Genomic DNA, 71,537 nt, shown 5'->3' on the forward strand with positions numbered 1-71,537 from the left:
GGACACACACACACACACACACGCACACACGCAAGCGCACACACAAACACCATGTCTCATGCTTCTTGAAGCCTCACTGCAGCCAGCAGTCAAAAGTAACTATGTTGACACAGCATCCAGTCTTTTCCCCTGTGGGCTTCCTCTCAGAGTCCACTCTCCCTGCAACTAGCAAGATGTCTGTTTGTCTCCCTGCATGTCTGTCTGCCCATGTGTTCTACCCTCGCTCCAGCTACCTCCTGAGAGCACATGTATGAAAATGATTTATTTATTAGCATTTTTATTTTCTTCTGGGAACTAGTGGTGCAACGTTTTTCATTCTTTCTGGGAACAAGCAGTGGTAATTCGGTACTGATGCAAACAAAAGAAGTGTGGAATTCACGTGACCCTGAGAGAGTCTAGTAGTGTGGCTGATGAGATGAGTCTCTGTCCTCATTGTCTTCAGAGATAAGTCGGGTCTTGCGAGTGTCATTTTTGTGACCTTGTGTCGAGGAAATAGGAAGGCCCTCTTAAGGTCTATTTACATTTATCAGGGACATGGAGGTCTCTGTCATAGAACCCAAAGAGCCAGCAAACCTGAACCAACACGGTATAGTCCTCTGTTTAGATTGTATCAAAATGTAAACGTTCTGACCTGGAGACATAACAATAGTCTCCTGCTCTGGGCACCTCATCATAGTCTTTGTATTTTCCTGTGTGTGATCACATACAATGGTATTGTGAAACGTTGTTTCCTCACCTATTTCAAGCTGTTTAGTACAATGCCATAAGACAAGCATAACAAGTGAATTGTAGATTATATCAGAAGAGTATTTATCTGAACCAAACCCTCAGAAATAATTACGCTCCGTATAAAACCAGTTACATGTAACTAAATGCAATCGGAAATGTGACCTACGGTCATCCCCAGAAGTAACTATTTATCATGAGAGGGCCATAAACATTAGCTAGTAATGCTGCATACTCCAAGAAAGGTTAAGATCTCAACTTTCTGGAAAAAAATAGTTGTAAATTGCTGAAGTGTTGTCACTTTTGAAAACTCTCTCATCGAATACAGGACATTTCAAACAATTAGAAGTTGGGTCAACTTCAATTGTCTGGGGCCATCAGGAAACATTAAGAAAACATTCCATTTCAAAGCCTGCCCCTCCAGAAATGAGAGAAGTGTGTGGTACTTTAGTGTTTCTCCTAATGAGTGTTAAAAAGTGAGAGAATGGACATGATCCATCTGATTGCAGCTGTAAGCATAGATACAACAAGCAGAATGTTCATAATCCTTTGGACCCTAACCGAAAGGTTGCTGGATCGAATCCCGAGCTGACAGGGTATATTTCTGTTGTTCTGCAAGGCAGTTAACCCACTGTTCCCCGTGCGGCGATGACATAGATGTCGATTTAAGGCAGCCCCCCCCCCCCCCCCCCCCGCACCTCTCTGATTCAGAGGGATTGGGTTAAATGCGTAAGACACATTTCAGTTGAATGCATTCAGTTGTACAACAGACGAGGTATCCCCCTTTCCCTTTCCTTTCATCAGACTGGTTGGAGCAGTGAAGTAGAGGCCAAATGACCACAATCTGCAGGGATCACAACTAACTTACTTGAGGGAAAGAACACAGCTATTACATTACCCGGCTGTTGTTATTTCATAGATCTGACTTTGAAGTTTCGGAAACATATCTGCAGAACAACAAAATTGTGCATACTATTAGCATGGCAAAATGATGCGTCGGCATTGTGCATGTAGAAGCAGAGAGTGATAGAATATGTCTGAGGGGAATTAAAAACGCATGCATTTTTGTAAAAAAAATTTGGGGGCATCTTCAAAACAGTGTGCAAATACATAAAACAATGAAGGCATTTGTTCCTAGATACATTTTCTATGATTGACTTAGCTAACAATGCATTTGGTGGACAAATGGAAATTGACTGTGAAAATAACTAAAATTCTATGACAAGTATAAAGTCTACTCTGTAAAATGGTGCAACATTCTTCTCCAGTTCCTGAAATCAAAACCAATCTTGGCTGGAGAGTAAAAGCGACCTCTTTCCCCTCATGACGCTCTTCCTTCCTCTCCCACCCAGAGTAACTCCATTTCACGAACAACAGATTCAGAACACTCAAGATTGGAGAGGAGAATGTGAAACGGCCTGGAACAGAAACAGGGACAGAGTTATCGTCAAAAACAATTACTGGAATTTATGGAAATGCGCAAAGACGCGCGCGGTTCTTTGGCACACTGGGGACCAATCGATGGAATGTAGAAGTGTCTACTTTTAAGTCAATCATTGGATTAGACACAATTGATTTCGGAATTGTCGCTGTGAGGATTACAATTATGATATACGTCTTATTTTTGTTGTGCCTCGTCCATGTGTCAGGTAAAAGTCAAACTATCTTATTTGTATCCTAGAAATAAAAGGTCAATCAATTGTTATCTTCTAAAAATACAGTACATGGCTCAAGGTGCTTGTCCTTATTATATTAATCATGTCGACAGAGAGTGTAACCTACAGTAAACCCCAGAAAGTATAACTTTTGCGAGGCAAACCTAACTATGATTTCTGAACATCAAAATGAATTTGACACAACAAATGACTGGCTACAATAAAAGTCCAAGTGAAAAGCAGAAGGCAGCAGCCTCTTGAGAGAGCAGGATCTCATAGCAGTTTCCTGACATTGTTCTGTAGATCAGGGCTAGAATGCCACAGGGCTAGAATGCCACATTTGGATTTAATGGAGCAAAATGACCCACCATATGACTGGTTTTGTTATTTAGCTCACAATGATTTAAGTTGGGGGAACTGATCCTAGGTCAGAATGTAACTGGAATGTGTCAAAAGGTTGTTGTGTTATGCCTCGCCTAAGGCCTTCAAATTAAAATCTGGGCCTCAAGCCAGTTCCACTGCTTATTTTCATTATTTCCTTGAAATCAGGCACTGATTTAGACCTGCGACACCATGTGGGTGCAATTCATTATTAGGTAGAACAGAAAACCAGCAGTATTCTGGACCTGGTAGATTTAACTACCCTTGCCCTAAGGTCTAGTAATGTTCATTTGGATTAAAATATATAAACTGATCTCACATCAGATTGTAATAAGCAATAGGTCATTACAGTAGCTGCCCTTTGTTGTTTTACCTCATAACAGTTTAGATGACTGTATCAAATGAGTGGCGCCATCTTGTCCCTCCAGGTGCGGTGACAGACCTGACCGTCATCTCCAACGCTGAGGCCTCCACCCCTCAGCTCTTCTCCATCTCCTGCCTCACTGGGGAGCGGGATGCAGCAGAGCTAGACCTGGACATCAAGAAGGACAACAGCATCCTCATCCTCTCCTCACGACCACGTTACAGAGTCAAAAGGCCCAAGACCAAGGAAGTGGTGGCGAACGAGTTCGCGGGTGTGATGGACCTAACAGGCATCTTCTACTGCCATGCGTCCCAGGGAACTGATCCTCTTATAAACCTGGGTAAAGTGACTCTCATCAACAACTTTGCCAAAGGTAAGGAAGAGGCTCTAACTGAAAGAGTGTGTGTGTGTGCGTGTGTGTGTGTGTGTGTGTGTGTGTGTGTGTGTGTGTGTGTGTGTGTGTGTGTGTGTGTGTGTGTGTGTGTGTGTGTGTGTGTGTGTGTGTGTGTGTGTGTGTGTGTGTGTGTGTGTGTGTGTGTGTGTGAGAGAGAGACAGAGAGAGACAGAGAGTTAACTTGTCTTCTTCTGTATTGCTCCTATCAGCCCTGTTTGTCCCGGCCCACCTCACGGTGACAGCAAACAGAGGAGACACAGTTCACCTGGCCATGCAGGTCCTGAGCTCCCAGAGAAGAGACGTCACCTGGAAATACAACGGTGAGTCACACAGGGATGGAGGGAGGCATGGATGGGTGGATGGATGGATGAAGGGCAGGCATTTATGTGTGAGCAGGGAATAGATTCATCTAAATGAGACGATGGCAATATAGGCATTTTTGAATCATTCCCTTTGTATTTTAGAAACAAGTATCAAGTAGCCCCACCATGTGGATTATAATGTATTCACATTATTAAGAGCTTGTCCTATGTGCTGACTCGCTGTGTCGCAAAACCAGGTAACTATCACTACACGACCCACTGGGGTGATGTGTCCAACAGTACGGCTGTACTAACCCTGGAGGATGTGGCTAAAGCCAACGAGGGCATCTACAGTGCCAGCTTCGTGGGAGACAGTCCCATCAATGGAGCCTGGATGAGGCTGATTGTCAGAGGTGCAGTAGGGCTGTTCTCATTACACACACCTCCCACAAGACGTACACACTTGATATGTGTGGATGATGGTGTTGATACACTTTACTGATGGTACACTAGTCTGTGCTGTTGTTCATCTATTTTCCATCTGGATAGAAGCTTGACCAATACGTATTTTTTTTTTTCCTCTGAAACATTTCTGATTGGTTGTGTCTTTGAATGTACATTATTAGTACTCAGTTAATAGTGTTATTAATGTGTTTATTACTACTGACCTTTACAAGAGTATGTATGGTGATTCACATATGGATGATGTGCTTGTATCTGGGTGGGTTGGCCACTGACGCTCCTCCACTGTCCTGCACAGACTGTGGCAGTAAGAAGTGGGGTGCCGACTGTGACAAGGACTGTCCAGAGTGTCTCAACGGAGGGGTGTGTCACCACCGGGACGGGGACTGCATCTGCCCACCGGGGTTCATGGGGATGCGCTGCGAGACAGGTGGGTGTGTGTGTAAGGGGGGGGTGGCAATATGTTTAAAGCATAAGATTATAGTCGTTGAAGCCGACAAATTAGCAATAGTGTGTGTGTGTGTGTGTGTGTGTGTGTGTGTGTGTGTGTGTGTGTGTGTGTGTGTGTGTGTGTGTGTGTGTGTGTGTGTGTGTGTGTGTGTGTGTGTGAGAGTGCGTATAAGTGCATGTTTGTAAAGACAAGTATATTATATTGCCAAACTGTCTGAAGTAACTGTACCTGTACTGTATCTATGTGTACTGTATTCCCACACAGCCTGTAGAGAGGGAATGTTTGGGCTTAACTGCCAGGAGTCATGCAAGCCAGAGATGGACTGTAGAGGGCTGAGGTTCTGCCTGGCTGACCCTTACGGATGCTCCTGTGCCAGTGGCTGGTCTGGGAACCACTGCAACAGATGTGAGTTAATTTGTTATGCAGTGCATTCGGAAAGTATTCAGAGCCTTTGACTTTTTCCACGTTTTGTTACCTTACAGCCTTATTCTAGTTTTTTTCCCCTCATCAATCTACACACAATACTCCATAATGACAAAGCAAAACAGGTTTTTAGACATTTTGCGAATGAAGCTCTTTTGGCTGCGATTACAGCTTCCTGTCTTGTTGGGTATGACGCTACAAGCTTGGCACACCTGTATTTGGGGAGTTTCTCCCATTCTTCTCTGCAGATCCTCTCCAGCTCTGTTAGGTTAGATGGGTCGCTGCACAGCTATTTTTAGGTCTCTCCAGAGATGTTAGATCGGGTTCAAGTCTGTGCTCTGGCTGGTCCACTCAATGACATTCAGAGACTTGTCCCAAAGCCATTTCTGCGTCGTCTTCGCTGTGTGCTTAGGGTCGTTGTCCTGTTGGAAGGTGAACCTTTGCACTGAACCTTTGCCCTGAACCTTTGCCCTGAGCGCTCTGGAGCAGGTTTTCATCAATGATTTTTCTGTACTTTGCTCCGTTCATCTTTCCCTCTATCCTGACTAGTCTCCCAGTCCTTGCCACTGAAAAACATCCCCACAGCATGATGCTGCCACCACCGTGCTTCACTGTAGGGATAGTGCCAGGTTTCCTCCAGACGTGAGCTTGGCATTCAGGCCAAAGAGTTCAATCTTCGTTTCATCGGAACAATTTGTCTTGTTTCTCATGGTCTGAGAGTTCTTTAGGTGCCTTTTGGCAAACTCCAAGTGGGCTGTCATGTGCCTTTTACTAAGGAGTGGCTTTCGTCTGGCCACTCCACCATAAAGGTCTGATTTGTGGAGTGCTGCAGAGATGGTTGTCCTTCTGGAAGGTTCTCCCATCTCCACAGAGGAACTCTGGAGCTCATTCAGAGTGACCATCGGGTTTGAGTTTGAGTTTAATTTTAATTTTTACAGGGACAGTGCACATTAATCAACATTTCAGTAAAAGTGCCGGTTTTAGCCAACCGGCTAATTTTCAACCGCAGTCCCTGGGCAGGTTATTAAAAACAATTACAATATAGACAATAGCAACATAGAACAAGCAAGACATAGCAACATAGGACAAGCAAGACGTAGCATACAGACAGAGCAACATAGGACAAGCAAGGCGTAGCATACAGACAGAGCAGCATAAAACAAAAAGCAGCAAGACAAAATTCATAAAAGCAACAAAGTGTTTCCACACCTCACAAGCTACAGACAACAGACAACATGGAGAGTGGCAACACACAGCTAGGGACCATGTTCACAAATCTGATTGACCTTTAGCCATGTCTTCAAGCATTTTGTGAAAGTGTGATATGTGGTGCAGTTATGTGTGTCTGATGGCAGTGTATTCCAGACATGGGAAGCTCTCACAGAGAATGCAGATTTGCTTTTCCTTAGGGGAACTATACAGTCACCTCTCATGGCAGACCTTGTGGATCTGCTGCCATATGTCTGGGTTTTCTGTTTAACAAAAATATTGAGTGGAGGGGGAGCCAGGCCATTGAGGATCTTGAATACAAGACATGCGTCGGTATATTGCACAAGATTTTCCCAACTCAAGAGCTCATGCTTTCTAAGGATGTGACAATGATGATGGCTATTGGGCTTCCTATCAAGCACTTTGAGAGCCTGTTTGTAGACAGACTGAATAGGTTTTAATGTTGTACAGCAAGCTTGGGCCCAACTAGTCAAGCAGTATGTTAAGTGGGGGAGTATCATAGATTTGAAGTACAGTTTTGCTACCTCTGTAGTCAAACAATTTCGTATAAATCGGAAATTAGCTAGGTTGAATTTGGTTATTTGAATTACCTTTTTCACATGCTTTTTAAAAGAGAGGTTGGGTTCTTGGTCACCTTCCTAACCAAGGCCTTTCTCGCTAGATTGCTCAGTTTGGCCGGGCGGCCAGCTCTAGGAAGAGTCTTGGTGGTTCCAAAATTGTTCCATTTAAGAATGATGGTGGCCACTGTGTTCTTTGGAACCTTCAATGCTGCAGATATTTTTGTTACCCTTCCCCAGATCTGTGCCTCGACACACTCCTGTTTCGGAGCTCTACGGACAATTCCTTTGAACTCATGGCTTGAATTTTGCTCTGACATGCACTGTCATCTGTGGGACCTTATATAGACGGGTGTGTGCCTTTCCAAATCATGTCCAATCAATTGAATTTACCACAGATGGACTTTTACCACAGATGGACCAATCAAGTTGTAGAAACACCTCAAGGATGATCAATGGAAACAGGATGCACCTGAGCTCAATTTCGAATCTCATAGCAAAGGGTCTGAATACTTATGTAAATCAGTATTTTGTTTTTGATTTTTAATACATTTGAAAAAACTTCTAAAAACATATTTTTGCTTTGTCATTATGGGGATGTAGATTGATGAGGAACTGTCACGTTTGTCGTAATAATTATCGGACCAATCTACAGCGTGATCTGGGTCCCACATCTCTATTTAAAATAAGTGAACCACACAACAAAACAATAAAGACTAAATGAAACGTGACGACAATGGAGTGCTAACATGCAACTACAGATAAACAATATCCCACAAACACAGGTGGAAAGAAATCACCAACATAGAAACAAAACTAGAACCCCACATAGAAATTACAAACTAGACTAACCCCCAGTCACGCCCTGACCTACTCTACCGTAGAAAATAAGGTCTCTCTATGGTCAGGACGTGACAGGATTTTTTTGTTATTTAATACATTTTAGAAAAAGGCTGGAACGTAACAGAATGTAGAAAAAGTAAAGGGGTCTGAATACTTTCCGAATTAACTGTATGTAGGGCTATGGCATATCTTAGATGGCCCAATTAATATTGATTGTAATTGTACAACCGACCTATCAACATGACTGCATGTGTTGAAATAGATACACAGAGTACATAACATGCATAGCCATATCAGGTAGCAATTCCATCACGACAGATCCCAACATAATGTCACCTCTCCCCCTCTTCCCCAGTCTGCCACAGGGACATGTACGGGGCAGACTGCAGGCTGCGTTGTAAGTGTAAGAACGGTGGAGTGTGTAACCGTTTCAGTGGATGTCAGTGTCCCACTGGCTGGAGAGGACGGCACTGTGAGAAATCAGGTAGGTAAGCATTATTTCCTCCTCCTCTTCCTCCTCCTTTTCCTTGCCCTCCTCCTCTTTTTCATCGCCACTGACACTACCAACATCAATACTAATAACGCCATCACAAGTAGCAGTAGCATCTTCGTCATCAACATCATAATCATCACCTCATTTATCTTCCTCTTCATCATCTGTTTCTTTCCCATCAGACCGCGCCCCCCAGATCTTGGACATGGCCAGTGGTCTAGAGTGGAACCTTCACTCCAGCCCCAAGATCCTGTGTTCCGCCACAGGCAACCCCCTGCCCAGCCACACCAGCATTGAGCTGCGCAAACTGGACAGCACTGTGCTCAAGGTAGAGGCAATGGAAGGATGGGCGGCCATTTTACATTTGATTATTCAATTACTGGGAAACAAACTGTGATGGTGTAGTCAGTGAGATTTGTGAAATTCAATGTTTTTGTAATAGTGAAAATATGTAAATATTTTTTATGATAATGTCAGTTGGCTCAGCATTACATCAGACTGTAAACAGCCTTATCAAAATATTTTTGGACCTCTAATTCAGGCATCTCGTACTACCATGGACTCCAATAAGAGCACAGCCCAGTTTGATATTCCCCGTCTGTCCACTGAGCATGCTGGGTTATGGGAGTGTAGGGTTTCCACCAATGGGGGACAAGACTCAAGGAAGTTCAACCTCAGTGTCAAAGGTGAGAAGAGAAAAGTATTTTACTGGTCTATATCAGTCAATGTGAGGTGCTTAACATTGAGGGCAGGTTTCCCAGACAAAGATGAAGCCTAGTCCTGGACTTGAACATGCTTTTTAGTCCAGGACTAGGCTTGATTTGTGTCTGGGAAACCAGCCCTAAATATACACTGAGAAATGGTCTGGCGATAAAGATTTAATGTTCTGGTTGAGACTCATCAGATCACCCATTACTCAAATTCTCACCCACTTTTACTCCCCTCTCTCGCCAGAGCCACCGTGCCCCAGCACCCCTCCCAAGCTGCTGGAGAAGAGGAGTAAGCAGCTGGTGGTGATGCCTGTGGAGTCCTACAGAGGAGACGGACCCATCGACTCCACCAAGCTCCTCTACAAGCCCATGGAGACAGGAGACTCCTGGTCCTCCATCATAGGTGCATACAGATGGTGTTTGATCTCATGTAAAGTCACGGGAGTTACAACTACTATCCTGGCAACATAACATGTCATCCATTTCACAGGAAAAATTGCCAATTTGTCATTATCAATATTTTATTTATTTATTTAACCTTTATTTAACTAGGCAAGTCAGTTAAGAACAAATTCTTATTTTCAATGACGGCCTAGGAACAGTGGGTTAACTGCCTGTTCAGGGGCAGAACGACAGATTTTGTACCTTGTCAGCTCAGGGGTTTGAACTTGCAACCTTCCGGTTACTAGTCCAACGCTCTAACCACTAGGCTACACTGCCGCCCCTACTCTATATGGCTAATCGTGTCTGATTCTCTATATTTCTGTGTTCCTGTCTTTTAGTGTACAGTAGAGAGCCTATAACTCTGATGAATCTGAAGCCATCTACACGCTACCACGTCCGTGTCCAGCTGACCCGTCCTGGGGAGGGAGGGGAGGGGACTCTGGGGCCTGAGGCCATCATGGAGACTGACTGTCCAGGTGAGCAGCAACAGTATGCCGGGATTCGTTTTTGCGGTGTCGAAATGCAATAGTCAGAGCAGAGGTTTGTAGGTAATTGGTGATGTTGCAGGTGGGGAGTGTGTGTGTGTGTGTGTGCGCGCGCGCGTGTGTGTGTGCGTGTGTGCGTGCGTGCGTGTGTTTCTAAGTTGTTTCTAAGTTGTAGTAGAGCCGAGTGCAGGCTCTAAATCTGAAAGAATGGTTCTTTAATTCTGTCTAGTGACCTAATCAGAATGTTCTTGGCCCATCTGTAAACGAGAGGCTGTGTCTAAGTAAATAGGAGAAGGAGAAAGTATCCCAGGCTGGAGGGCCTTTCCATGACTGCGTGTTCTGTGTTGCTGCTGTAGAGCCCACTCTTCGACCAGAGATTGACTTCAGCTCGCTGGAGGGCCGCAACGCCACTGTGCGCTGGCTGTTGCATGGCAACGCGGACAGGGCCAGCGGGTTCTTAGTGCAGCTCTTCGGGCCATCCCCCTCAGGAGAGAAGCTGAGAGAGGAGACCACCCTGCTCAATGTGCTCTCCACCAAGTTCTACAACCTGCAGTACCACCAAGACTACACAGTGGTCGTCAGGCTGCTCAACTGTGGCAGTCTGGGGCCCGCCTCTAAGCCGTACAACGTCCGCATAAACAGCCAGGGTAACTAACAAGAGCTCCTCCTATTGGCTTAGCAGTGAGTGTTGATGACTGTCATTGGTGGAAGGATGGCGGATGGTTGGTGGCTCCCCCCTGCCCTCATATTGTGTCATATTTAAAGATGGGTGCATAAAGGAAAGGACATTTAGGAATGGATGACTTACTAAGGAAATACAGAAAGAAATTCAAGCACTTTAATGGTACAATTTGGCAATCGCCATATAGCCTAAGCTAACACCTTCTGACCAATACTAACCCTGCTGATGTTTCCTCTCTGTCCCTCTCCTCCCCTCTTTCCCCCAGGTCCCTCATCCCCTCGGAACGTCCAGGCTCTGCCCCTGTCTGTGTCTGCGGTGCAGGTGAAGTGGCAGCCCCCTGAGGACCCTAACGGGGGCATAGTAAAGTACATCATAGAGTACCAGTCGGTGGGACAGGGCAGCCTGCACCCCTGGGTCGACACAGACGATGGCAACAAGACAGCTAAAGATGTGACAGCGCTCAACGGGAGTACTCTCTACCAGTTCAGAGTGAGGGCCTTCTCTAAAGTACCCGGGGAGTGGAGCAAGTCTGTCCATGCCAGGACCCAGGGAGATGGTGAGAGACAGTTTAAAACAAAAACATGTATGGAGTAAAAGGTGTTAAACAGGTTCAAAACGGCTTCAAAGTACATGGATTTAAAGTTTTCCACTTGAAAATCTAAGTTTTATTTTTTTGACCTTTTCAGTACTCAAAAGAGGTCAAACGTCAAGGTTTGTTTGAATCTCACACGATCTGTTGTTTAGATCCAGCAATGCTGTAATCCCAAATGACTAACAAAGAAGGGTACCTCCATCTCATTTAATCACTTCAGATTGCCAATCTTTCCCACTCGTTTGGGATTGAAGTGTAATGCAACAGATCGTATGGGACATGGACTCATTTTGACATTTGAACACATTTGAGGTCTGAAAATGTCCCAAAAAACGTTGAGTGAAATTTTAGAGTGAACATAGAGTTTTGTTGTTGTTGTGAACTATCACTTTAAAACGTGAGGATACTTACATAATAAATAGGATATTGTCAATGTTCATCTGCATAAAAGTGTGCATCTCCTCATATCACCTCTCCCTCTAGGTCCCCAGGACTTCACTCCTACCACCCAGGGTGTGGGGGGGCTTCCAGGCAGTGAGGGCTACCATTTGTTGGTAGCTGTGGTGGGGTCTGTGACGGTCACCTGTGTCACCATCCTGCTGGCCCTGCTTGCTCTCTTCTGCATCCGCAAAACTCTGCTCAACCGCAGACGCACCTTCACTTACCAGTCTGGATCGGTGAGAGATAGAGAGAGAGGACTCACAAACACACAAATATGCCATAAAAAAAGCACCTAAACTGCAGTACCAGTCAAAAGTTTGGACACATCTACTCATTCCAGGTTTTTTCTATATTTTTACTATTTTCTACATTGTAGAACAATAGCGAAGACATCAAAACTATTAATACCACATATGGAATTATATATTAACCAAAAAAGTATTAAACAAATCAAAATATATTTTATATTTGAGATTCTTCAAAGTAGCCACCCTTTGCCTTGATGACAGCTTTGCACACTATTGGCATTCTCTCAACCAGCTTCATGAGGTAGTCATCTGAAATGTTTTTCAATTAACAGGTGTGCCTTGTTAAAAGTACATTTGTGGAATTTCTTTCCTTCTTAATGCGTTTGAGCCAGTTAGTTGTGTAGTGGCAAGGTAGGGGTGGTATACAGAAGATAGCCCTATTTGGTACAAGACCAATTCCATATTATGGTAAGAACAGCTCAAATAAGCAAAGAGAAACAACAGTCCATCATTACTTTATGACATGAAGGTTAGTCAATCCAGAAAATGTCAAGAACTTTCTTCAAGTGCAGTCGCAAAAACTATCAAGTGCTATGATGAAACTGGCTCTCATGAGGACCGCCACAGGAAAGGAAGACTTACCTCTGCTGCAGAGGATAAATTCATTTGAGTTACCAGCCTCAGAAATGGCTATATAAATGAATGCTTCACAGAGTTCAAGTCACAGTCACATCTTAATATCAACTGTTCAGAGGAGACTGCGTAAATCAGGTCTTCATGGTCAAATTGCTGCAAAGAAACCACCACTAAAGGACACCAATAAGAAGAAGAGACTTGCTTCTGCCAAGAAACAAGAGCAATGGACATTAGACTGGTGGAAACCTGTCCTTTGGTCTGATGAGTCCAAATTTGAGATTTTTGGATCCACCCGTCTTGTCTTTGTGAGGCGCAGAGTAGCTGAACGGATGATCTCCACATGTGTAGTTTCCACCGTGAAGCATGGAGGAGGAGGTGTGATGTTGAAGCATGGTGGAGGAGGTGTGACGGTGTGGGGCTGCTTTGCTGGTGACACTGTCTGTGATTTATTTAGATTTCAAGGCACACTTCACCAGCATGGCTACCACAGCATTCTGCAGGGATATGCCATCCCATCTGGTTTGCGCTTGGTGGCACTATCATTTGTTTTTAGACAGGACAATAACCCAACACACCTTCAGGCTGTGTGAGGGCAATTTGACCAAGAAGGACAGTGATGGAGTGCTGCATTAGTTGTCTTGACCTCCCCAATCACCCGACCTCAACCCAATTGAGATGGTTTGGGATGAATTGGACCGCAGACTGAAGGAAAAGCAGCCAAACTGTCCAAACTTTTGATTGGTACTGTATATTCCTTCACTAACAAGTTGGATAACCTGATTAGATAAATAAACATTCCACACTATCTCAAACTTCACATATAGACATGTTATGAGAAACACACCTCAAATCTGATCATTTCTATGCTTTGATTAAAAACAAATCCAACAAAATTATCATTGCAACCCGTAGGGAGAGGAGACCATCCTCCAGTTTAACTCTGGGACCCTGACCCTGACAAGGAGGCCGAAGCCTACCTCTGAGCCCCTCACCTACCCCATCCTGGAGTGGGATGACATCAAGTTTGAAGATGTGATCGGAGAGGGCAACTTCGGACAGGTCATCAAGGCCATGATCAAGAAGGACGGGGCCAAGATGAGCGCTGCTATCAAGATGCTAAAAGGTAGTAGATACCACACACACATGTACCAACGCACGCATGCACGCAGGCAAGCACTCACTCACACACCAGTGGTGGTCGGTGATGTTTAAGATGGATGATATATTTTTTATGAGCATGGACTTATTTCTATTACAGCATATTGGATGACTGTCATTCATATTCCATTCACCCAGCTCAATGTAACATCGATAGGTTTAGCCTACTACATGATACTTGAATTTTCCCAATACCCATCATGATGTTGCTACAACTTAGTCTATGATTGACAGTTTACAACGTAGGTGCACAGGTTGAGAGAACATTTTGAGTAATCAAGGTGACAGACAGTGACACATTCAATACCGGTTTGCACACTATTGCTTGCATCTAGCTGATCTAGGGTGTAATCATTAGTCCAACAGTTGCAAACAATAGTTTCTAATGGACAAATTCAGGTATGTTTATCCCAATTTTGTTCCGTTTGCTTCCGTTTAAGAAACGTTTTTCAACAGAATCGGCGGAATGAATACACCCCTGATCACACGCAAACACAGTTCACTTTCATAGCAGCCACATACAAACAGTATGAACATTTTGCTTGTTGTATAATTCCTTCTCGCATCTACACTCTCTCCTCTCAACTTTTCCCTTCACTTGTGGACTTCAGTGCACAACACATCAGCTGTCTGTGACCAGGGGAAAAAACCTTTCCAAGCCAAACCTCATAACTGCTAACCACTAAACACAGCCTACATCGTTGTCACCATATTAGCTAAAGACATTAGCAATGTCACAGTCAACATAGCTAATAGAACTAACGTGTTAGTAAACCCGCTACAATCATGCAGTACAGTATACAGTCAGCATCAGTTTAGCAGTTACACCGGCGGGCCCCGGTAGCAAAACCAAAAGCTTACCATGACTTGGAAGAGTTCCAGTGTTGGATAGCCATAGCCAGCTAGCTAACATAGCATCCCTCTCTGTTTGAGCTAGGTGTTTGAGTAGGTTAGCTAAGTGAAAGTGAAAAAATCTCTCTCTCGCGTCACATTCATTTTTAAAGAAATGAATTTGTTCAAAACTGTTCAACTATTGTTTTTCGCTCTCTTTGCGTCAACTACTGACCACATTTTATGTACTGCGGTGCTATCTGTAGCTTATGCTTTCAGTACTAGATACATTTTCTGATCCTTTGATTGGGTGGACATCATGTCAGTTCATGCTGCAAGAGCCCAGATAGGTTAGAGGATGTCATCTGTAAGTTGTCATAATTACTGTGTAAGTCCATGGAAGGGGGTGAGAACCATGAGCCTCCTAGGTTTTGTAGTGAAGTCAATGTACACAGAGGAGGACGGAAGCTAGTTGTCCTCCGGCTACGCTATCGCTCTACCCTACAGAGTGCTGTTGAGGCTACTGTAGACCTTCATTGCAAAATAGTGTGTTTTAATTAATTATTTGGATTATTATATGAATATACAGTATCGTTCAAAAGTTTGGGGTCACTAGAAATGTCCTTGTTTTTGAAAGAAAAGCAACTTTTTTGTCCATTAAAATAACATCAAATTGATCAGAAATACAGTGTAGACATTGTTAATGTTGTAAATGACTATTGCAGCTCGAAACGGCAGATTTTTTAAATGGAATATCTACATAGGCGTTCAGAAGCCCATTATCAACAGCCATCACTCCTGTGTTCCAATGGCACATTGTGTTAGCTTATCATTTTATCATTCAAGTTTATCATTTTAAAAGGCTAATTGATCATTAGAAAACCCTTTTGCAATTATGTTAGCACAACTGAAAACTGTTGTTCTGATTAAAGAAGCAATAAAACTGGCCTTTAGACTTGAGTATCTGGAGCATCAGCATTTGTGGGTTTGATTACAGGCTCAAAATGGCCAGAAACAAAGACTTCTTCTGAAACTCATCAGCCTATTCTTGTTCTGAGAAATGAAGGCTATTCCATTCGATAAATTGCCAAGAAACTGAAGATCTCGTACAATGCTGTGTACTACTCCTTCACAGAACAGCGCAAACAGGCTCTATCCAGAATAGAAAGAGGAGTGGGAGGCCCTGGTGCACAACTGAGCAAGAGGACAAGTATATTAGAGTGTCTAGTTTGAGAAACAAATGCCTCACAAGTCCTCAACTGGCAGCTTCATTAAATAGTACCCGCAAAACACCAGTCTCAACGTCAATAGTGAAGAGTCGACTCCGGGACACTGGCCTTCTAGGCAGAGTTGCAAAGAAAAAGCCATATCTCAGACTGGCCAATAAAAATAAAAGATTAAGATGGGCAAAAGAACACAGACACTGGACAAAGGAATTTCATTTCCCAGAACATCAATAGAATGACGAGTTTCTGGCTATTTTGAGCCTGTAATCGAACCCAAAAAAGCTGATGCTCCAGATACTCAACCAGTCAAAAGAAGGACAGTTTTATTGCTTCTTTAATCAGAACAACAATTTTCAGCTGTGCCAACATAATTGCAAAAGGGTTTTCTAATGATCAATTAGCCTTTTAAAATGATAAACTTGGATTAGTTAACACAACATGCCTTTGGAACACAGGAGTGATGGTTGCTGATAATGGGCCTCTGTATGCCTATGTAGATATTCCATAAAAAATCTGCCGTTTCCAGCTACAATAGTCATTTACAACATTACCAATGTCAACACTGTATTTCTGATCAATGTGATGTTATTTTAATGGACAAAATATTTGCTTTTCTTCCAAAAACAAGGACTTTTCTAAGTGACCCCAAACTTTTGAACGGAAAGTGTATGTGATGTATATTTAGTATAGTTTTATCTAAAAAGGATATATATATTTTTTTAAATGTTTCACTATTTTTATTTTTATGAAATTCACTGAGGAGGATGGTTCTCCCCTTCCTCCTCTGAGGAGCCTCCTTTGACACACACTTACACTACCACACAAGCATGTACACACACACACACACACACAAACACAAACACACACACACACATCAATAACTCATAATCACACACATAACAGTCAAAGAAACAAAACACACATTCTAACACAGTGATATATCAAATCAAATCAAATGTATTTGTCACATACACATGGTTAGCAGATGTTAATGCGAGTGTAGCGAAATATAATGTCACAAAGGGCTTCTTTCTCTGTACGTGTTTGTAACTTGCTGTGTGTGCTGTTTTGTTTGAAGCAGAGTTTGCCTCGGAGAATGACCACCGGGACTTTGCAGGAGAGCTGGAAGTGTTGTGTAAACTGGGCCAACATCCCAACATCATCAACCTCATAGGAGCCTGTGAAAACAGGGGTGAGCACACCACCTACTGGCCATGCTGGGCAATGCTCTTAATTGATACTATACTAAAGTATGGACGTTGTAATCTCAAGGGAAGACTTTTAAAGTACTGTATCTCTTTAGGAAACATTTAAATAAATAAGTCTGTATTCTTATATTATAGCTATAGTATTCTGATAGTGATTTTAATGTTTACATTTGAAACTCTGTTACACTACATTGTGTTAACGTATAGCCTTACTTTATATACGTTTGGACCAAGCTCTGAGCATGAAATTTCTATTTCCTTTTCTATTTCCACTTCTGACAGTTTTGGGAAATAATTGAATTGCCTGTTTCACTTTGTATAAAGATCTACGATTGAAAACATATGGTGGGGAGGAAGTTTAGAGTGGAATGTACATTACCGGAGATAAAAAAAAAATATATATATATATATACATCCTACTAAACCACCGTGGTTCTCAAGTAGCCTTGACTTAGCACTGGTGGTTCTCTCTCTCTCTCCCTCTCTCTCTCTATACAATTATGATGATTACAGCGCAGAACTCAAATTCTATGTCTATGGATTACAGTATGATACTCAGTTAATGCCTTCCTGCCTTGAACATGATATTCTTATGGAGGCACAAATGGAACTGTTAGCGGGCGTAGGTGTGTCTGTGATGGCCAATACAGCACGGCTTGGAACACTGCTCGTCCAATCAGCATCCAGCATCCAAACAACCAGTTTTATAATGACGATCACAGCACAGGACGAGAATTCTATTTCTATGGAATACAGTATGACACTCCATTAATGCCTTCCTACCTCTCCATGGCAAACTTGAATGCAAACAGTGTCTCGCTAAACAACCTTCTCCATACAGTGTACCAGTAAATCATAAACGTTCTTTACTTTCCTCCAACTGCTTCTCTCTACCCGTGTAGGGTACCTGTACATTGCCATTGAGTACGCCCCATATGGAAACCTGCTTGACTTCTTGCGTAAGAGCCGGGTCCTCGAGACAGACCCTGCCTTCGCCAAGGAGCACGGCACAGCCTCCACCCTCACCTCACAACAACTGCTGCAGTTCGCTGTCGACGTGGCCACTGGCATGCACTACCTTAGCGACAAACAGGTAGAGTATACACACGGGCATAGCCGTGAGCAGTGCTGATGGTGCTGTAGCAACCCCTGAAAAATCAGAATTAAAAAAAATGTATTGAACAACAAAAAAAACACACACAAAAGTAGTGGACTTGGACTTTACTAGTCCTGTTTTAGTGGACCAGTAAAAAAGGTATATTACCAAACTTGGATATAAACAACATAGAATTGGAAACTACTTCCCGTGGCTATGCACACAGGTACAGTTGAAGTCGGAAGTTTACATACACTTAGGTTGGAGTCACTTAAGCTTGTTTTTCAATCACTCCACAAATGTATTGTTAACAAACTGTAGTTTTGGCAAGTCGGTTAGGACATCTACTTTGTGCATGGCACAAGTCATTTTTGCAACAATTGTTTACAGACAGATTATTTCACTTATAATTCACTGTATCACAATTCCAGTGGCTCAAAAGTTTACATACACTAGTTGACTGTGCCTTTAAACAACTTGTAAACTTCTAGAAAATTATGTCATGGCTTTAGAAGCTTCTGATAGGCTAATTGACATCATTTGAGTCAATTGGAGGTGTACCTGTGGATGTATTTCAAGATCCTACATTCAAACTCAGTGCCTCTTTGCTGGACATCCTGGGACAATCAAAAGAAATCAGTCAAGACCTCAGACCTCCACAAGTCTGGTTCATCCTTGGGAGCAATTTCCAAATGCCTGAAGGTACCACATTCATCTGTACAAAAAAATTGTACGCAACTATAAACACCATGGGACCACGCAGCCGTCATACTGCTCAGGAAGGAGATGCATTCTGTCTGCTAGAGATGAACGTACTTTGGTGCGAAAAGTGCAAATCAATCACAGAACAACAGCAAAGGACCTTGTGAAGATGATGGAGGAAACGGGTACAAAAGTATCTATAGCCACAGTAAAATGAGTCCTATATCGACATAACCTGAAAGGCTGCTCAGCAAGGAAGAAGCCACTGCTCCAAAACCGCTATAAAAAAAGCCAGACTACTGCACGTGGGGACAAAGATCGTACTTTTTAGAGAAATGTCCTTTGGTCTGATGAAACAAAAATAGAACTGTTTGGCCATAATGACCATCGTTATGTTTGGAGGAAAAACGGGGAGGCTTGCAAGCTGAAGAACACCATCCCAACCATTAAGCGCGGGGGTGGCAGCATCATGTTGTGGGGGTGCTTTGCTGCAGGAAGGACTGGTGCACTTCACAAAATAGATGGCTTCATGAGGTAGGAAAATCATGTGGATATATTGAAGCAACATATGAAGACATCAGTCAAGAAGTTAAAGCTTGGTCGCAAATGGGTCTTCCAAATGGACAATGACCCCAAGCATACTTCCAAAGTTGTGGCAAAATGGCTTAAGGACATCAAAGTCAATGTATTGGAGTGGCCATCTGTGGGAAGAACTGAAAAACCGTGTGCGAGCAAAGAGGCCTACAAACTCATATGATATTCCCAGATGTGAGCTTCATATTTTCACCCTCTCCTCTCTCTCTCTCTAGTTCATCCACAGAGACCTGGCAGCGAGGAACGTTTTAGTGGGAGACAACCTAGTGGCCAAGATAGCAGACTTCGGTCTGTCCCGAGGGGAGGAGGTCTACGTCAAAAAGACCATGGTGGGAGCTCAGTCACATACAGCACAGCGCATTAAGGAACAATAGCTAGGATTCTAGTGTGTATCATCATTGGTCAGCCAACATCAAGTAGCACATTCTGAAGAGAATGTGAAAATGTTGCACGGTGTCTCACACAAGAGCACTACTTACACTCTGTATGCATTTGGACACAGAAGCTACATTTTTATATTCGTCTCTTTACTCCAGCATTTTGGATTTGAGATTAAATGTTTAATATGAGCCGACGATACAGAACATCACTTTTATTTGAGGGTATTTTCATGCATATCTGTTGTACCATTTAGAAATTAAATCACTTTATGTATCTAGTCTTTTGAAGAAGTCCAAAGTATTTGGACAAATTCACTTAGTGTATTCAAGTAGTCAAAAGTGTAGTATTTGGTCCTATATTCCTAGCACACAATGGCTACATCAAGCTTGTGACTCTACAAACTAGTTGGATGCATTTCCATTTGTTTTGGTTGGGTTTTGGGTTATGTTTTGCCTAAAAAATAACTGAATGGTAAATGGAGTGGACTGGAGTAAGTGAGTGGATAGAGATAGATAGAACACTTCTAAATTAAGCCTGATAATGCCATGAAGAAACAGAATTACTGAATCATGAATAATGATGAGTGAGAAGATTACAGAGGCTACAACAAAAACATTGATTAGTGATATATTGGGGGGGGGGGGGTGATCCTTGTGTCTCTTTCTGACTTGTCATTACTCACAATTCATCCATGATTATCCATAACCACATTAATGTAGAAATGTTCAGAAACATCTTCTATTCTTACTTACATTAGAATGGACTCCAAAATGACACATTATTCACCATTTTGTTGCTATTTGATCAAATATAATCCGAAAGACGAACCAAAACAAACATGTATCCAATGTGTTTGTGGAGTCACGAGCGTTGATGTAGTCATTGAGTGCAAAGAATATGGGACCAAATACTAAACCTTTTGAAAAAAATTGCTGGAGTATAGAGCCAAATGCTAAAATGTTGCTTTTACTGTCCAAATACTGTACATGTGGAGGGGAGAGTATGTCAGAAATGGGAAATAAGTCTGCTGTAAAAGTCTGAACTGAAGAGGGCAGTAGTGTGTGTGACATGGCAACAAGCTACCTTACAAGTCCAATGTTCCCTTACAGCTAGTAATGAGAAGAGAGAAGCACAGGACTTGGACCATTATAATTCTGTACCAGACATACTTCATACTGTCAGTTAAAACCAAATTTGATAACTGAATTATACCACGTTTTCCAATGGGATGTCTTGGCTTTTTCTCTTTGTGTTGCAGGGGAGGTTGCCAGTGCGTTGGATGGCGATAGAGTCCCTAAACTACAGTGTGTACACCATCAAGAGTGACGTGTGAGTATCTGACTGGGAAACGTATATTCAACTATACTGAACAAAAATATAAACGCAACATGTAAAGTGTTGGTCCCGTGTTTCATGAGCTGAAATAACAGATCCCAGAAATGTTCCATATGCACAAAAAACGTATTTCTCTCAAATGCTGTGCACAACATTTTATTACATCCCTGTTAGTCAGCATTTCTCCTTTGTCAAGATAATCCATCCACCTGACAAGTGTGGCATATAAAGAAGCTTATTCAACAACATGATCAATACACAGGTGCATCTTGTGTTGTGAACCTTAAAAGGCCACTCTAAAATGTGCAGTTTTGTCACACAACACAATGCCACAGATGGGCCAAGTTTTTAGGGAGCGTGCAATTGGTATGCTGACAGCAGTAATGTCCACCAGAGGTATTGCCAGAGAATTTAATGTTTGTTTCTCTACCATAAGCCGCCTACAACGTTTTAGAAAATGTAGCAGTACACTCAACCAACCTCACAACCACAAACCTTGTGTAACCACACCAGCCCAGGACCTCCACATCCAGCTTCTTCACCTGCGGGATTATCTGAGACCAGCCACACGGACAAACTGTCAGAAACCGTCTCAGGGAAGCTCATCTGCGTGCTCCTCGTTCTCACCAGGGTCTTGACCTGACTGCAGTTCGGCTTCGTAACTGACTTCAGTGGGCAAAGGCTCACATTAGATAGCCACTGGCACGCTGGAGAAGTATGCTCTTCACGGATGAATCCAGGTTTCAATTGTACAGTTTTAGATGGCAGACAGCGTGTGTGGCGTCATGTGTGCGAGCGGTTTGCTCATATCAACGTTGTGAACAGAGTGCCCCATGTTGGCAGTGGGGTTAGGGTTTGGGCAGGCATAAGCTACAGACAATGATCACAATTGCATACATTTCACCCATTAGGCATGTTTGGGATGCTCTGGATCGACGTGTATGACGGCGTGTTCCAATTCCAGCCAATATCCAGAAACTTTGCATAGCCATTGAAGAGGAGTGGGACAACATTCCACAGGCCACAATCAACTGATCAACTCTATGTGAGGTGGTCACCAGATACTGCCTGTTTTTCTGATCCATGCCCTTTTTTTTTTTTTTAAAGGTATCTGTGACCAACCGATGCATATCTGTTTTCCCAGTCATGTGAAATCCATAGATTAATTTATTTCAATTGACTGATTTCCTTATATGAACTGTATCTCAGTAAAATCTTTGAAATTGTTGCATGTTGCGTTTATATTTTTGTCAGTATAGAACAAATCTTTAATTTATCTTTAGACACGTCTTACACAGCTTCCGGTAAGGGCTCGAAGAAAATACAATGCCAGCAGTCACATCATTTTGCTCTCTCTCTCTACCCGGCTGTCCAAAACAACAAATCATGTTCCCCTCCTTCCTCCTCCCCCCAGTCGATGGTGAACTGCTAATTTAGTGCAGAGGAACTGATAACAGAACCCAGGGAGCCTAGAGGCATGGCCCGGCCCACTCATTAGGCAGGATTAGGATTAGGCTTTTTAGGTGAGCGCTGATGCCACCCTGTGATAAGCAGTGGCCCACTTTGTCAACGGCAGGGGTGCAAAGTATTTTGCTTTGTCCATTCCCAGCTCTCCTCTCCAGGGTGCTGTTGGAGAGACACAATACTGCTGCGCTCCACCACACAACGTTCTGTCAAAGAAGAAACTCTAACAGAAATCACCTAGCAGATCGGAGGATGTGATAGAACGAGTATTGTGGCCTTTTCTGTCGTCTACAGGATGGAGATAAAATGTATGACAAGGTAATGAGACAGGACACTTTTGACACCGTGCTGGTTTCTCCCATCAAATAGCCAAACCTAAAATGGCGCCCAATCAACTAAAACAATGTGCTGTCATGTTAACAAACAATATATCCTAAAAAACAGGTCAAAGTAGAGTGAACAATATGGAAACGGAACGTTACAACTGTTGTCAATGAGTTTCACCCCGTTGTCATGATTAGTGGTTTCAAGTTTGCATCTGTACATTTTGGACAAGCTGATCGTAGCAAAAAAGAAAATAGGCCCGGCATTTCCTTCTATGTAAACACATTGCAAATAGGCTCACGATAACTCCTGATAAAGTTGGGGAGCTGATATTCAGAGTTTAATTAAATAACCACATTGATTAGTCACAGGAATCAGGACTAATGAAGCCAATGCAACAGCTTGTTTTACAAATGGCTGGCCTACCACATGGATGGGCGTTCATGAAACTCCATAGTGAGCGACATGGATGGGCGCTACACCACAGTAAGCACGAGTCAATATCTTTTTGGGGTGTTTTACAAATGTTTGGCCTACCACATAGATGGGCATTCATAAAATGTTATTTCAGGCAACGCTGTAAGCACGGACCAACACTTTTTGAATGTCTTTTTTTTAATGCTGACCGGCCTTGATTTCTACATCCACGGTGGCTGGTTTTTGGCCTGGTCCGTACCACATCTGAGCCAGTCATAGACGTTTATGTTTGGTTCAGATTCTTTCCGGTCTGGACCAGCCTTGACTTGGCCCAAACATAGATGTCTCTAAATGATGTATTTTCAATTTTCATTCAGAATAAAAAAAGGAACCTGATTTCAATGTCCGGAAGATACAGATTTTCAACATCTGGAAAATACGTATTTTCTACTTTCATTCAGAATCAAAAAGGAACCTGATTTCAATGTCCGGAAAATACAAATGTTCAACATCTGGAAAATACGTATTTTCTACTTTCATTCAGAAATTAAAATGAACCTAACTTCATTGTCTGGAAAAGACGTATTTTAGACGTCTTTGACTTCATTTTGCTTACTGGGACATTTTTAGTTTTGCAGGGGCACATATTTTGGTCTTGCCTAGGGTGGCACAATGGCAAGGACCGGCCCTGCCAAGAGGAGCATAGTGGAGCGGCCACACTACCACATAGAGCCTGTCAAACGCAGACTATTTATACCCGGATCAGAATTGACTGGAAGGCCCTAGGACAGCTACAGGAAGTGGAACGAACAAGGCTGGTTAGGTTAGCAAAGAGGAGAGACGTTTCTGTAGTAAACATGTTGTTAACAAGCTAGCTGCAGCACTAAGTGTGTGTGTGTGTGTGTGTGTTGAGCCTTGTGTTGACGAGAGCAAAGGCACTAATTTGGTGACACACCACAGAATATAAACAAAGATAACCAGACCGCTACTCTGTGTTTATGTTCTAGAGAAAGGTAGAGTGAGAGAGAGAGAGAGAGAGAGAGAGAGAGAGAGAGCAAGCGGTAGAGGGAGAGCAGAAGAGATTGTTTACCTCAAGCTGAGTCAATGGGTTCATCATTGTATTTGTACAGAATGACTGGCAGTTAACTGATTAACTTGCAGTGTGTTGGCTACATTGTCTTGTTAGTTGACAATCACATAGTCAGATGGTGGCTCTGTACAGATAGTGAAGAGTACTTGTTGTTTCTCTCTCTGCTTTTACAGTTGTGAGTCTGCTCTAAAGTCATCTGCTTTTACAGTTGTGAGTCTGCTCTAAAGTCATCTGCTTTTACAGTTGTGAGGCTGCTCTAAAGTCATCTGCTTTCACTGTAATAAGACACTAGGATGCATTTACATTTCGTGCTATTACAAAATTATTCGGTATCAGTCAGTTGCATTCACACGCTAATGTAAAAATATGTCATTAACATATATAAATAATTGAATTACAAGGCCACTAACTGTTCAATATCACTTAGATCTTCCTCATTCTCTTCCTATATTTTCCCTCTCTTTCCTCTCCCTCTTTCTTTTTCTCAGGTGGTCTTTCGGTGTACTTCTATGGGAGATAGTGAGTTTAGGTAAGTTGACGTATAGTGATGCTGTGTGAATGTTGTACATATTATTAAATGAGGAATAGTAATAGCCCATATTCCTAGCAATGTGGGTCGTCACAGGGAGAAAATATATAACCAGTTCCCCCACAGCTTTCACACCAGAGAGAGAGGGGGAAGGTTCCCCAGCTGAGAGTTAACAGAGTAGGCATGCACAGAGAGTCAGCAGGACATCCCCCCTCACTCTGGGAAATATACTGTATCACATGAAAGGAAATATCTACTTTGCATGCCCGCCTGATGATGATGATGATGACAATCATGACCATGACAAAGAATGACTAAGACAAAGATGAGTCGATCAACTCCTTTCTCTGTGTCATTGTATCAACGTAAAAGTGACCCGTTCCCCCTGTCCTCTCTTTGTGTATCAGGTGGTACTCCCTACTGTGGGATGACCTGTGCTGAGCTCTATGAGAAACTCCCTCAGAGCTACAGGATGGAGCAGCCCAGGAACTGTGACGACGAAGTGTAAGTGATGACCTGTGCTTGGACCTGTGTGTTTGTGTGTGAGAGAGAGGGAGGGAGGGGGTGTGTATATGTGTATACTGTTTGCGTGCACCGTTATAGCTGGTTCATTGGTAATTTTTTTTCAGGTATGAGTTAATGAGGCAGTGCTGGAGAGACCGGCCGCATGAGAGACCTCCTTTCTCTCAGATCTCTGTACAGCTCAACAGGATGCAGGAGGCCAGGAAGGTAAGGAGACATTCACCTACAGTTTCACTTAGGACTCATCTTTTCAATAAGCTAGCAATTCCCTGATCTATCCCATAGGGGACAGAGGTAACCTGGTTCCAGACCAGTTTGTGTTGTCTTTCAGGAGTTGGCTGAGAGGGTCCTAGTTAGATAGAATTCCTCTTCAAATTGCATTCAAAAATCATTCTACAGTCGTGGCCAAAAGTTGAGAATGACACACATATTCATTTTCACAAATTCTGCTGCCTCAGTTTGTATGATGGCAATTTGCATATACTCTAGACTGTTATGAAGAGTGGTCAGATGAATTGCAATTAATTGCAAAGTCCTTCTTTGCCATGCAAATGAACTGAATCCCCCCAAAAACATTTCCACTTCATTTCAGCCCTGCCACAAAAGGACCATCTGACATCATGTCAGTGATTCTCTCACTAACACAGGTGTGAGTGTTGACGAGGACAAGGCTGGAGATCACTCTGTTATGCTGATTAAGTTCAAATAACCGACTGGAAGCTTCAAAAGGAGGGTGGTGCTTGGAATCATTGTTCTTCCTCTGTCAACCATGGTTACCTGCAAGGAAACACGAGCCGTCATCATTGCTTTGCACAAAAAGGGCTTCACAGTCAAGGATATTACTGCCAGTATGATTGCACTTAAATCAACCATTTATCGGATCATCAAGAACTTCAAGGAGAGAGGTTCAATTGTTGTGAAGAAGGCTTCAGGGCACCCAAGAAAGTCCAGCAAGCGCCAGGACCGTCTCCTAAAGTTGATTCAGCTGCGGGATCAGGGCACCCCCAGTATAGAGCTTGCTCAGGAATGGCAGGAGGAAGGTGTGAGTGCATCTACATGCACAGTGAGGTGAAGAATGTTGGAGGATGGCCTGGTGTCAAGAAGGGCAGCAAAGAAGCCACTTCTCTCCAGGAAAAACATCAGGGACAGACTGATATTCTGCAAAAGGTTCAGGGATTGGACTGCTGAGGACTGGGGTGAAGCCATTTTCTCTGATGAATCCCCTTTCCGATTGTTTGGGGCATCCGGAAAAAAGCTTGTCCTGGAGAAGACAAGGTGAGCACTACCATCAGTCCTGTGTCATGCCAACAGTAAAGCATCCTGAGACCATTTATGCGTGGGGATGCTTCTCTGCCAAGGGGGTGGGCTCACTGACAATTTTGCCTAAGAACACAGCCATGAATAAAGAATGGTACCAACACATCCTCAGCGAGCAACCATCCAGGAACAGTTTGGTGACGAACAATGCCTTTTCCAGCATGATGGAGCACCTTGCCATAAGGCAAAAGTGATAACTAAGTGGCTCGGGGAACAAAATATCAAAATTTTGGGTCCATGGCCAGGAAACTCTCCAGGGCGGATTGCAGAGGTCTTGAAAAAGAAGGGTCAACACTGCAAATTTTGACTCTTTGCATCAACTTTGTAATTGTCAATAAAAGCATTTGACACTTATGAAATGCTTGTAATTATATTTCAGTATTCCATAGTAACATCTGACAAAAATATCTAAAGACACTGAAGCAGCAGCCTTTTTGAAAATTCTTATGTCAATTATTTATGTCATTCTCCAAACTTTTGGCCACGACTGTACACAATTAGAAAAAAAGGTGCTATCTAAAACCTTAAAGGGTTATTTGGCTGTCCCATAGGAGAACCCTTTGAAGAACTAGTTTTGGTTCGAGGTAAAAGAAAAAAACTTTTGGTTCGAGGTTGAACCCTTTTCGGTTCCATGTACTGTCCAGCCCTTTCCACAGAGGGTTCTACCTGAAACCAAAAAAGGTTCTACCTGGAACCAAAAAGAACCCTTTTGGAACACTTTCTTCTACGAGTGTACTATCTAACTACCATCGTTTCTCCAAACCTCCCTCCCCAGGCCTACGTGAACATGGCGCTCTTCGAGAACTTCACCTACGCCGGGATAGACGCCACGGCCGAGGAGGCCTGACTACCAGCCCCCACAGCCCCCGGCAGGTCACGTAGCCCACGGGAGAGGCTCCGGGGCTCAGCCCTGCGTTACTGCCGCCCCCCAGCTGCTGCCCAACGTGGGGACCGATGGAGTAGCAGACAATCCACCTGGACCACAAGGGTAAAGAGGGAGGACTGTGAAAGGACACTGTGGAGGTCTTATGGGGGCTGGGAAGGGAGATGTGGAACTGGACACTGCAGTCCTTTCTGAAGGAAAGTATAGAAGAATGAGGGGCTGCATGACGTGCTTAACAACCCTGCCAGGTGGGTTGGCGGGTGGGGCTGAGGGTTGCCTTTGGGGGCGTGTTTGGGAAATGTGACACTAGTCTTGGGACACGTTGTGGTCCTTGTTTGAAGGACAGGATGGACAAGGAAGATGCTCCATGACATGATACTACACTGCCGGAGTCACATGCTATTACACTGCCAGAGTCTGATGGGTGCTCAATGAACTTACAAGCCCTTCGTCAAAACGGAGAGAGGACTTTTTTTGTGGACATATGCTCACACCTGTAGTTAGCTGTCCATTCTGAGATGGATTGAGATGGATCCGACTGGGGGAAAAAAACACTGTTACACTTGTCTATTCACTTATTTCTTGTTTTGTTGTAGGGGAGAGTGGGGTAAGTTGAACACTTTTTTACATTCATCATCACTCCGTTAAGGGAAATATAGTATCTTTCCATCAACGATATCTACATATATTTCAGGATGTTGTGTATCCCTGGAAATAATAAATATGCATGTAAACATTAGTTTTGAAAACATAGCGTGACCAAAAAAAGTGGTCTCTTGGTGCCACCTACCTCTGTACTGAATGAACTATTACCACTACATTTTTAAAATCATCAAGCATATTTTAACACAGGCTTAACACCGAACAAACACTTTATTCTCGTTTTTGACACTTTTAACATAGGCCCTGTCGTCACCTCACATCCCAGTGATAATGCCATACATTATGCCTGGAAAGAAAACACTTGAATTTGCTCAACTTAACCCAAGGCAAACATTTTGACTATATTAGCCCACACAGCTACAAGGATGCACGTTCATGCTCGGTTTAGGCCCTCATATTGAAGCTCCCGTAGGACGGGGCACAATTGGCCCAGTGTCGTCGGGGTTAAGGTTTGGCCGGGGTAGGCCGTCATTGTAAATAATAATTTGTTCTAAACTGGCGTACCTAGTTAATTAAAGGTTAAATATTAAAACATGTAAAAAAATCTAGAAACCCCAACTGATGCATCGAACAATCTTAAAATGATCTACTTTGGTTTAGATTAAAGCATCATGAAATCTCTAACACAATAAATGTATTTGACTTGGTGAAAATCTTTTTTTTTTTTTTTTTACCTAACTTGCTTATCATTTTTCCCCCCATGTGTTTTCTTCCTTCACAGACTCCGTGAAATGATGACCTCTACCTAAATATTTGGTCAAAAATTATTAATTTTGTGTATTGTTTCCTAGAAACAAGGGTGGCTCAACTTACCCCACTCTCCCCTGTATCGCTTGCTTTACATAAGTATGTACCTCCTGTACTGTATTTGTTCCTTAGCGTGTCCTTATCGAATTATATCATCCTCTTGTAAAAGTGTAGTATAAATCTTTTATACAGACAATTTGTTTACCTTTGTGACATACTGTATGCTACCTGTATCCCTTTGGATGGTGTATCTACTGGAACTACTCTGTGAGAAAAGGGTTTGTTTTCAGTTTTCTTTAATAAAACCTCTCATTGGTGACTGACTGGACTGAGGCACATAAATAACTTGAGCTTTGAATCTAAAGTAGTACATTTTACTCTTTCATTTCCCCCCCCCCCTGTTGGATCTAACCTAGCATCGCCGGGAACCCGGTTTTGTGACAACGACATGATTTTGGAGGTATGCCAATGCAAGACTAGATCTAACCCATCAACTATGCCCCTATTGCCACTGTTTCTCAGAGTCCTGGAGTAAGGTAGAATAAAGTGTTGTTTTTACTCATGGTGGAGAGTGGGGGCACACTATTGGCTTACTATTGTCCCTCTGAATGTCAGTGTGTTTGGTGTCAGGGCTAAACCGCAGCCCGGGCTCTGACCGGGGAGGTCTGAGGTTGACAGGGCCCTGGCCTCTTCCCTGGTGCACAGAGCTGATCTTTTAGGACATACACCGACACACACCGACACCAACACACACACACACAGGGCCTGGCCTCTTCCCTGCTGCAGGGAGCTGATCTGTCAATGTATTTCCTCCTGCTGACAGGCAAAGCACTGAGGACTGACACGCAGGGCCCCGCTGACTTGAGCTTCCTGACAGCAGAACACACACACACATACCGTAGACGGTCTCACACACACACACACACACACACAGAAACACACACACGTTTGTTTTACCAAACAATTGATTCCCATTCAAACCTCACCTTCACCCTGAACCTAACTCCTAACCCTTAACCCCAACGGTGAATGTGCTTAAAGATGGCGGCTCCCATGTACTTACCACAAATGCCTAGTTTGCTAAGTTCGCCATATTCTACATTGCTCTCCATTAGCACAGAATACATTATCCAATTTATAGCTCCAAGGTGGAGTCAGTAAAAAAAAAAGAATGAAAAAGTAGATTGTGCTGATTTACTGGCACATTGAACCAGAGCATTGTCGTTTAACTCTGTGGGTAGTGCTAAAACGATGACATCATATCTGAATTCCTCCATCTTGATGTACCTTTGCCATTCTAACCCAAACTGTAACCCTAAAATAGCCTTTTTCCTTGTAGGCCCCTTCAAAATGTCACCACGAATTTTCCTTGTTTTACTGTTCTTAGGACTTCTGTCCCCACAAGGATAGTCAAACCAAAAACACTATAACATAAACTGGACCTAAGAGACCGTGCACACAGGAGAAACGCACAGCTGTATCCTACTATCGACACAGATGCCCCTTTCAAACTATTTAAGATTTCAGCCATTCTACCAGGAAATAGGAACTGAAAAAGGATGCAACTTCTATAGAAGCACCCCTGTCTATCATCCCTGTCTGCGGTCCTCTTTGAGGCAATGCTCCAGCTGGTCCTATGGACCTAGCTGTCTCCGGTCAACTGACCAATAGATTAGTTGGAAGAGATAGTTGCTGAATTGTGGTCACAATGTGTTGACACAGTGCCTTCAGAACGTATTCACACCCCCTTGACTTTTTTCCACATTTTGTTATCTTACAGCCTGAATTTGAAATGGATTACATAGAGATTTTGTGTGTAGGCCAGTGACACAATAGCCCATAATGTCAAAGTGGAATTATGTTTTTAGAAATGTTTACAAATGAATAAAAAATGAAAAGTTGAAATGTCTTGAGTCAGTAAGTATTCAACCTGTCTGTTATGGCAAGCCTAAATACGTTTTAGTAGTGTTAACAACCGGTATCCTTTCAGTTGAGTGTACTAGCGCTAAGTTGATGCTGTTGCTATGCAACCTCTTGCTAGCATGACAAATTACTAGCTAGACATTTTACAACTTTGGGTATATTTTGTAAATTCAATCTGGAGTGCCAGAGTGCGCTCTGGGCGTTCGTAAATTCAGAGCGTTGTCAGCTTGTCCATTCGTAAATTCAGAGTGTTTCGCTGTCGGAGCATTCAGAGCTCACACTGGACGCTCTGGCCGAGGAGTAGGACCTCACAACCGCGGTCAAGCACCCAAGCTAACTGGCTAATGTTGGCGAGAGAACACCTCAGACTGACCATTTTACCCGCCCTAGTATAGCTGGTTAGGCTGTTTTCATGTTATCAAGAGCGTTGGTGACTGTAACTGAGCTGTTGGCAACCATTTAATTATGCTTTTTTACTGACACCGGACATATTCAACAGGTGTTGAGTGTGCATAAATTCAGCAGTTATTCTGCACTCTGGCGCACTCAGACGAAAGTGCTCTGAAACCGGAGTAGATAGCCAAAGTGAATTTACGAACGCACCCAAATGTTAGCATATAGTTAATATATTGGCAAGTTCAATGTATTAGTAGCCAACAAATTGTCAGCCAGCATGACATGTAAACGTAACTTATTTGAAAAGTCATTACTTTATTACATTGCTCAACATTTTCTTAACATTTGTCATAATTAGTTAGCAATGAATTTGTATCCACTCTCGTCGGACTTCGGCTGTATGTTTTCCACCATTTTCTTCAAATCTGAAAAGGTTATGAAGCCACGCCCATATTCGGAAGAATTGCATTATGGGCCTAACTGTCCACTGCTTGTATTTAGGCGAATGTAGTACGACATCCGGGAACTTCAGGCATACTAACTATATCAATACTAGGACGAACAGGCATACTACATACTCAATTTACTTCACAAATAGTAGGGTTATTGTGGTTAGTATGAGTATTCGAACACAGGTACAGATTCAACCACAAAGACCAGGGAGGTTTTCCAAATCTTCGCAAAGAAGGGCAGCTATTGGTAGATAAAAAAATTAAAAAAAAGACATTGAATATCCCTTTGAGCATGGTGAAATTATTAATTACACAATAGATGGTGTATCAGTACACCAAGGGTCTACAAAGATACAGACCTCCTTCCTAACTCAGTTCCTGCTCAGGGATTTCACCATGAAGCCAATGGTGACATTAAAATAGTCACAGAGTTTAACGGCTGTGATAGGAGAAAACTGAGGATGGCTCAACAACACTGTAGATACTCCACAATACTAACCTAAATGACAGAGTGAAAAGAAGGAAGCCTGTACAGAATAAAAAATAGTTTAAAAAAAAACATGCATCCTGTTTGCAACGAGGCACTAACGTAATAATGAAACAAATGTGGCTAACCATTTAACTTTAAGGGCCTGAATACAAAGTTTTATGTTTGGGGCAAATCCAATACAACACATTACTAAGTAACGCTTTCAATGTTTTCAAGTGTATTGGTGGCTGCATCATGTTATCGGTATGCTTGTAATCATTAAGGACTGGGGAGTTTTTCAGGATAAAAAAGAAACCGAATGGAGCTAAGCACAGGCAAAATTCAAGAGGTAAACCTTCCACCAGACACCGGAGTTGCTTAACAAGTAGTCAGTGAATATTCCTGAGTGGCCAAGTTAACATTTGATTTCAATCTACTTAAAAATCTATCGCAAGACCTGAAAATTGTTGTCTAGCAATGATCAACAACTCATTTGACAGAGCTAGAAACATTTTGAAAATAATAATGTGTGGAAAGCTCTTAGATACTTACAGAGAAAGACAGCTGTAATCTGTGCCACAGGTGCTTCTACAAAGTATTGACTCAGGGGTGTGAATACTTATGTTCATTAGATATTTCTGTATTTCATTTTCAATACATTTGCACACACTTCTAAAAACATATTTTCACTTCGTCATTATGGTGTATTGTGTGTAGATGGGTGAGAAAAATATAATTTGACCCATTTTGAATTCATGCTGTAACACAACCAAATGTGAATAAGTCAAGGTGTATGAATACTTTCTGAAGGCACTGTATGTGTTATATAACTGACTTTTTCTGCAGACTCTGAATAAAGGATGACATGTTCAAAGATTTCCATTTCATCTTAGATGTTTGGTGAGAGAGTTTAGAGTTGCCATAATGGCTTATAGTGTAAGAGAGGTATGTATTGAGTGTGTGAAAAATATCAACTAAGTTTACAATGTGTGTCAAGAGGCCAACCTCTCTTTTACCCCCATCTGGGTGCCGGACTGACTCAATCCACACAACACACACTTCCTGTAGCATGAGGACCTGTCAGATAGAGCCTCCCCTCATTACTAACCCCCAGACCACAATGCTGTGTTGACACACAACACACTGACACTCTCGGACATAGAAGTTAATGGATAGTGATGGGGTAGGTTAGACATACCTGTCTGGATGTAAATGTCATGGATCTCAATCTCTGCGTCTGGCTCTGGACCATATTATGCTGGGTGGATGTTCTGGGGACCAGGGATGGGGCTGTCCCTCATCTGTCAAAGAAAGGTATGACATTGGAGCACCTGTTTTATCTTAAACAACAAAATCCGATAACAATAGTAAACTGTCCACCAGTATGTACAATATCTGAAATAGTGTCACTGTCAGAGCTACCCAAATCAATGCAATAATGTTGATCCTCTCACAGCTGTCCCTTGTTCTCTGCTGAGGATTTATGCCAATTTGTCTGTTAAGCACTGATATGACATGTTCACAAACAAGTGCATCAGTACACTAAAGGAAATGTAGAACTTTCAAAATACAGAAAGTGTCACAGTAAACCACAGAAAAACGCATCATACTGTGACACTTTCTGTATTTTTGAAAGTTCTACATTTTGAAAATTTGATCGCTGACATGCACGTTTTGGTACTTTATCAACAGTGGACTACTGAAACAAATACCAAAATGATTGTTTCTTGAGTAGTATTTTCCTTTAACGACCTGGGGAATTCTATGTTAACGTGTTATACTAAGTGTTATACATTATACGCATCATTTTTATGACACGGTATATTTCATGAAACCCATCCTATCGGTATGTACTACACTCCATAACAGATGTTCTGCTGTTGGCGGATGATGCAAATCCAAAGTGTTTTACCAGGACACAGTATGACTTCACCTGTTTCTGGGAGATGCCAGACAACAAGTCTTATGACTTCTTCTATAGTAACGATGAGTATGTTCAGTGTATTCTGGTCATTCACAAAACAACAATAATTTCAGCAAGAAATTAAATACACTAACAGTAGAAGTGGACCTGACACTACACTCCATTCTGCCAGTCACCGATGCCAGTCATATTCTCTCTGTCTGTTCAGTCGGGAGGAGAAGAGGTGTAATCTGATTCTCCAGAGGACAGAGGAGGGGAAAGTCCTCCATGTCTGCTCCTTCCCTCCCTCTGATGTCTTCCTGTTCACCTTCACACACATCAGAGTGACGGAGGGCAGCTCCAACTACACACTATACGCACGCACGGTCAGCGTCGAGGACCAGGGTGAGAGAGAGAGAGAGAGAGAGAGAGAGAGAGCGTGAGAGCGTGAGAGCGAGAGAGAGAGAGAGAATGCAAATTTTAGTTGTTTGAAATCTAAAGTTCTTACTTTCCAGTAATGGCATATCCTTTCTGCTTCATTCTTTCTTTTCTCTTATTTCTCCTCCACCTCTCCTCAGTTCTCCTGGACCCCCCTGTGAATGTATCCCTTCACCCGACAGGGCAGACTGGGCAGTTCCAGGTGGAGTGGCACACACCCAGAGAGTGGGAGAACAACATGCAGTATGGGATACGTTACTCCTCCCAGAGCCTGAGGGAGAGAACTGAACTGGTAGGCCTACTGAAACTCGAGAACATCACCAATTGAACCCGTGAAACACGAAATCAACACCAATTCAACCAGTCAGATTAGCTGCAAGGGGCAAAAGACAGATGAACGGTTGGTTAAAAAAAAAATCTAGCATGACTGGGACATTCACTATTAGTTTGTCTATTCAACTTGATGGTTGGCTACAGGGCATCCATTTGTGTCAGAAAGTCATCATCACCCAAACCCCATGCTGGTGTAGAACTCCTATGATATCTGTACCCTCCCTGTCCCCAGATAAAGCCAGTGAGGTCCCAAATCCACAGCCTGGTCTCTCTGGCGCCAGGGGAGGTGGTCAGCGTCCAGCTGAGGGTCAAACCCAACGGCTACAGCGAGAAAGAGACCAGTGGTCATTGGAGCGACTGGTCGGTCCCCAAAACTGCCATGGTTCCTCAGAGTGCAGGTCTGTGGTAGTATTGCTGTAAATGTGGTATAGAGAAACTAAATATGGTCACTTTACATTACTGAGTTAGGTGATGGAGTTTTACTATAATTTTTCCCCAGCTGATATCTCATTGTTGTGCCACACTTCTGACCTGCAAAACATCACCTGCCAATGGAATGGGCAGGCCTACAGAGATGATACCTACACCATATACTACAAGTTGGGATCCAGGTATTTACAAATTAATTTCTCCAAAGAGCTTAATGCAAAGCCCTCCTCAAAGTAATCTAAATGTAGTTTTACAGCCAGAACATGATCATTGGCTATTTAACGTCTTTTGTTGTGTATTCTCTGCAGTGAAAGTGAGGGCTGGAGAGAGTGTATGCAGAATGAGAACATCTCCTACCATTGCAGTTTCCATGGAGCAGAGTCCACTGGGATACGGGTCAAACTCAGCGCTGGTCCTGCTACTCCCAGGCGGACCTTCTACACTGAGCCTTTCAGACTCAACAACAGCAGTGAGTCACACTGATAAAATACCAACTGGCAGCTGTGAAATCCTCCCTTCATTACAAAAGGAGGCTACCGTCTACCGGTATTCTACGTTTCCATTGAGTAAAAAAATGGAAAGTGGTCGAGTCTAGCATGCCTCTTGCTGTATTGCTGACAATGAAGTAAGATATTTATAGTCATCTGTAACAGACAGTGCACTCTGTATTGCTGGACATGCACTAATCATCTCTGCAAAACTCCTGTTATGTCTCTCTCTCTCCTCTCCCTATGTTGCGGTCAGTTCAAACAGCCCCCCCTGGGAGGCTGAGGGGACAATGGGAGAAGGGCAGGCTGTGTCTGAAATGGGACACACCCTTATTGGCCCTGTCTGTCCACCTGATGTACCAGCACCGCTACCAGCCTCGAGAGGAGACTGTCTGGAAGGTAAAGCATTATCTAAATGATCTTCTTCTGTTTACTTCATTCTGTTGTGTGGTAGAACCCTGCCTCTGTCCTTATGGCATGTAAACAGAGAACGACATGTTTTGTCACAAGTTTGTATTTTGCAGTACAGTACACATACCAATCACCCACCAATAACTGGGTGCAATTGTGTGTTGTCCTCTCTCCCCAGCTGGTGATCCTGCCGGGCCCAGAGACCAGTACCTGTCTGGACATTCAGACTGGAGTTCAGTACTATATCCAGGTCAGAGCCAGACCCAACGGGTCAGTCTACGCTGGCTACTGGAGCGACTGGTCACCCCGACTCACTGTGGACACGCCTTCAGACATAGGCACAGTAAAACAATCACTCATTATGTTTAACTTCTGGAGATATCCTCCTTTTCAAACTCTTCTAGAATTCTTTAATGTAACTCAACAGGTGCCCTCATCTCCTGCATCCCTCTCATGATGCTCGGTGTATCAGTCGTCTTTATCTCCATGTTCTCTGGGTATCTCAGGTAAAATGCATTTTTTAAATTTTGTTTCATAATAAAAAATCAGTTTTTACCATGAATGTATTCTTACCACCCTATTCATGAACATGTGTGCTGAAACATGTTATCTTCTTCCACCAGTAAGCTCAAACAGTATCTGTGGCCACCAGTCCCAAACCTTGACAAAGTACTCCACGGCTTCCTGACAGATATCAACGGACAGACTTGGGTAAAAACGTAATTCATTACAGTACACCGTGGATTAACGGACCTAGATCAATTGAAAGGGTAAAGTTTTAACAAATGAAATGTGTTCAATATGCTACACATTTAGTTTATCGTTGTGCGCACGCATTGGAAACCATTGGATCTGAGTATGTCTGTACGCTCCTGTGTGACCTCCATAGGACCCTCCCTTCAACATCAAGCAGTGTTCAGAGGAGACCCCAGCTTGTGTCGTGGAGATCATGTCTGAGAAGGAGGCTCCAGGCAGAGGGATGCTTCCTTTACTACTCTCCCCAGAGCAAGGCACTTCTGGTGGGGAGGAGGAGAGCCTGCCTACCCTGGTCCTGGAGGTCAGTCCGGACTATGTGACCCTGACCACGGATGACGTCATCCCCCGTCTCGGAGGGAACGAGTACGTGTACGATGGGGAGGTGGGGGCAGAGTCTCAGAGCCTGTGGGTGGGGGGAGAGGAGGTGCTCCAGGTGAGGTGTCACTGCTCCATTACTAGGTCCTCCAGCTTCCCATCATCCACCAGTACCACGGACATCCTCAACCACTCCTACCTACTGCTGGCCGAGCACCCCATTAAGAGACTGGACTATCCAGGGCAGCAGGGCGCCCCCCAGGGCAGCAGGGTCTATGTCAACCTGGAGGACACAAGCTCAGCAAACACAAATGCCTGATTGGCACTCTGGCACAGCACAACACAACAAGGGCACACAAATTCATGAAAAAGACATGGGGAAAAATAGATGAAACCATGTACGAAATACAACAGGGAGGCTTTAAATATCAAATGTGCTATTCTCAAAACAAGGATGTATTTAGGATATTCAACTTTGCACAATGCTGGATGAAATATCTTTACGTGTCTAGGAAAAATGTAAGACACAGCTCAAGTGTGCTTGTGGATATAAAAGGGGCTTCAGAATTGACAGTTACAAAACATCAACACAATATCCATTACATCACTAATAAAACAGGTAATTGAATATGCCATTCATTTGTAGCATGTACAGTACATTGTAAAAAGGTGTGACTATTATTATAGATTTAGTTTGGGATTTGTGGGATAACATGCCGGGTGTACCCAAATCTGGATGAACCGAGAGGGACTTTGATATTTTCCTTGGACATACTATAAATGTATATCTATTTTTCTTGTCTTATGCCTGGCTGTACAGTATGGGGCGGCAGGGTAGCCTAGTGGTTAGAGTGTTGGACTAGTAACCGAAAGGTTGTAAGTTCAAATCCCCGAGCTGACAAGGTACAAATCTGTCGTTCTGCCCCTGAACAGGCAGTTAACCCACTGTTCCTAGGCTTTCATTGAAAATAAGAATTTGTTCTTAACTGACTTGCCTAGTAAAATAAAGGTAAAATAAAAAAAAGAAGTCTATTGTTATCTTTTCACCCTACAAACGATGCTTTCTTCATTCTAGCCATGTCTGGAAAGCCATACCTGTGCGAGTAACGTGTTCAAGTAATGTACATGAAGAATGGAAAAGTAAACCTGCAAGTATTGTTAAATATCTTTATGACATTTGTATATTCAAACAAAAAAGAACACAGAAAATCATAAAACAAACAAGAGCAACATTAAAATGTTTGAATAAGGATAAATGAGGAAAGTTAAATGGCTAACTCTGATGAGGAACTCTAGTTCTCCCATCAACACAATGAGTTAACGCCAAATCTAAATATCCTTCCAATAGTTTGTAACAAGGGTAATTTTCAGAAAACACACACACTACCAAGTATGTCATGATCTCTTGTGTGCTTGGATTAGAACAGAATTCCATAATAAAATATGATGCCGTTTCCCTTTCAAATGCTTCCAAAAACGAATGGTGCTGACAACAATGACAACATTGAAAAGCATTCATAAAAGAAATATTAAAAACAGAGGATCCTTGTCCTAAAAAAAACAACCTCTGCCTCTCAGAAGACAGCATCAAACCAAACTGTGAGCCTCTAAAAGAGCCACCATATCACCTTGTATATATGGTCAGATTAATTGACAAAGTAAGGGGTGTCTGTGGGATTTATGTTCCCAGTCCTGAATGGTACAGTAGTATTGGCTGTGGTCAAGGGCAGGCATGGGACTATGTGGTCCAACAGTTGACATGGAGAGTTTCAGTGTGAGAGAGTACATTGTACAAAACAGTACATTGATCAATTGACAGAGATAGTGCTGATAGAGCCAGTTTCCTTTCCCTATCTGTCTCAGGAACTGATATACTTACAGTTTAATGCTTGACTGCAACTGAAACCTGGTGATACTGCAGCTCTCCTGAACTGAGATTTTTTGTTGTTGTTACAGTGCCTTGCGAAAGTATTCGGCCCCCTTGAACTTTGCGACCTTTTGCCACATTTCAGGCTTCAAACATAAAGATATAAAACTATTTTTTTGTGAAGAATCAACAACAAGTGGGACACAATCATGAAGTGGAACGACATTTATTGGATATTTCAAACTTTTTTAACAAATCAAAAACTGAAAAATTGGGTGTGCAAAATTATTCAGCCCCTTTACTTTCAGTGCAGCAAACTCTCTCCAGAAGTTCAGTGAGGATCTCTGAATGATCCAATGTTGACCTAAATGACTAATGATGATAAATACAATCCACCTGTGTGTAATCAAGTCTCCGTATAAATGCACCTGCACTGTGATAGTCTCAGAGGTCCGTTAAAAGCGCAGAGAGCATCATGAAGAACAAGGAACACACCAGGCAGGTCCGAGATACTGTTGTGAAGAAGTTTAAAGCCGGATTTGGATACAAAAATATTTCCCAAGCTTTAAACATCCCAAGGAGCACTGTGCAAGCGATAATATTGAAATGGAAGGAGTATCAGACCACTGCAAATCTACCAAGACCTGGCCGTCCCTCTAAACTTTCAGCTCATACAAGGAGAAGACTGATCAGAGATGCAGCCAAGAGGCCCATGATCACTCTGGATGAACTGCAGAGATCTACAGCTGAGGTGGGAGACTCTGTCCATAGGACAATAATCAGTCGTATATTGCACAAATCTGGCCTTTATGGAAGAGTGGCAAGAAGAAAGCCATTTCTTAAAGATATCCATAAAAAGTGTTGTTTATAGTTTGCCACAAGCCACCTGGGAGACACACCAAACATGTGGAAGAAGGTGCTCTGGTCAGATGAAACCCAAATTGAACTTTTTGGCAACAATGCAAAATGTTATGTTTGGCGTAAAAGCAACACAGCTCATCACCCTGAACACACCATCCCCACTGTCAAACATGGTGGTGGCAGCATCATGGTTTGGGCCTGCTTTTCTTCAGCTGGGACAGGGAAGATGGTTAAAATTGATGGGAAGATGGATGGAGCCAAATACAGGACCATTCTGGAAGAAAACCTGATGGAGTCTGCAAAAGACCTGAGACTGGGACGGAGATTTGTCTTCCAACAAGACAATGATCCAAAACATAAAGCAAAATCTACAATGGAATGGTTCAAAAATAAACATATCCAGGTGTTAGCACGCCCAATTTTTCAGTTTTTGATTTGTTAAAAAAGTTTGAAATATCCAATAAATGTCGTTCCACTTCATGATTGTGTCCCACTTGTTGTTGATTCTTCACAAAAAAATACAGTTTTATATCTTTATGTTTGAAGCCTGAAATGTGGCAAAAGGTCGCAAAGTTCAAGGGGGCCGAATACTTTCGCAAGGCACTGTATGTTAGGACCAACCTTGTCAGAAAACACAGGGTGGACCCCTGCCTGGACCCCTGGTGGTCTCTCTGTCGGCCTTGCGTGCGTAGAGCACGTCGTCCTGGCTGACGTCGAGTCTGACCCTCTGTAGTACGTCTAGATGGCTGGCCTCCAGCAGCAGCAGACAACACGCCCTCGGGTGCTGACACACGGCTAGACCCTTGGACACACTGATGGGCTGCAGGCCCTCCACACGACACGCCTGGTGCTGCACTAACACCTAGAGGGAGGGTGGAGGACTTTAGATAAGGGAATCTCGGGAAAATGTCACAATGCAGGTAAAAGAGGGAAAGATGTGTGTTGAGCAAGAGCTGTAGTAAGTCAATGTTGACCTCAGTAGGGTCTATACCTGTTGGATGGTGACAGCCTCCAGTCACAGCCGCCTGAACTCAGCGATTACCACCCTCAGGAAGAGCTGCTCCTACAGCAATGCACACCGAACACCGAACACATCGATTTCACATAGATTTCACATAGATCGACAGCTCTCTGGGCAAATGGGAACCAATTGACAGCTCTGTGGGCCAATGGGGTTTATCTTACCTGATGGCTTTGATGTAAGAGGAAGAGAACTTCTCATCCAGGGCCTCCATCACATGATACCCGCCAATCCTGTGGAGGACGGGAGAGGGACAGCGGTAAGAGACAGACACACCACTCACCGATAGGTACTGCCAAATAAAACACTTCACAGTATCACTGGCAGACCTTTCCAATCCATGGTTCCAATCGAAGACATTAACTGATCAATTAAGAGGCAGGAAGAAAACAAAAACAGAAGGACTGGAATGCAAGGACCTGAGTCGTGCACCCCTTGGGATGGATAATAAAACGACAAAAAAAAGGCCTACCTTTCTAGAGATGAGCTGCAGAGCATCCTCCTCAAAGGCCTTGAACTTGTCATGATGATCTGCTGCAGCTGTACGGATGGACAGATTGGAACGACATCCTGGTCAGGCCCTGGACACACAAACAGAGAGAGAGAGAGAGAGAGAGAGAGAGAGAGAGAGAGAGACACACACACACACACACACACAGTTTTAAACACCGTAAGATGCAGTTGAACACACTCAAACACTTTCATCCACACTTCACACACCATTAGAGTTGCAAGAATGCAAAATTACACTTCATAAGCAATACAGAAACAGAATATATAAAGTTGAAGACCTGTCAGAAGCTCATTAGTAAGCTCCTTAATAAGTACAAATGCATATGTAATGAAGGTAGAGGTGATTGCGAGCCTGGACACACCAGTAGAACAGCACCCTCATGTGGTGGTGGACATGGTGCCTCTTTGGCCAATCAAACAGGTTGTACATGACGTTCTGCTTCCTGGTCCACAGCAAGTCAAGCTAAGGAGTGGAACACAGGGTCAGTCATAGAAATGGAATGACTAGAGCAAGCATCCCCATTCAAGTCAATGATGTGTAATTTTATTGCAATGTGTCTAAGAAATGTGTAGAGTAGAAATAATGAGACAAATATGGAATGGGCACAATCCTCTGTCTTGATATCTATCATCGGCATCTCCCACTTGGGGTCAACGATGGTTACAACCAAAATAAAAAGACATTCTCCTATCCTTACAGAGTCGAGACAGAGTCTCAGCCAATAGCACGGTGGTCTCCTTCTTTGGGGCAGGGTTACTGAATCTCTTTTCCAATAGGGCTGCAGTGTGGTCAGCGGTCGCCTTCTGGTCAGTTTCTGAAGGAGAAGACCCGATCAGGACTTACACTGATATACTATATATATAAAAAGTATGTGGACACCTCTTCAAATTAGTGGATTTGGCTATTTCAGCCACACCCATTGCTGACAGGTGTATAAATTCCAGTTCACAGCCATGCAATCGCCATAGACAAACATTGGAAGTAGAGTGGCATTACTGAAGAGCAGTGACTTTCAACGTGGCACCGTCATAGGATGGCACCTTTCCAGCAAGTCAGGTCGTCAAAGTTCTGCCCTGCTAGAACTGCCACGGTCAACTGTAAGTGCTGTTATTGTGAAGTGGAAAAGTCTAGGAGCAACGACGGCTCAGCAACGAAGTGGTAGGCCACACAAGCTCTCAGAACGGGACCGCCGTGTGCTGAAGGGTATAAAAATGGTCTGTCCTTGGTTGTAACACTCACTACTGAATTCCAAACTGCCTCTGGAAGCAACGTCGGCACAAAAACTCCTCGTCAAGAGTTTCATGAAATGTGTTTCCATGGCCGAGGGATGAATCTGGGTTAGGTGGAAGCCAGGAGAACGCTACCTGCCTGAATGCATAGTGCCAACTGTGAAGTTTGGTGGAGGAGGAATAATAGTCTGGGGCTGTTTTTCATGGTTCGGACATTGTAGACAATTCTGTGCTTCCACCTTTGTGGCAACAGTTTCGGGATGCCCTTTCCTGTTTTAGCATGATAATGCCCCATGCACAAAGCGAGGTCCTTACAGAAATGGTTTGTTGAGATCGGTATGGAAGAACTTGACTGGCCTGCACAGAGCCCTGACCTCAACCCCATCGAACAACTTTGGGATGAATTGGAACGCTGACTGCGAACCAAGCCTAATCGCCCAACCTCAATCGCCCAACCTCACTAATGCTCTTGTGGCTGAATGGAAGCAAGTCCCCGCAGCAATGTTCCAACAGATAGTGGAATGTCTTCCCAGAAGAATGGAATCTGTTATAGCAGCAAAGAGGAGACCAACTCCATATTAATGCCCATGATTTTGGAATGAGATGTTCGACAAGCAGGTGTGCACATATTTTTGATAATGTAGTGTAGTTCCTCACGGAATTACGTTTCAGTGGACACGCCGCTCTGCTGGGGTATGGATGTAAAAATCCCTCAAAATCTGCCATTGGCACCCATACAAATTAGCCCCAAGGTTGCCTTGTTAAATCGGGTTCATTCTCTTAAATAAACACCATGACTGGTTTCTCATTAGCTGGGAATGTTGCTTGAAATGTTCGTCACAACACACTTTGGTGATATTGTGATTTTGTAATAGACTGTCATAGACCCAATTAAAAAAGTCAACATTGGCCGTTGATTTTGTAACTTTTTTTACATGGTGGGGTTGCAAAAAATGTTTTTAAATCAAAATGGGGCCGCGGACATGGAGATAGTTCACTAGCACGTCTGTCGGTTTTCCGTGCTGTAACATGGAAATATGTGGGAACCCTCAAGGCGTCCGCAGACATAGGTTCGTTTTGCTCCGAGCAGAACTTGGCTCGGCGAAGTGAACGTCTGTGCTTGCATGCTCCCTTATTATAATACCTTCGTTTGAAAAACTTGAGAAAAGCGGCAATATTGCGGTTTGTCCCTCTTGAAACACCGTAGCAACAAATACACTTCCTCAAAATTGTCAGAATTAATCAAAGATAACTCAATAATTCTGTTATTAATTTTGACGTTTTTGCAGAGGTCTTAGTCGAGCTATTTTACACCTAACTAACTCAATTTTAAAAATGTGCATGAAAACCAGTCTTCTGTTGTTGAATGACAACAAACACTTCATTGAATAATCCCTACTGCTGACCAATCACCAATGAAGGGCATAGACTTTGGCTACTGAACTGTGACAAGACTCAAGAGAAAATGTGTGCTGAACAACAACAAAACAATCTTATTCAACTTTTCAAATTGTACAAACATATACGGAAGTTGAATTACACATTCAAAATACATATTTAGCAAATAACATAACCAAGCACATAGGTTTAAGAAAAGGAAATAGAAAATGAAAAATATATATATTTATATATAGCTAGCATGCTAACCTTATTCAGCCAGCTAATGTTATCTATTGTTGCTACACCTTATTCATAAGATTAGCCAGCTGGCTATAGTTGGTTCTGGAGCTGGATTTGTCATAAGCAATTTGTGAAATGTTCACCAGATGGATAGGGGAAACCAGTATCTTTAACTTTGCCATCTATTGTTATAGCCAAAGTCCTGGCATATTTCATGAATTGCAGCTCTGAATCCGCCATAGATATAGAAAAATCAATATGGATAGCCTAATTATTGAACGATTTGGATTAGTGTCGCGTTGTTCTACATTGTAATGAACACGGTGCCACCTTCGGTAGGCTGCTGGCAGGCTATTCAGCTGCGCTATAGCAGTGATAAGTCAGCCTGTGCTCATGTCATGGTTCTCACAGCTAGGGGAAGTCAAATCATAGGCTACAATGGCTTTTCTCATGATGCACGCCGCAAATGATATGTAAAACCACCCAGTTTATAATATAGGATAAACACTTGTGATTTCTAGCTGCACCAATCTAAAGCAGTGAAGCGTGGTCAAAACCATTCATCTTGGGGTGGTGGGGGGAGCGGAGTTCCAAAATACAATACATGCAAGTTTACCATTCATAAAATGGTCATATACACTAAGTGTACAAAACATTAAGAACACCTTCCTAATATTGAGTTGCGCACCTGGTCAGTCTATGACATGGAAAGAAAAGGTGTTCTTAAAAAAATGTTTTCTACACTTAGTTTAGTGTATATAAACTCAGCAAAAAAAGAAACATCCTCTCACTGTCAACTGCGTTTATTTTCAGCAAACTTAACATGTGTAAATATTTGTATGAACATAACAAGATTCAACAACTGAGACGTCAACTGAACATGTTCCACAGACAAAACCGTGACTTGTCAGTGAAGAGCACTTTTTGCCAGTCTGTCTGGTCCAGCGATGGTGGTTTTGTGCCCATAGGCGACATTGTTGCCGGTGATGTCTGGTGGGGACCTGCCTTACAATAGGCCTACTGGTGTAACTCGGGCAGTTGTTGTTGCCATCCTGTACCTGTGCCGCAGGTGTGATGTTCGGATGTACTGATCCTATGCAGGTGTTGTTACAAGTGGTTTGCCACTGCGAGGACGATCAGGTGTCCTCACTGTCTCCCTGTAGCGCTGTCTTAGGCGTCTCACAGTACGGACATTGCAATTTATTGCCCTGGCCACATCTGCAGTCCTCATGCCTCCTTGCAACATGCCTAAGTCATGTTCATGCAGATGAACAGAGACCCTGGGCATCTTTCTTTTGGTGTTTTTCAGAGTCAGTAGAAAGGCCTTAGTGTCCTAAGTTTTCATAACTGTAACCTTAATTGCCTACCGTCTGTATGCTGTTAGTGTCTTAACGACCGTTCCACATGTGCATATTCATTAATTGTTTATACTTTATTGAACAAGCATGGGAAACAGTGTTTAAAAGTTTTACAATGAAGATATGTGAAGTTATTTGGATTTTTACGAATTATCTTTGAAAGACAGTGTCCTGAAAAAGTGACATTTCTTTCTTTTTTGCAGAGTTTATATAATTTTTCACTGATATGAAAGATAGCGTCAGGGCTTTTAACAAACTTCCTCGGCCAGAAAATACTATTGTCAATATGTGCTAACTAGCTAGCTGCCATCCTCACAAAGCGACAGGAACTCATTTCTGAGTAAACGGCTAAATTGATCAAATTCCAAGCAGTTTAAAATAAATAAAATACATGGCAAATAATAAGAGCTAAATGAAGACGCACATATAATGTAGCCACATGGCTCTGCACTGCATCTCAGTGCAAGAGGCATCACTACAGTCCCTGGTTTGATTCCTGGCCGTATCGCATCCGGCCGTGATTTGGAATCCCATAGGGCGGCGCATAATTGGCCCAGCGTCGACCTGGGTAGGCCGTCGTTGTAAATAAGAAGTGGTTCTTAATGGGTAGGCCGTCATTGTAAATCAGAATTTGTTCTTAACTGACTTGCCTAGTTAAATAAACTTTAAAAAAAATAGTTATCCTTAACACGTGTAACACTTTACACGAGAAAATTGCGTGTTTGGCATGTGACTGAAAAGTTTCAACCAATGAACGCCTTCACAATCTGCCCCGGAAGTGTAAATTGTTGCACCGGAAGATATACTGTAAAAATGCGAATTCGTTTCGCACAGGAAAACATTTTCATTCCGTTTTGAGCTGTGAAGATGGCAAATAGGACGGTTAAAGATGCCAACAGTATACATGGAACAAATCCACAATACTTGGTAGAGAAAATTATTCGTACTCGAATCTATGAATCAAAATACTGGAAAGAAGAATGCTTTGGACTGACGGGTGAGTTGTGGCCATAGAGAATGATAGAGGCCCTGTGTGGCCAAAATGACTTTTTAGCATGGGCCGCGCCATTGAGGGCTTCCACCATTTTAAAGTAGTCAACCGGGTGGGGATTCCTATGGGTTGTAGCCGCAATGGCACTGTCCATAGACGCAATAATAACACAGATATAAGAGGAGTCCTCTAACAATCTCTATGGTCTTAACTAGCTAATGCTAGTTAGCTTGAAATACAAATACCACAAATGTAAACAAAGTGCGCTAGCTAGCATCTAGTCAATTTTACCCTGTTACATTTGATTTGTTACTCTCAATTGAGGTTTGTGCACATCAGAAGTAATAGCTAGCGAACTATGCCTGGTACATATTGATTATTTCTTCTCACTGGTTTCTCTCTGATCAACAGCTGAGCTTGTCGTTGACAAAGCCATGGCGCTGAAGTTTGTCGGTGGAGTTTATGGCGGAAATATCAAACCTACACCGTTCCTGTGTCTCACTCTGAAGATGCTGCAGATCCAGCCAGAGAAAGACATTATTGTAGAATTTATCAAAAACGAGGATTTCAAGTAAGTTTAGGATTTCGGGCAGGTTGTAGTATAAGAAGCATTTCTGTATTTAGTGTTTAAAACTTTTCATTTATCACGATCTTCTAACTCCCTGCTTGACAAATGTGATTTAAAATAGAACCTAAATACCTTACACACCCATTGTGGCAACCTCACTGTGATGGTTTCCACACCATAGATATGTCCGCTTGCTTGGCGCCATGTACATGAGGTTGACTGGGACATCAGTGGATTGCTACAAATACCTGGAACCACTGTACAACGACTACAGAAAAATCAAGAGTCAGAACCGAAATGGGGGTGAGTGTTTACGTGTATCGTGGAATGATTATACAATGCAAAATTGCCTACTTTTGAGTTAAATGGCACTTTCTCCTCTCACCCACTGTTTCAGAGTTTGAGCTGCAACATGTCGATGAGTTTATTGATGAACTGCTACACTCTGAGAGAATGTGTGACATAATCCTTCCCAGGCTTCAGGTAAGTCTTCTACCCGTGCACGTGCTCACGTGCGTTGTTTCACTGACCTAGATCACTGAGTTTGTGTGTGTATGTGTGTGTGTTGACTACAGAAAAGGCAGGTTCTTGAGGAGGCGGAGCTGTTAGACACGCGCATCAGTGCCCTGGAAGAAGACCTGGATGAGGTGGAGACCAGCGAAGAGGAAGATGAGGAAGAGGAGAAGGTAGTAGTCTAAACTTGATCCCCCTATCCACTAATAAGCTGCCTAAGCTAACTGTACATTTGCGTAAACTTACACTAGTGTAAGTGGGTGGAGGAATTTTGTTTCACTGTCCATGTCTGTCTGTCTGTTCAAATGTCTACAGACAGAGAGAGTTCAGACCCCAGAGCCCCACAGACGGAGTTACCGAGACAACGATCGGCCTCGCCGCTCGCCCTCTCCACGCTACAGACGCAGCAGTCGTTCACCCAGACGGTAACTAACCAGCCATGCATGTATCTCAGTTTATAGTAGGGATGTAATGAATGTTTAAGATATGAGTGCATTGATCCGCGAGACCCCAAGCCGATCCAATTCTAGCATGCGTCAGTCATAAAATCGATTCCAACGTTACAAATCACTTCCTTTAAAAAAAAAAAGCTCATTACTTTCTTAAAATAACAAATCTTTTGTGACAACTGATGTCATTTTTCGATATCTTGGGTAATGTTAATAACTTCATAACCGGGACCACAATCACTTTGTGAAAAAAGTGAGGGAAGAGAAGCTCCGTTAAAAACTTCCAAATGTTTAATACCTTTTAGTTTTTTTAGACCGGGGAGAAATCCGAAGTTGTGCTATACACTGTGTACAAAACATTCAGAACACCTTCCTAATATTGAGTTGCATCCCCTTTTGACCTCAGAACAGTTTCAATTAGGTGAGGCATGGACTCTACAAGATGTCAAACATTCCATGTTGATGGTGGTGTAGGCGGTGATTTAAGATCAAAAGTGTGGGGGCAAACATGCATGCCCCCCCCTTCTCTTATGGTTCAGTTTAGGTGCCGACATACACCAATAGATGTCTTGAAAGCTTCCTAGTTCATAGTTATTTCCTATAACATCCTCAAGACACTAAAGATTGTGCATCCTTTTTTATTCCGTCTAGGAGGAGCAGATCACCTAAGAGACGAAGGTATGTAGCCATGTTTTCTGCTTGGATTCTTCTCTGCTGGATTTCATATTTTCCTTTGTTTGAATTCCAAACAGATGGTATTGAATATAATAACACAGAGCCTACTTGGAAGTGTTTTAAATTTTACATGAACTGAGACTTAATTCACTAGGGTCCATGTTACTTGCAAACAGTGCCCTGTATTAATGATGCATGCATTGCTTGTCTCTCCTTTGCACAACAGCCCATCCCCCAGGCGAGAACGTCACCGCAGCAAAAGCCCCCGTCGTCACCGCTCCCGAGAGAGACGTCACCGCTCAAAGTCCCCAGGTATCATAGCGATGGCTACCATACCGTCCTGCAACGCACACGATTTAAAAAGTCAAACCAGTGTTTATATTTGTGCTGTGTGACATATTTTCAGCTGTACTCATTAGACTTTAAGATGTTTGGAACAATCGTTCCCACTGCCCAGTCTGACCTCGAGCTGTCTCCATTTTGTCCCAGGGCATCACAGAAGCCACAGGCATCGCAGTCACTCCAAAACCCCAGAGAGGTGAGTGATGAAAGAAGAGAAAGATCCTCACCACTATTCTAGGATCTCAAATATTTTTTTAAAAAGCTCTGCTCTGTGTTCATAGTGTAGTTGAACTGTCTGAATACCATCAAATGAGAGAGGGAGACATTTTAGTGAGTATATCACCAACTTTTGTCTTTCTTCATCTCTATTCAAGGAGTTCAAAAAAGAGCCACAAGAAGAGTCGAAGAGGAAACGTGTGATCCACTTTGTATTTTGTTCTCTTTGATAGTTCCTTTTTCCGACTTGGACATTATTGTGGCCAAATTTGTACGGAATCCCTTGTATTTTGTTTTAGAAAGTAATTGCATTTTAAGATATTTCCAGACCATGTAGCAGAAAGAATCCATTTCAATTTTATTTCTAAAATCTGCAGCTCATATAGAACTGTCCACAACCCTATGTATCACTGAATAAAGTTGCTTGGTGGTTTGAACATAAGACTGAGAATGTCATGTCTGCACAGTCTCCCTGTATGAATTTTCTGGCCAAGCAGGTTAGGGACCATGGGAACAATGGTTGTTAATCCCAATTATATTAGTTTTTACCAAAACCATTATTGTAAAAACAATTGGTAATGTGATGCGTCTCACTACAGAGGTTGGGACATAGTTGCATATTATTATGGAGGTCTGTCATCAATGCATATAACGATGTCCTCGTTTTGAATGTGTGATTTGTTTGTGGTATGAGTTGCACCCTGAAAGTGTTAGCCACATTTATACAAATAACTTATTTTATGTGCTTAACAGTAACCCGGCAGCGACCAAAGACGATCAAAACAAGACATACAGTATGTCACCTTCAATTTGATTAACCTTTTTGATTGGTTAATTCTACTCCTTGCTATTATTTTTTATGTTAAGTGGATTGGATAAAATAAAAATCTCCTGGAGTCCAAGTCAAACCAAGATTTTATTTCTGAGCTCAGAGAGAATAACAGTTACAAAGCGCAGTGTACAGTCAAGTCCAAAGCTTTGGGTGATATCACATATTTATTGTTCTTGGGCAGGACTCTGTTCTGTTTTGATCTATACAAGGACACGGGATTACACTCCCAAGACAGGAGATGATGATGATGATAATAGGACAGTTTCACAAGGTTAGTCGCATGCTCCGTTATGTGGACCCACAATAAAATGTCCCATTAGTTAGCAAGAAATTCCTGGATTTCTGCACATCTTACATTTTTCTCTTCTCTGATCTTCCTCAACATTTTTAGACTTTCTACCATAGTTGTTAGAATTTGGTATTTCTGCTGCCTTCTTGTGATGATCCATTGTAATCCTTAATGGAGGAATACAGGTATGTAGCGTAGTGGTTGTAGAGCAACTGTAACTTGGATGTCTCCTGTACGCTGGCGAGTAATTCCTCGTAGATCTGATTGGCTAATTCCCTTGTCAATTCTTGATTTTGTGGAGATGCTTGCAAGCTCCAGTTTGACCTTAATTGACGTCTCTGGGTAGAGTAAGACCACATCCATATAGAGACTGATGGCTTTGTTGATCAAGCTCTGCCTCAGACTGTCACCCTTAGACCATCTACCTCCTGAATTGATTTTCTGTTTGTAGGACTTTGCAAGCCGCTTTTTCAGGTAACGCACATTTGGATGTCTTTCCAGAGCCTTGTGTGCAAGGTCAATAGCATCATCATGTGAAAAAATATTGCCTGTAAAAGCAAAGTAAGGGTCTAATACCATTATAGCAGCTGACAAGCTTCTTTAAAATTTGCTTCGCTAGCCATTGTGCTTCCTCTCTTCTCACCTGGCCACTCCTGCCAAGTCTTTAACAGGTAAGCACTTGCTACATACAAGTTGTCTGGATCGTGTTCCTTGGCAAGTCTCAAGTTCTCTAGAAACTCAGACTCCTGCCTTTTAGAAAAGATAACTGAGTCTAGGGCCAAGACGTGGCTCGATTGCCACTCCTTTCACCCAGGCTCCACCCTAATAGCCATTTGGAAGTACTCTATCGCTTTCTGTCTTTTGTCCTGGCCACACTTCAAAAGGGTCCAGGCTTTTTCAGCACATACCTCGGGGTGCAGTTCTCCCTGGGATGGTGAGGGCTAATCCCGTAGCAGTACGTTGACCTTTATCACATATCCCTGGCTCTCTGCCAGGTTTATCCAGGTGATTGTGAACTCAGGCTAGGTTTCCATAGTGGACCAGCAGCCAAGGACCCATAGTGGACCTGCCTTATTACTGAGGCACTGCAGGGCCATGTTAGTGGAGCCCAGGGTGTGGTGTACATAAGTCCACAAGTGGTACTTCTGACCCAGCCACGGATAGCTCTCGTCGCTGCCAATGTCCTCCAGGTGATCTCTGATACTGAGCAGCTTGTACCTGCTGACCTCCAGCCCCCAGGTGAAGTGACACTCCAGCTTCTCCAGTTTAGTCCTCGGGGCTGTCTGAGTAGGGCTGGTTTGAACAGGGCAATTCCATGGCAACGTAATTACATTGAGACTCAGGATGTTTCACTTTAAAATGTATACCAAACAAAAACCATTGATTTCAAAATGTAACAACTCATACAACTATGAAAAAGGACGACTTTGAAAAAGTTCCAACTGAAAACTTTACAAAAACACATTTACAGGAAGAAATGTGCAGATAATGTTTGGCAACAGAATACATCTGAGGGAGATTTTACAAAAAATTGCATCAGCATAGTTTTTCCAGTAAATGTTTATTTTATTGTACAAAGTAGACATTGTGCATAGAGTTGTATGGTTTGTTAAACTATAAAAATCAATGGTTTTTGTTTGGCATACATTTCAAAGTGAAAAATTGTAGTTGCAGCGTAATTCCGTTTCGTGGAAATGAACAACATTAAACTATGTTAACATTTTAGCAGAGACTCTTATCCAGAGTAACTTACAGTAGTGAGTGCATACATTTTTGTACTTTTTCATACTGGTCCCATGTGCGAATCAAACCCACAACGCTGGCGAACTTGCAAGCGCCATGCTCTACCAACTGAGCCACACTTTTAAGCATCAAGAGTTAATGTGACAAGTCCATCTACATTTAGTTATTTTACATTGAAAACGATTGGATCTGCTGTTTTGTGGTAGATGTTTTATTTACAGAGTACTTACTTCATAGTTGGGCAGTCGAGTAATTATTGTGGATGTCCCTGAGTTTCCTGGACAAGTGAGTGTCAGTAAACACAGTTATTCTGCCCTGGAATTGCGTTCCCATGCAAAACTAGACAGATCGCTAATAACTGAGTCTTCAATAAAACTCCCAATGCGTGACTTTTCTTTAGAGAATATATTGAAAACGTTTGTTGTTAAACTGCAAAAATACAGAAAATAATATACTTTAGTATTCAAATCACATGGACATATTGTAGCTGTACATCATACATTTCAAGTCGAAGTTGCATAAATGCAAAGCACCTGACTTGGTCCCATGTCTGGCATGACGCCAAACCAGATAGACAATTGCCATATGAGTAGCAACTAGGCAACTCCTTTCATTACTCTATTAATGTGCAAACACCTCTGTACAATAACAAAGCATATTACACTAGAAACAGTAACAATAGTATGCTTTACAATTCGCATACATGACGCACGAGCAAACGAATACAGCTGACGGCAAACATGAAAGGCAAGTCAATTTCCGTTAGTAAATGTAACCAACTAACATCGATAAGAAAGCAATTATATCAATAACAATGTTGGCATCACTAGCAATGTGATTGAATTGAATTTACAAACAAATATTGTCCGAGGCTTAAGCGTGACGTTGTTTTCAGCTGTTGTCTGCGTGCATGACTACTCTACTTCTTTGTAATCTATGTATGCTTGTGTTCCCTCATGTGCTTTATGTATTGATTTGTTATTAATAAATAAATACAAATATTACATTTTTATTTAATTTAAATGACTTACTCTACTTCCCGTTTCATGGCATTCCTTCTAAGTACCAGAAAGCTCCACTAGGGGGCGTGGAATCATGGAACACAATGAAAGTCCATTTAAACCACTATAATAAAATAATCTGTTACCTTTCTCGATACATTGCAGTCAATGGGAAAATATGAGTGTCACAGGCAATGTTCCTTCGAAACTGCGCACGTGCGCAGGCGTGCTGCTCACCCGGGACTGCAGCAAGAAGAAATATCAACCAGCACTGAGAAGCATGAGATTGAACTTCACTCAACTTTCTAGTTTTCCCCTTTAGTTAACACTATCAACTTTTCCCTTGAAAAGCAAACCAGGTAAAGAGTTTTTTTACCCGTGTTAAAGGGGTGGTGTTGTATTTTGAGACAGGCTTGAATAAATTAATTAGCCAATAAGCAGCAGGTAGCATAATTTGTCTGAATCGCTGTAATAATGGTATGGGAATAATAATGCATTTTATTTTGTAACGTGGTTTCTTGCATCAAACAACACATTTTCAGTCACCTCCTTGTCTGAAGGACAAGTGGATAAGACCTGCATGTTATTTTCCAAAAGTCTCATGGAATGTAGGCCTACATGGAACACCACACATTGCCTGCTACTGTAGCCTGAATGATAGAACAGCTATGTCCATGATAAAATGTTATGGGGTGCATTTTACCCATTGTTTTTGGTGGTAGGCTACTCTTATAGGCCTACATTATGATCAAATAGCCACAGTAGCCTACTTGGACACTGATATAAGGGTAACCTAAAGCGAGTACAGCCTCAGTGTTCACTGTAAGCGCTCACCAAAAGTTGCACATCATTTTCACAACGTTCAAATGTACGTGTTCAACATACCTGAAATTTGCTCAGTACCGGAAATAATTAGAGGGAACATTGGTCACAGGGATGATGTTTTTCTCAATACATTGCAGTCAATGGGAAAAGATGAGTGTCACAGGGTTGCTGATTTGTGTTTGTTTCTCTCATGTCTGTCTCCCACTCTCTACCTCCTCATTTTACTCTCTCGTTCTTTTCTCTCTCTCTCCCCCTCCTTCCCCTTTCTTTCACCTCCTCCCCCTCTTCCCACTCTCCCCATTCTCTCTCTCTCCTTCTTTCCCCTCCATTCTCTCTAATCCTCCTTCTTTCCCCCCCTCCACCTACTCTCATCTCCCTCTTCCTCCTCTCTCTCCATTGTCCCTCCTTCACCCTCTTCCCTTCCCTCACTCCCCCCTACCCCTCCATACTTCTTTCCCTGCCTACCCCACTTCTCATCTCTCGCTCTCTCTCCTTCCTCTCTCCCACCTCTGTTTGTCTGTTGACTTCTTCCTTCCCTCTCTCCCTCCCTTCCTCCCTCCCCCTCCTCTCATCTCTCTCTCCCTCATCCCTCCTTCACCCTCCCCTCTGTCCAACTCTCTCACTCTTTCCCTCCCCTCTCCATTCTCTCTCCCTCCATTCCATTCCTCCCCCATCTCTCTCTCTCTCTCCCTCCTCCCATCTTCTCTCTACCTCCTCTCTCCCACAGACAGGCTCTTAGTTTCTAGAACTGCAAGACCATAGTGTCCAGTGGAGGCCAAAAGGGCTTTTGGGTCGAGTCAAGGGTGTTAATACTTATGTAAATGAGATATTTCTGTATTTCATTTCCAATACATTTGCAACATTTTCTAAAAACATGTTTTCACTTTGTCATTATGGGTTATTGAGTGTAGATGGGTGAGATAAAAATGTGTTTAATCCATTTTGAATTCAGGCTGTAACACAACACAATGTGGAATAAGTCAAGGGGTATGGTGTCTGGTGTCTATAATACTGTATGTAATAAGCTCACATAGTTGTCACAAACTCCAAACTCCACACAGTTGTCACTGAATTGTTGGATATTCATTTCCCACTGAGCAAACCATTTCTGTATTTACAGAGTTAATATAAATACATTTTCATCAGGGTTTTACATTGGAATACTTTTTATTTGTTGACATTTGTCAATAAAACTCACAAATGCAACTGTTTATGTTAATGTTTTGTGTTCTACGTGTAACCCTTGTTATCCTGAAAAGAAAAATGTAAAACGCTTCAGTGTGAGGCGAAAAATAAGGGCTGGACATGCAGATAAATGAAAGTCAGTTAATTGAAAAGGCCATTTTTGCTGGAGTCTCAGGACTGTGCATCTGAAAATGTACTTAAAGTGCATCTAAAAATGTATTTAAAATGCAGTTAATATATACATTTTTTTACAAATATATGATTTGGCCATTTCTTTATATTTTCAAATGTATTCTAGAAATGCATCTAAAAATATATTTTACGTTTATATTTTTCAATGGAACATTAAATAAACACGGTGTTACTTCTCAATCTGTCAATATTTTATTTTAAACCATTCTGGAACTGAATCTGGTTGTTTATTGCCTTTGGTGGGGTGTTAATCTGATTTCATATCTTGTAAAGAAAAAGGAAATGTTTGAGCATTTATTGAACACATATTCAACTTAAGTTCAATCTTACCTTAAAAAAAGGACACTGCTATCATTAAGATATCAGTTTGCACCATCCATGTTGCTGTGGAAAATTAGTAATTAGGGGGGGGGGGGGGGGGGTTCCTTGCGTTGTTTTGAAAAAGGATTGCAGCAGGACAACATTCTTAGCATTAACTCATCAATCCAAGCCCTATTAATCTCTGCTTATATTTATGTTATAAACGTCCGGGCTGCACAGCACATTCTTTCCATTAACTTCAGCCTATGGAAACAAAATGGGACAGACACATTTTAAGACATTTATTGAAGTAGTTAGAAACACGACGGTCGAAGCTTGCAAAGTCATACACAGAACTATAAATATCTTCGACTCTGTGAAGAAAAGAGACATGGCGAATCACACTTGAAATAGATATACATTGCTTGACTGTTTAATGAACCTTATTTAGCAAAAGTTCAATCGTACCTGAATAAATTATACTGCTATCTTTAGGACATCAGGCACCATCAGTTTGCTCTATCAGTGTTGCTGTGGACAGGTTAATTAGTAATTAGGGAGGTGTATTCATTGATCAGCAATTTATAATTAAAAGTGGCTGCATGGTTCTGCAGATTTGCAGCTTGTTCAGCATTCACATTTTGTCCAAAATAAAAAAAATTGCAAGCATTGACCCACACAAGGCATATACGTACTTATTTTAGAAGATAATAGCTTTAGCTAGCGAAATGTAGGCATATGTGTTCATTCTAATCGAAAACTTACTTGACAGTGCTTTTCCCACCTACCCTCTTGGAGCTGTAGCTGTGACTCAGTTATTTATTCAAATAAAAATAAAAAATCCCGTTTGGAGCAATGACATCCCTGTGTCACTTTTGAATGATCAATGTAGCCTTTTCTGAAATATAAACTGCTGTCTTTTTTTAAAAGTGTAAACTATGTAGTATGTAGTACTCACTGGCCCATATGACATACAGTAATTGCCCTCTTTTAACATTCACCTTTGAACTCTGAAATCAAGTATGTGGCTGGACAAAATATAAAATGTAATCATTCTTACGTATACTGTTTGGGCGTCAATTAGGGTGTTGTCAGATACTGTACAGGTGGATATTTTGCAACGTTGATGAAAGGTTGATTGTTTCATGAGCCGGTCCGTTGTTTTTTTTTAGTTTTCTTTAAACCTTTATTTAACTAGGCAAGTCTGTTAAGAATAAATTCTTATTTACAATGCCGGCCTACCAAAAGGCCTCCTGCGGCGACGGTGGCTGGGATTAAAAATTAAAAATAAAAATATGAGACAAAACACACATCACGACAAGGGACACCACAACACGATCATGGCATGTTCCAGGTTGCAATACTTTCTCTTTATGACTTCTAGGAAAGAGAAACTTGAAAATAGAACACATCTCGTGACCAGACCAAAACTGACTCAACATGAAAAAGGAATTAGATATCAATAGATCTCCTCTTGGCCTACTCCTTTCATCTTCAATGACGTGAAAGAACTCATCCACTTTATATGGTAGTATGACATCGGTTTTAGATACTCAGCTTTCTGAAGTAAATTATGCTCTCTGTACAGGTAAATTATTATTCAATTCAACTACAACCCAGTGAACATAAAACAGGAGTGCAAAGAAACGTCTATTTTATAAGACCTTATTGTGTAACTAATCTATTTCTTATTCTTTGGCGCTCCCTGCTGACCATAGCATTGTTGAACATAGCTTGCATTTTTTTCTGTGTAGTACCACATTCTGACCAGTTTGAGGAGCTGTTTGTAGAATGCTGAGTACAGGCAGGAAAGATGTATGCTACCCTTCATATATACAGTCATTGATGCTACCAAAGCACTTAGCTTGCCTGGCTAGCCAGACTCCTTGCTCCGGCCAAACGCTACGCCACGTGAATGACTAGCCTCACAAAGCCACCTGATCCTGCGAGCTTACATAAAATGCAGTGCAGCGTTTTAATGCAGGGGAGAACAACTACCCCGTCTCATTGAAGCCACAAAGTTCAAGGCCGACCGCCTAAAATGGTACCAATAATTACTTCTATTACACCAGATGTAAGTCCTTGAACCGATTATTTACAAAAATCTAACACAGGGCCTCCCGGGTGGCGCAGTGGTCTAGTGCCACCAGAGACTCTGGGTTTGAGCCTAGGCTCTGTCGCAGCCGGCCGCGACCGGGAGGTCCATGGGGCGACGCACAATTGGCCTAGCGTCATCTGGTTTAGGGAGGGTTTGGCCGGTAGGGATATCCTTGTCTCACTAGCTACTCCTGTGGCGGGCCAGGCACAGTGCACACTAACTCCTTTGGTAGGATAGTCTTGACCGGAGCTCATTCAGTTTATTCTCCAATGATTTCACGTTGGTCAATTGGACGAATGGTAGAGGCGGGTTAAAAACTTGCAGATTAATTCTCACAAGGCATCCAGACCTGCATCCCCTGTATCTGGCGGACTACAATAGCATCGAATAGTCCCCGCGATATGCAGCTGTTCAGGGAAGTCAGGAACCAATACATGCAGTCAGTCAGGAAAGCAAAGGCCAGATTTTTCAAGCAGAAATTTGCATCCTGTAGCTCTAACTCCCAAAAGTTCTGGGACACTGTAAAGTCCATGAAGAACAAGAGCACCTCCTCCCAGCTGCCCACTGTACTGAGGCTAGGTGACACGGTCACCACCGATAAATCCATGATAATCGAAAACTTCAACAAGCATTTCTCAACGGCTGGCCATGCCTTCCTCCTGGCTACTCCAACCTCGGCCAACAGCTCCACCCCCCCCTGAAACTATCCACCGCCAATGTCGCAACCCCTATCACCGGCCTGTTCAACCTCTCTTTCACATCGTCTGAGATCCCCAAGGACTGGAAAGCTGCCGCGGTAATCCCCCTCTTCAAAGGGGGAGACACCCTGGACCCAAACTGTTACAGACCTATATCCATCCTGCCCTGCCTATCTAAGGTCTTCGAAAGCCAAGTCAACAAACAGATCACTGACCATCTCGAATCCCACTGTACCTTCTCTGCTGTGCAATCTGGTTTCCGAGCCGGTCACGGGTGCACCTCAGCCACGCTAAAGGTACTAAACGATATCATAACCGCCATCGATAAAAGACAGTACTGTGCAACAGTCTTCATCGACCTGGCCAAGGCTTTCGACTCTGTCAATCACCATATTCTTATCGGCAGACTCAGTAGCCTCGGTTTTTCTAATGACTGCCTTGCCTGGTTCTCCAACTACTTTGCAGACAGAGTTCAGTGTGTCAAATCGGAGGGCATGTTGTCCGGTCCTCTGGCAGTCTCTATGGGGGTGCCACAGGGTTCAATTCTCAGGCCGACTCTTTTCTCTGTATATATCAATGATAATGCTCTTGCTGCGGGCGATTCCCTGATCCACCTCTACGCAGGCGACACCATTCTGTATACCTCTGGCCCTTCCTTGGACACTGTGCTATCTAACCTCCAAACAAGCTTCAATGCCATACAACACTCCTTCCGTGGCCTCCAACTGCTCTTAAACGCTAGTAAAACCAAATGCATGCTTTTCAACCGTTCGCTGCCTGCACCCGCATGCCCGACTAGCATCACCACCCTGGATGGTCCCGACCTAGAATATGTGGACATCTATAAGTACCTAGGTGTCTGGCTAGACTGTAAACTCTCCTTCCAGACTCATATCAAACATCTCCAATCCAAAATCAAATCTAGAATCGGCTTTCTATTTCGCAAAAAAGCCTCCTTCACTCACGCTGCCAAACTTACCCTAGTAAAACTGACTATCCTAGACTTTGGCGATGTCATCTACAAAATGGCTTCCAATATTCTACTCAGCAAACTGGATGCAGTTTATCACAGTGCCATCCGCTTTGTTACTAAAGCACCTTATACCACCCACCACTGCGACCTGTATGCTCTAGTCGGCTGGCCCTCGCTACATATTCGTCGCCAGACCCACTGGCTCCAGGTCATCTACAAATCCATGCTAGGTAAAGCTCCGCCTTATCTCAGTTCACTGGTCACGATGGCAACACCCACCCGTAGCAGGCGCTCCAGCAGGTGTATCTCACTGATCATCCCTAAAGCCAACACCTCATTTGGCCGCCATTCCTTCCAGTTCTCTGCTGCCTGTGACTGGAACGAATTGCAAAAATCGTTGAAGTTGGAGACTTTTATCTCCCTCACCAACTTTAAACATCTGCTATCTGAGCAGCTAACCGATCGCTGCAGCTGTAGTCCATCGGTAAATAGCCCACACAATTGACCTACCTCATCCCCATACTGTTTTTATTTATTTACTTTTCTGCTCTTTTGCACACCAGTATCTCTACCTGCACATGACCATCTGATCATTTATCACTTCAGTGTTAATCTGCTAAATTTGAATTATTTGCCTACCTCCTAATGCCTTTTGCACAATGTAAATAGACCCTTTTTTTCTACATTTCTTTTTTTTCTTTTCTACTGTGTTATTGACTTGTTTATTGTTTACTCCATGTGTAACTCTGGGTTGCTGTCTGTTCACACTGCTGTGCTTTATCTTGGCCAGGTCACAGTTGTAAATGAGAACTTGTTCTCAACTAGCCTACCTGGTTAAATAAAGGTGAAATAAATAAAAAATTACAAAGTCTGCGTCTTCTCTGGCAACACAGGAATTTGGGCCTGGTCGGGTATCTGGAGTAAATCCTCCGCGTCCGACTCATTAAATACATTTTTTTGGTGCAGTTTGAGATGAGTAATCGCTGTTTTGATATCCAGAAGCTCTTTACAGTCATAAGAGTCAGTGACAGAAATATTATGTTCAAAATAAGTTACAAATAACTTGAAAAAACACATGAAATATTACTATTATACATTTTATGCATACAAATGATACCCATACACCTGATGACCGTGTCAGCATGCATGCGCCTGGCCCGCCACAGGAGTCGCAACAGCGCGATGGGACAAAGACTTCCCTGCCGGCCAAACCCTCCCCTAACTCGGACTCGGACGTCGCTGGGCCAATTGTGCATCGCCTTATGGGTCTCCCGGTCATTACAGGCACGGGTATCGAACTAGCATCTGTAGTACTGCAGTGTGGTGCAGTGTCTTAGACCTCTGCGCCACTCAAGAGGCTCCATCCACAAAGTTTTGAATGCTTATCAATTGCCTTGCACAAAGTATCAAAATACTAAAGTACTACTTAAATAGGACTCTTAAAGAATTGAATTGAAACGTTAATTTATTTATTTTGATCACAGAAACAATGAGAAAATATGGAAAAATAAATAAATAATGAAATGTTATATAAAGCAGCCCGTGTAATCATCTGCCAGAGAGTAGCCCCAATCGGCCCGAGACCCAAGTAATACATTTGTGCGAGATAACTCACACCGGAATCGCCCCGTGCTCAATCCCTGCATCCTAGCCGAGATGGAACAAGAGGAGTGAGAGATACACTACCGTTCAAAAGTTTGGGGTCACTTAGAAATGTCCTTGTTTTTGAAAGAAAATAACATGTTTTTGTCCATTAAAATAACGTTAAATTGATCAGAAATACAGTGTAGACATTGCTAAGGTCCTTGTGTAATGTGATATTGTACCCTAGCATAATTGTCCTTTGTATATTATTTATATATACTTGTGTTCCCACATGTACTTCCAGTATTGAATTGTTGTTAAAAAAAATTAAAATACACCTTTAAAAAAAATTAAAACTCTGCCCTCACGCACGCTGGTTTGGTGCTTGTTCATTGGGCAACAATGTTACCAAAAATAATACAGCAATTACAATATACAATATACTATTTTAACAATGTACCTGATAGAAACAGCACAAAATTGCACGGCTCACCATCCAACTCTGCACTCCTGGTTTGGTGCTTGTTCACTGGATGGGTGTGGATGATTGATTGTCCACAACGCAAGAAGAGTACTGTTACACTCACACTCCAGTACAGTAGGAGGCGGTGTAAGCATCCCACGATTGCGATTACGCCAATACACATTTGAGGAAGAAGAAGAAGAAGAAGAAGAAGAAGAAGAACGAATCGTTCATGAACTTCACGTCACTAAAGCTCGCAGGATCAGGGTGCTTTGCGAGACTAGCGCCCGACAGAGCAGCGGAAGAATTTAGTGTGAGAGTCGTCAGTCTAGCAGTTGGCAGTCGATAGCCAGCTTCCATTTACACAAAAGCAACTCCAGCGATTGTCCTGCAAGCTACGGCCGGCGTAAGTGTTGAGTTATTACTTGCTAGCTAGATAGCTACTACAATTTAACTTGAGTTGTTATGCAAATAGATACATATCAGACAACCAGTCAGCAACGAGTGCTCTTGTTACCGTTAGCTAGCCAGCTAACGTTAGCTGCATTGGTTTGTTAAAACCTCATTACCGTTCTCTTGGCAGCAGGATATTGTTCTGGCAGGATGATCGCGAATATTTATTCAAAATAAGAGTCCCCATACAAAGACATGCTAAACTTTGGCAATATAGTTTTTTTCCCACTCTAGTGCAATACAACTGTTTTCACAGCGTTGCAACAAAAGCGGCAATCAGAAGTTGAAACAATAACAAAGCCTAGTCCCCACAGTTTTTTTTTACTGAAACAGGGAAGGGATGGGTCTGGAGAAGTGTTCCACATTCAACTTAATTGACCGAGCTATGGATGCAAGGACTGACCATCCATGTTATCAACATTATAGTTTTAAGCATGTTTTAAAGCTAAATTATTGGAACATATGGGCAACTTTTAAATTTTTTATATTGTATTATTTATACCAGCATTTCTGTAGAAAGTGTACACCAGTACTAGTATGTTGAAAGCTATTATGTAAGGCTATATGTTGCCTAGTTAAATAAAAGTCATATGTAAATAAATACACTTTTAATAAAATACAAATATATATGTAATTGGAACTACTCCAGTCTACAAAACTTTAATTGGTCTATTGTGTTGGGCAAAGGGTTTAATAGAGTGTGCTGGTAACTCCTTGTTCCCCCTCACTCCATTCACTGCAATGCAATACGCTGCATATGAATTACATATCGGCTTATAGAGAAAAAAACTACTCTGCCGATGTAAAAGTAGGGTTGGGATTACTCTGTAGGGTCTGTAGATATGGTGTTATTTCTTGGGGGACTGAGGTTTACATACCCAGCAGCACTTTCAAATCCACCCATTCCAGTGGTCCAATGAATTAACTGTAGGCCTATAAATTACATATTGGCCTACATAAAAAAAATAACTGCTGTGTAAAAGTGGGGTTGGGAGTACTCTAGGATCTGTAGAATCTATATATAGTGTTATTTCATGGGGCACTGAATAATATGTAGTTTTGCTGACCTTGTATGCCACCCATTACATTGGCCACAATGCAAGTCACTGTATATGCATTACATATTGTTTTTTTTTTTTACAAATGATTTGTGCCAATGTAAAAGTGGAGATAGAAGTGTTTTAGTTGTCGCTTGTGAGGTGAGGTTTTAGGCTGGGGTCCCTGGAGATCTGTCCGACCTTGTCCCCACCACCATTATTAACCTTTCTGGCGCAGGCGTTCCGCTAGCGACCCACCTCGACAACATCCTGTGAAATTGCAGAGCGCCAAATTCAAAATACAGAAATAGTCATAATAAACATTCATAAAAAATGCAAGTGTTATACATTGGCTTAAAGATGAATTTCTTGTTAATCCAGCCACTTTGTTAGATTTAAAAAAAGGCTTTACGGTGAAAGCATACCATGCAATTATCTGAGGACAGCGCCCCGCATACAAAAGCATGAAAAACATTTTCCAACCAAACAGTCAGAAATGGCGATAAAATAAATTGCTTACCTTTGAAGATCTTCATCTTTTTGCAATCCCAAAGGTCTGTTACACAATGAATGGTCGTTTTGTTTGATAAAGTTCTTCTTTATATCCCAAAAATGTCTGTTTGATTCTGAAATACACCGGTTCCAACTCGCCCAACATGCCTACAAAGGATCTAATAATATACCTGTAAACTTGGTCCAAACATTTCAAACAACGTTTCTAATCCAACCGCAGGTACCCTAAAATGTAAATAATCGATACAATTTAAGACGGAATAAACTGTTTCCAATACCGGAGAAAAACAACATGGCGCGCGCTCTCATTCACGCTCACCAAAAGACTAGAGTCCACCTGAGTGACACTTAGAAAGAATACGACTACTTCTTCATTTTTCAAAAATAAAAACATTGAACAATTTCTAAAGAATGTTGACATCTAGTGGAAGCCATAGGAACTGCAATCTGGGACCTAATAATTCAGCTTCCCCATAGAAAAGCATTGGAAAATCCAATGCCCATAATTATTATTAATTTTTTTCCTGGATGTATTGTCCTTGGGGTTTTGCCTGCCAAATCAGTTCTGTTATAATCACAGACATTAGTTTAACAGTTTTAGAAACTTTAGTGTTTTATATCCAATACAACCATGCATATCCAAACTTCTGAATACATCACAAAACAAACAACATTTATGATCTGGACAGTGCAGAGAAAATCTTACACTTAAAGAGTCCAGCATAAGTATGAGCAGGTGGGCCCATCAGGTGAGGCTTGAGGTGAGGGTACTAATGGGGTCCACTAGAATTGGTAGTCCTGGAGATCTGGCCATCATTCCTTCCACTCCCAGAAGTCAAAGTTGCACCCATACACTGCAGTTCCTCGAACAAAGTGTCAAAATTGGCATAATCATCACTCAGGTGTTCTATATCGTGGCACCAGAGGCACAGTGAGCCCTTCTGTGAGTCACACCCAGCTCCCATGCTTGACATTCATACTCCAATGCTAGCTGCTCCTGGTACTTTAGATCTTTTTGGGAAGTCAAGGACACAGACCTATAATTACAAGTGGCATTGCAGGGTTTTAGTCATTTGCAAGACATTGTCTTGGAAATTGTCATGTTTTGACGCAACTAGTAATGGTAATTAAGGATTTACCCGAGTCCACTTCAACAGAGCAGCACAGAGAAGTTCTCTAAATGCCTTTCCTGCGTTATAAGGTTGTTGCCAGGAGCTAATAGACAGACAATGTCCGGGATAAGGCTTTGTGGGGTACAGCATTGAAGCTCTAGCGCCAGGAGTGGAAGCCAAAAGCCAGGCCAGCATGACCTGTGCGACCCTTGCGATTTGGCATCGGCACAATGCCATCCACTAGGGCACCAAGGTGGGAACCACCAGCACAAACTGAAAGAAAAGGACGCACATTATATTTAGAGATGAATGCTAAGTTTTTGTGACAGTAATTATTTTATGCAAATTAAACCACTTCTCACCTCATTAATCGAGATCTGTCTCTGCAAGACCGTCTTGTAATGCTTGCTGGGGTTGATTGTTGATTTCCCCCCCATCCCCTGGTGCATGTTTTGGTTTTTGCCCTAGCACTATACAGCTGATTCAAATAATCAATGCTCGATGATGTTGGTTATTTGAATCATAAATTCCTTCTTGCATTCTTCAACACTGATTAAATTGTAATATATTTTCAATGAGTTGGCCATCTTGCAATATTTTGAAATACAGGCTTTTATTTTAAAGTTTTCCTCATTACCATAGGAAAGTGACATCTTCGTTAGTTTTGCTAGCAAAAAATGGTTAAGACCTCCTAGCTAGCCAAATACAGTATTTATGGGTGTGATGAACCTGTGTTTTAAAAAAAACAAAAAAACAATTATAATAAATATTTCCATTAAAAAAAAAATATTCTTCATTAGTTCATTTGAATTATCTTGGTGTGTTAGCTACTAATTAGTTATACTACTAGCCATGTTATGTTTATTAACATTAATGGGTTATTTATTTTGCAAAATCATTTGTTGTTATGCTACCGTTCGCTAACTGTGCACATAAACTAGCTAGCTACCGCATTCTTCAACTTCTGCTCTCTCTGCTTTCAAGATGATGAGGTGATTGCAGCTAATTGGTCACTGCAACTGGTCATCAGCTTGGACTGGATGCTGTGTAGGCATATGCGTTATTGTTGTAACGTGCTCAGCAGTAGGAGGTGGAGAGGGTTTGCAGTCTCGTGCCACAGTCAGGTATGGACACCTGGACACCGAATCCTCGAGCAAAACCGTTCATCCCTCGCCAGCAACGGAGCCTCTATCTCACCTGGAAGTACAAATTAACTAACAAGCGAGCTCTCCGCCGAGGCTGCCAGGTGAACCCAGATACATGTTGTTTTGCCAGTTCAGCTACCATTCACTGTCACTTTTGGTTACCCAACATTTGAGGTATTTTTGAGAAATCAACTTGACTTTTTTTCCTCTGTGCAGGCTGGAGCGGTTCTATTTCTGCTGGTCACAGTCATTGTAAATATCAAATTAATCTTAGACACAAGAAGAGTAGCCAATGAGGAAGAGGCAGTGCAGGAGTATGGTGAGTTCTTGTCAATTCTTCCATTTGTTTCACACTTTCCCATTTTCGATGTCAAAGCTGTTTCTCACTTACTATAGCCGAACAAAGTTGTTGATCTATGGAATTCGTACTGCTGAGCAATGTTACGTCAACTTATGAAGCAACTTTCCACAATTCAAAATGGCTGAACTTTCCCATGCTCGTTTAAAGACGACGCCCTGCCCAACATGGAGACCCCGCGGAAGACGGCGAGCGGTAGGAAGGTCCTGGACATTGAGGTGTACTCCAGCCGCTCCAAAGTCTATGTGGCAGTGGACGGCACTACTGTGAGTACTTGTAGGCATTTCACTATAAGCCTACCCTTTTCACACTAATGAGCCAAACTCCGCTGAACAAGGTACGTATCCTCCGTAGTTTCTGGAAAAGACAATGAATTTGAATGAAGAAAGGTTTGAGCCAGTGCAATCTGGCTCTAGTGTGAATCTGGCTTATTGTTGATGTGTATCTTATAAACTGGGTTTCATAGTGTGATTTATGATGTAACTATTGATATTGAAAGGTGCTTGTGTTGTCTGTGTGTCCCTCTCCAGGTGTTGGAGGATGAAATGCGGGAGCAGGGCCGAGGCATTCACGTGATAGTCCTCAACCAGGCTACAGTGAGTAAGCGTTTCTGACTCTTCACCTAGAGACACACTGAAACGGATGTTTTTTCCCCTCTGCACTTGTGAGCAGTGTTTCAATTTAGCCTTTTGTTTTTCAAGCATTCATGAACCGCAACATGTCGACGACATAGTGAGATGAAACTACTAGTCTTGGTAGTAGGCAATTCCATGGTAAGAGTGATACTGAGACTCAGGTTTTTCACTTTAAATGTCAAACAAAAACCAATCATTGCAAAGTGAAACAAACCACACAACTGTATGCACAAGGTCTACATTGAACAATTCCCACGTTTTGCTGAAACACGTTTACTTGAGGAACAGTTAAGATACAAAGTTTGTTACGAGAATGGTTTTGGCTGTTTGTGCCGTCATTCAGTTACCAAACTTTTCATTTGCACTGTTCTCCAAGTAAATGTGTTTTTGTCAAATGTTCAGTGGAAATGGTTAAAAGTAGTGCTTGTGCATAGAGTTGTATGGTTTAACTTTGCAGTCATTGTTTTATAGTTTAACATTTTAAAGTGAAAAATCTTGTCTCAAGTTTGTTACTGTGGAATCGCCCTATTGCTAAACCAACCTCTGCTCTCTAGACAACGTCTATTTGTTGGTCTGCAGCATAAATGTCACTTTGTTGTGTGTGTGCAGGGCCATGTGATGGCCAAGAGGATATTTGACACCTACTCTCCCCATGAGGACGAGGCAATGATCCTCTTCCTCAACATGGTGACGCGTGGCAGGGTCCTCATTTTCACCATCAAGGTGAGTCACTCACTAACTCCCTTCCGGTTTTGCGTATGTATATACTATAGTATAAGCTAGTTCTTGATGCACTAGTAGTGACTTGCATCAAACTATTGTATTTGCATGCAATACACTTGAAGCGCTCAATGGGCTAATGTAGAGTAAGGCTAATAATTTAGCCTGACGATGCAGTGTTTTGTGCCTGTCTGTTTGTGTTGTATTGTTTACCTTTAGGATGAGGGGACGTTCCACCTGAAAGAGTCTGCTAAAAACCTGCTGAAGGGGCTTGGGAGCCAGGCGGGCCTCAACCTCAGCTGGAGAGACATGTGGACCTTGGTGGTGAAGAAAGGAGGTATAGGAACAGATGTTCACACACACACACACACACACACAGAGATCCATTTTCACACAAATTACAGTTACTGCTAGGGGTGTGAACGTTTAAATGTTAAAACGTTTAAATGGAATTGGGATCTTTACGTTAAGAAAAATCCCTAACCAAATACTTGTTTTTCCCCCACAAAATGTAAATCAGTGCAGTTATCACAAAACATATTATTTTCCGTGTTATAGCCTAACTTGATTACCGGCTATAAAGGCCTGGGGAAAGTTGTAATTTAAATAAAACCAGAGAGGAAGAAGCGAACATAAAGGCTACTTTTGGTGAATTTGCAAGGCATACCTTGACATTGCAAGGAATAGAGTAATTATTTCTGCCTGCCCCCTCCTCCCTCTCCCACGCGCTGGCTGGCCTGCTCTTTCTCTTCAAATAATAATGTGAGTGTGTTCAGTCTTTGGTCTGTTGCATGTGGAATATCCTAAGCTATTCATTGATGATAAGCCCTGCTTTACTGAAGTTGCGTGAAATTGCAGCATATTGCATTGCGAAATACAGCTATTTTTTATGTATTGAAGATGGGCCTAGTGCACGGTCCTGACTCTGCCTGGTGGCCGACCTGCCTGTACTGTGCCCCTCCCCTCTCTCTCCGTCCCTCGCTAGTTCGCTATAAAATATGCAAGTGTTTGATTAGTTCCCCTACTAATTCCTAGCGGAATCTAATATTGATATTCAGAAATGGGAGTCGACACTGGGAGTATCGACTCCACCGCTACGTCGTTGTCTTTAAGTTGGAAAAATGCCAGAGAAAGGCAAGCGACCGCAGTGATTTCCTGTATGGCAATACTTTGAGAAGTAAATGCAAAGTTTGTGAGGTGGAATTGAGGTACTTTGATTGAGGTAAAAATATATAATTGAACCTTTTATTTAACTTATTTACAGTGACGTCCTACCAGGGAACAGTGTGTTAACTGCCTTGTTCTGGGGCAGAACGACCAATGTTTACCTTGTCAGCTTGGGGTTTTGATCCAGCAACCTTTCGGTTACTTGCCCAACGTTCTAACCTCTAGGCTACTTGTACAGGTGCAATGCTTATCCATCTGAAAGGGATGTACTGTGAGACTCAAACCGCTGCTGGCAGCAGCGCAGCGTTATGACATTTTTATTATCGTTTTATCCTAGATTTTGTGTGTCATGCGGTGTGGGTGTGTTGACGATGAGCTGCTTGGGATGTTTGTTTTCAGGTCAGTTGTATGGTGAGAAACACTCCAAGTCCCCAGCCCTGTCCACCTGGGGAGATCCTGTTCTGCTGAAGACTGAGGTGCAGCTCACTGCTTCTGAAGGTACCTACCTAGCCTCCCATCTCCCCTTCTCCCTCCTCACCTTGTTCCACGCTCAGCAATGACCAATCATCCTTTATCTGCAGCTATTAAGAGAAATGATCTTAAATATACAGTCGCTAGTGAAAGTCTACACAACCCTTGTGCAGTCTTCACATTTTGCTGCCTTAAAAATCTTAAAAGGGATTACATTCGAATTTTGTTCTACTGATCTTCACACCCTACTCCACACTTTCAAGGTGAAAGCTAAATAATTGGTGGAAGCTTCTTTTAAAAAACGGAATAATTTTGAGTAAGAGTCTACCAACCTTGCACAACTCTTAAGGCAATGTATATCAATTGTTTTGGTCAAAAATGGCTCAAGCTCAGTAAATATGGTTGGGAATCTTTGATGGACAGCAATATTCAAACCTTGTCTCTAATCTTCAAGCAGATTTAAGTCAGGGCTGAGACTGAACCATTCAGGAACGTCTCACCAGCTATTGGAAAGCCATTGTGGTCTGTCTTTGGCATTAAAATGTGTGTAATTGTCTCTTTGAAAAATACAACTATTCTTGAGTTAGGTTTTTAAATCAAATTGTATTTGTCACGCTTTGTAAACAGGTGTAGACTAACAGTGAAATACTTATTAGTGGGCCCTTCCCAACAATGCTGAGAAAAATAGAAAAATAATAACCCGACAAATATACAATGAGTAACGATAACTTGGCTATATACATGGGGTACCAGTACCGAGTCGATGTACAGGGGTACGAGGTAATTGAGGTAGAGTAGTATTCACACCCTTGGCTTTTTCCTCATTTTGTTGTTACAAAGTGGGATTCAAATGGGTTTAATTGTAATTTTTTTGTCAAAGATTTACACAAAATACAGCAAAGCAGACTGAACCAGGTTTTCCTCTTGGATTTTGCCTGTGCTTAGCTCCATTATGTTGATTTTATCCTGAAAAACTCCCCAGTCCTTAACGATTACAAGCATACCCATAGTATGATGCAGCCATCACCATGCTTGCAAATATGGAGAGTGCTACTCTGTAATGTTTTGGATTTTCCCCAAACAACACTTTGTATTCAGGACAAAAAGTGAGTTGCTTTGCCACATGTTTTGCGGTATAACTTTAGTGCCGCGGTGAAAACAGGATGCATGTTTTGAATATTTTTATTCTGTACAGGCTTCCTTTTCTCTTTGTCAATTAGGTTAGTGTTGTGGAGTAACTACAATGTTGCTGATCCATCCTCTGTTTTTTTTCCTACCACAGCAATTAAACTATGCAACTGTTTCAACCCTCTAGTCTAAGCTGGGGGGGGGGGGGGGGATTGTTTTAAGATGCTCATACCAAGGATAATTTATCTATTTGATGGAAATTGTGTATATTTAGAACAGGGGTGGGCAAACCTTTTGGCTCGAGGGCCACATTGGGATGAAGAAATTCAATGGAGGGGCGCATTTTTGGTGGGATTTAATTGTTTAAAATCAAATTGCGGGGGACTCCTGAGTTACGCAGCGGTCTATGGCACCGCATCACTACAGACCCGGGTTCGATCCCAGGCTGTGTCACAGCTGGCTGTGACCGGTAGACTCATGAGGCGGCGCACAATTGGCCCAGCGTCGTCCGGGTTTGGTAGGCCGAGATTTCCTTGGCCCATCGTGCTTTAGCAACTGCTGTGGCGGGCCGGGCGCATGCATGCTGGCACGGTCGCCAGGTGTACGGTGTTTCCTCTGAACATTGGTGCGGCTGGCTTCCGGGTTAAGCAGGCATTGTCAAGAAGCAGTGCAGCTTGGCTGGGTCGTGTTTCTTAGGACGCATGGCTCTCGACCTTCGCCTCTCCCGAGTCCGTACAGGAGTTGCAGCGATGGCACAAGACTGTAACTACCAATTGGATACCCTTTTTTTTTCGTCCAATTTCGTGGTAAAAAACATTGGTCGTACTTTGCCCCCCCCCCCCCCCCCCCGATTTAGAACCTAACTTCTTTTCACTTTATCATACATGCTAGTAATGTGGCGTGAATGCAGTGTTGTTGATCCTCTGTATCTTAAGTATTGTGGTGGCAGCATCATATTATGGGTATTCTTTTCACCAGCAAGGGACTGGGAAGTTTGTCAGGATCAAAATAAATATGAGGAACAAAGCCGAGTTAGTAAAGTTAGAGGAAAACCTGATGTAGTCTTCTGGAA

General features: G+C 42.4%; 4 protein-coding genes across 6 annotated transcripts in view; all 4 read left to right on the forward strand.

The window, feature by feature from the left end:
* Nucleotides 1-2,095: 2,095 nt before the first annotated feature.
* LOC109898150 (tyrosine-protein kinase receptor Tie-1-like) lies at nt 2,096-29,329 on the forward strand. 2 transcript variants are annotated; one of them, XM_020492981.2, is made up of 23 exons: nt 2,096-2,375; nt 3,191-3,499; nt 3,730-3,840; nt 4,080-4,235; nt 4,583-4,714; nt 5,000-5,140; nt 8,144-8,272; nt 8,464-8,609; nt 8,823-8,967; nt 9,236-9,394; nt 9,774-9,911; nt 10,277-10,567; nt 10,868-11,158; nt 11,678-11,871; nt 13,432-13,642; nt 16,813-16,926; nt 17,845-18,035; nt 19,550-19,663; nt 20,974-21,044; nt 24,834-24,874; nt 25,282-25,378; nt 25,504-25,603; nt 27,489-29,329. In XM_020492981.2, exons 1-23 carry the CDS (start codon nt 2,333-2,335, stop codon nt 27,558-27,560), a joined length of 3,396 nt encoding a protein of 1,131 aa, XP_020348570.1. In that variant the 5' UTR covers nt 2,096-2,332; the 3' UTR covers nt 27,561-29,329. The 2 variants fall into 2 exon arrangements, with proteins under 2 accessions (XP_020348570.1, XP_020348571.1); XM_020492982.2 differs by having other exon boundaries at nt 16,816-16,926.
* Nucleotides 29,330-33,292: 3,963 nt separating this feature from the next.
* On the forward strand, nt 33,293-38,347 carry LOC109898151 (thrombopoietin receptor). 2 transcript variants are annotated; one of them, XM_020492983.2, is made up of 12 exons: nt 33,293-33,560; nt 34,116-34,236; nt 34,379-34,554; nt 34,728-34,879; nt 35,153-35,318; nt 35,420-35,531; nt 35,658-35,818; nt 36,094-36,236; nt 36,427-36,586; nt 36,676-36,754; nt 36,872-36,959; nt 37,138-38,346. In XM_020492983.2, exons 1-12 carry the CDS (start codon nt 33,464-33,466, stop codon nt 37,636-37,638), a joined length of 1,956 nt encoding a protein of 651 aa, XP_020348572.1. In that variant the 5' UTR covers nt 33,293-33,463; the 3' UTR covers nt 37,639-38,346. The 2 variants fall into 2 exon arrangements, with proteins under 2 accessions (XP_020348572.1, XP_020348573.1); XM_020492984.2 differs by having other exon boundaries at nt 33,359-33,560; nt 35,715-35,818; nt 37,138-38,347.
* An 8,221-nt stretch (nt 38,348-46,568) lies between these two features.
* Nucleotides 46,569-49,985, forward strand: LOC109898152 (pre-mRNA-splicing factor 38A). The gene is made up of 10 exons (XM_020492986.2): nt 46,569-46,786; nt 47,192-47,351; nt 47,530-47,651; nt 47,746-47,831; nt 47,924-48,034; nt 48,177-48,286; nt 48,962-48,988; nt 49,212-49,297; nt 49,475-49,523; nt 49,702-49,985. The coding sequence occupies exons 1-10, from the start codon at nt 46,657-46,659 to the stop codon at nt 49,745-49,747; spliced, it is 927 nt and encodes a 308-aa protein (XP_020348575.1). The 5' UTR covers nt 46,569-46,656; the 3' UTR covers nt 49,748-49,985.
* Nucleotides 49,986-61,927: 11,942 nt separating this feature from the next.
* The window catches only part of pomgnt1 (protein O-linked mannose N-acetylglucosaminyltransferase 1 (beta 1,2-)), a 25,059-nt gene continuing 15,449 nt past the window's right edge, over nt 61,928-71,537 (forward strand). Inside the window, exons 1-8 of the mRNA XM_020492987.2 lie at nt 61,928-62,132; nt 65,826-66,087; nt 66,203-66,305; nt 66,495-66,610; nt 66,875-66,940; nt 67,589-67,702; nt 67,919-68,036; nt 69,266-69,364. Coding sequence (XP_020348576.1) covers nt 65,968-66,087; nt 66,203-66,305; nt 66,495-66,610; nt 66,875-66,940; nt 67,589-67,702; nt 67,919-68,036; nt 69,266-69,364 — 736 coding nt within the window. The 5' untranslated portion in view covers nt 61,928-62,132; nt 65,826-65,967. The remainder of the gene's footprint in view (nt 62,133-65,825; nt 66,088-66,202; nt 66,306-66,494; nt 66,611-66,874; nt 66,941-67,588; nt 67,703-67,918; nt 68,037-69,265; nt 69,365-71,537) is intronic.

The sequence above is a fragment of the Oncorhynchus kisutch genome, linkage group LG10 (assembly GCF_002021735.2).
Source record: "Oncorhynchus kisutch isolate 150728-3 linkage group LG10, Okis_V2, whole genome shotgun sequence".
NCBI classification, from domain to species: domain Eukaryota; kingdom Metazoa; phylum Chordata; class Actinopteri; order Salmoniformes; family Salmonidae; genus Oncorhynchus; species Oncorhynchus kisutch.

Excerpts from the sequence above, each read along its gene's own strand:
- LOC109898152 (XM_020492986.2), top strand. The coding sequence starts at position 46,657 with ATGGCAAATAGGACGGTTAAAGATGCCAACAGTATACATGGAACAAAT. Across the intron at positions 48,287-48,961 it reads AGCAGTCGTTCACCCAGACG|GAGGAGCAGATCACCTAAGA; the intron begins GTAACTAACCAG and ends TATTCCGTCTAG. Across the intron at positions 48,989-49,211 it reads AGATCACCTAAGAGACGAAG|CCCATCCCCCAGGCGAGAAC; the intron begins GTATGTAGCCAT and ends TTTGCACAACAG.
- LOC109898150 (XM_020492981.2), top strand. The coding sequence starts at position 2,333 with ATGATATACGTCTTATTTTTGTTGTGCCTCGTCCATGTGTCAG. Across the intron at positions 3,841-4,079 it reads CGTCACCTGGAAATACAACG|GTAACTATCACTACACGACC; the intron begins GTGAGTCACACA and ends TCGCAAAACCAG. Across the intron at positions 19,664-20,973 it reads TCTACGTCAAAAAGACCATG|GGGAGGTTGCCAGTGCGTTG; the intron begins GTGGGAGCTCAG and ends TTTGTGTTGCAG.
- LOC109898151 (XM_020492983.2), top strand. The coding sequence starts at position 33,464 with ATGGATCTCAATCTCTGCGTCTGGCTCTGGACCATATTATGCTGGGTG. Across the intron at positions 35,532-35,657 it reads TACTACAAGTTGGGATCCAG|TGAAAGTGAGGGCTGGAGAG; the intron begins GTATTTACAAAT and ends TATTCTCTGCAG. Across the intron at positions 36,960-37,137 it reads ATATCAACGGACAGACTTGG|GACCCTCCCTTCAACATCAA; the intron begins GTAAAAACGTAA and ends TGACCTCCATAG.